This window comes from Solanum dulcamara, chromosome 6, assembly GCF_947179165.1.
Source record: "Solanum dulcamara chromosome 6, daSolDulc1.2, whole genome shotgun sequence".
Classification (NCBI taxonomy): domain Eukaryota; kingdom Viridiplantae; phylum Streptophyta; class Magnoliopsida; order Solanales; family Solanaceae; genus Solanum; species Solanum dulcamara.
Genome location: NC_077242.1, coordinates 16,930,786 through 17,002,874, shown reverse-complemented (window position 1 = coordinate 17,002,874; position 72,089 = coordinate 16,930,786). Strand labels below are relative to the sequence as shown.

Here is a 72,089-nt window from a genome sequence, read left to right as displayed (position 1 = left end):
CTACATCATTGACATGTTCAATGTTATAGATATGATAATCCGTTTGTGGGTCACCACACTATCTAACTAATCAAATCATTGTTATCCACGTGTAACAAAAAATTTAAGATCGACTTTTTTTTGTGCTTATATTGTAATTTATTTTTTTTGGTATATGTAAAATTAAAAAATTGAGACATTTATTATCAGAAAATGAGGTAAAAAAATTGATCATTAAGATAATAAATTTGAATTATTCGTTGAATTAAAAACGACAAAAAAAATATAAAAAAATCAAATATACACCTTAACTTTGCAAAAGAATCAATTGTAGCAACAATGAAAAAATGAATTACGTCCAATTGATTATTTTTAATGCGAACTATATATACTCTGAAACATCACATAACCCGTAGATTGACAACATAATTATCCAAAATAAGAAGTATGGGATAAATTCAATATATGAGGGTTTTTTGGTTGAATGAAGACTTGTATTTGAACTTGGAATCACTTGCAAAACAAAGTATGCATTAACAATCCACTTGGATAACTGGATGATAAGAAAAACGAGAAGTGGCTGCTTCACCAAGAAATGTACATAGTTTGTCAATTTTATGTACTTGTCTTGTTTCGATAATATAGACATAATTACTAATGTCATGATGAAACATGGTCCATCTTTGGATAGAAAATTCATAATAACGGTTTGGATTGATGTGCTAAAATTAGAATGAATATTGGTTGGAGAAGTTGAAAACAAAGTTGGGTTTTTGTCATACGAATTTGTGGCCGATAAACTTTTTAAGTTTGTGATTGGAAGTTGTTGTAAATCAGTTGACTATTAAAAATTATTTCGGTTATTGTTCCTTTGAGCTGAGATTTCCTCTTGCCTACTATGATTGAGTTGAATTTAATTTTGGATTCTTCGAATTCAAAAAATGAGATTTAAAAAAAATTTGAAGTTCTTCAATAATTCTTTGTTATTGACTGATCGAAATTCTAAGTTACTGAGCTTTTTGAAGTGTCGTGTGTGTTTGAATATTGAGAATCATCAACTTAAATGAATACAATTGTTATTGAAACGGTCAAAACTAATTTGAAGAAAACAACTTGGAGGGATTATTTTGATTGTTGACCGGGACAAAAATGATTTGGGTCCTTCTAATTAATCCCAACTCTCCATGTATCTATTTTAGGGTTGGGATCGGGTATTTAACAGATAAAGGGCATGTTTCGCCCAAAATATAATTAAAAGGGACAATTTCAAATATATATAATAAACTAATTAGTTTACAATAAATATAGTCCTATTTTATTTACGTTATTTATACATGAGTTATACACTGAATATACACTATGATACACTCAAAAACTAAATATAGTTTGACTATACATGCCTATACAGCGAATGACCATTTTTTTTAGTAATTACTTTTGCCTAATGGCGGTGTGGTGCAATTATCCCTAATTAAAAAGGTATATTTGTATCGAAAGTATAATAGAAGGGATATATTTGGATTGAAAATATAATGTAGGAGGTATATTTTGACCGAAAGTATAACAAATGATATATTAAAACTATTTTCAATAATATAGGAGCATATTTGATCCTTTTCAGTTAATTTAGATATGTGTTGGTAAGACCTTAAAAAAAGAAGATTCTTTACCAAAAGAGTTTTTGTTCTTAGGAAATTCAAAACCGAGCCTCTAATTGAGGGTGAATAGATCTTGTTCATCCCAGCCATCATATTTAGGGGTGTGCAAAAATTGATTTAACTGATAAATTGAATTAAAAAAAAACACTATTAGTTTATCAATATTAGATTATTGGGTTAATAATTTTATATTTTTTTAATTGAATTATCAATTTGATTTCAGATTTTATGATTTTTAATTAATGATGAAACGAGAAAGGGATCAAAATTGTCTTTTATCTTTTGAGTTAAGAATCAAAGTAATCCTTATTAGTACTCCATGTTTCAAAAATTGGTACACTTTTAGTAATCTTCCAAACATCCATCTAATTATTAACGAGATTTTTCTATGCCTTGTCTATTTATATGCCATAACTCTGTTTCCTCCATTGCTAATCATATCTTTCCCCTTCTTCTACCTTAAATAGTATCCACCCCTAATTCCTTAACGTTTATTCCCCTATTAGACAAACGGAAACAAAATTAAGAGAGAGATAACTAGAGAAGTAAAACTCATTCAGTTGCATCTCGCTGTTTTTGAAGAATATCTTATTTTTATTTATGTCCGTGCAATGAAAGTCTTTGGAATTAAGTAAAACTCTCTGTTTTTATAATGCAAAGTAGTCTTCATCGTCATTGAGCCTTTTCGATATCCTCTAAATTCGAGGAGAAAAGGCTATAAAATTCTGAGATTATGATGATCATGGGGTGTGCTCTCATTGTTGATAACATACGGGTAACTAGAATTTCCAACTGAATTTAATTGGGAGGGTACTACACATGTTGGTGTTGTTGTGTTTCTTGCACACAAGTATGATTATTTGGTCTCAAAGTCCATCCTACTTGCCCCAATTATGTCACATATTAGTATGAATGAACATGTAATGTTTGTTTGTTTTCAATTTGCAGAGAAGTTAGCTTTAAAATCTTAATATTGTACGTGCAAATATATTATATATTCTAAAGATGAACAACATAATCTGAAGATGAAATATACATTTATTTCTTCATTATGATATAATCTAGTTCGGAAAAAATATACTCATGATAGAATATTTCACTTCACAAAAGGTCAAGTTCATTGAATCTCTCCAAATAAATTTTCATATTTAACACACAAAAAGAATCAAAATTACATCAGATTTGCACCAAAACAATGCTAAAATTGTATGAAAGCAGCACCAGAAATACAGCAAAACACTAGAAATGCATTTAAAAAAAATATCAAAATTGCACCAGAAAGTATTAAACAGCAACAGAGTTGCATCAGAACAACTGCACTAGATTCACGCTAAAATTGCACCAAAACAGCCGTAGAAAAGCACCAACACTGCACTAAAATTGCATCAGAAAAATATCAAAACAATACCAGAATCACTCTAACACAAAACTAAAATTACACCACCAGTAGAAAAGCATTGAAAATGCACCAACAACACTGAAATAGCACCAATATTTCGTGAAAACAACACCAAAATTGCACAAGAAAAGCACCAAAATAGCTCCCAACTGAAAAACTTAGCAAAATATCATTTAAACTTGAAAATCACACGGTGATTTATTTTTTACCAAAAAAATTATTGTATTTTTATAATGTAACTCCACTTTGTGGGGTTTGTTGTCAATTTTTTCAACAAAGATTCATTTCTTCTCCTCATTCTACTTCTCCCTGTTTCATATTTTTCTGTCGAACATCAACACATCCCCGTCAAACTTAAAAGCACAATACATATACTTTGTGTTAGTTTAAGATGATTAAATGATGAAACAATTTAAATATGATATTAAAGATAATACAAATAGTTTTTGACGAATTGAAAAAGTAGTCTCAGGCTGTACAATTTTATATTTCTAAGTTCATTTGTTGTGATCAGACTTGTGATAAGTACTACAATCTAGAGATTATTATTTTCTAATTATCATTGTAAGACTTGCTCTTACTTTATCAACTTTTCTTCTTCAGTTGTTTTGATTTCTTCCGCTCGTAGTATATTGTGTCACACCTCAAACTAGGGGAGGCGTGATTGGTACTCAATACCTTATTCAACCTAGTTAGTCACTGAAACATACTAACTGACTCAACCCAGAAGGTCGGGTAGCATAACATCTAAAATACTAAGATTGAACCATTAAGGTCATAACCTGAATAATAGCAAGTCATATAGACGAAGGTAGACAAGCCAAAAATAATAAAGTACTAGATGGACGACGAGGCCGCAACTGAAGACATGTACATACATATATATACATGTCAAGCCTATGGGGCTAGAGACTCGAAGCTATAGAAAGGAACCCAGAATATTGTGTCTACAATAGCCTCTAAGAGTGTCATAAGCACTGATCGCAACAAGGCCCCGACTATATCCAAATGTACAAAAAAAGTAAATGTCCTATGAAAGCTCAAAGAAGAGGTGGAGATTACCAACTCATGGCTGAACCCCGAATTCTAGCAGAGGGGTCGATCAGAATTCCTACCTGGACCTGCACGCACGAAAAACAATACATCTTTTTCAGGTAACGAGGATGTCAGTACGAATAAAAATGTACTCATATATAAATCAAAAAGTAGAAGCATAAATAGTAGTTGTAAAATGAGTAATAGAGATACCCCTGAAACTGAAACTCAAATAACTTCCATGGCTGACATTTGACATCCTAGTAATCACATCTGCATGATATGCTTATGTAATCATATATCGTGTATATATATATATATATATATATATATATGCAAATGCATGACATACCTAACCAAATGCTATCAATGACAGTCTCTTCTAATAGAAAACCAACATCATATTTGCCAACATGTGGCCATATGTACAATATACATAGTTTTCTGGGCAAATAGGCCTCCTTCCTCCGATTATAGCTGAGAGTCCATGCATAATATAACATGTATGATATTATAACACTCCGTACTATTCTAGCCTAAACCAAGTCCGAGAGCCAAGAGAAAACCTGAGAAAAAGCAATCAGAGTAGATTGTCCAGTGCCCACGAGTGGCACCTACGATTCGTAGGAGTACCTACGGGTCGTAGGTGGCCATTCGTAGCTCACCCCAATACTTTGAAATATTTGATTTCTTCAATCCTCTCTACGAGTGCCTTCTACAGCCAGTAGGAGTTCCTATAGACCATAGGAGAAGCTCAGAGACTCAGCATCTCTCGATTGCAGGACCCTACCTACGAGTTAGCAGGATAGTCTGTAGACAGTCCTATAATTCTTAGGAAGGGGTCCGTAGGTCCAACTTTATAATCGAGGAAAGTGCCTTAACCTCCTACCAGCTACTCCCTATGACCCGTCCCAAGACCTATGACTTATAGGAGGGTGGTCGTAGACCCCCAGTGCAAATTTTAGTAGGTCCTTCTTTTGTACCAAGGTTCCTACGATTGACCTTCTATGGTCTGTAGGAGTTTCTAGGTCTGTAGGAATTTCTACGGTCCATAAGAAGGCATCTGTAGCGACCCAGGCCCAATTTAACGGTGGGCATTCTGATTTTTTTCCACCTTTCTCAAACTTAATCCAAGCCATTTGAGGACTAAAATTAACCCTTTATCAGTACCCAATGATATTTTCTCTTATTAAGACTTAGTAATTTTGAGAGCACACTTTGGAGAGAAGGAGAAGAGGTATGGTTCAGAGTTTCAAGCCAAGTCTTCGATTTTCCTCAGTCAATCTTCGTTCCAAGTATGTAAGGCTATCAGAATATTGGACTAAGTTCATTCTCGTTCCCTACATGTTCCTATAGTCAAGTTGAGTTTGCGTTTGAGCCACAATTCCCATAAAGTGAATTCTTGAGTTATTTATATAATTTCTTATTGAGTTATGGTATATATTTGATTATACTTTATTGAGTTGAGTTTCGAGATTATGGATATATGTTTACATTCACATGAGACCTAGTTGAGTCTTGCATTTAATTATTTTAGGCACTGCTTTGAGTTGAAGAATGATTATTTTTATCAATTACTTGAAAAAGAGTTTGAGCATGAGTAGAGTTTGGGAAGTCCCTTAATTAACATTTTGAGCATGAGTTGAGTTAAGAAGTCTCTTAATCATATTTTGAGCATGAGTATAAATACCTTTAAACATATATTTTGAGATCGAGTTGAAAAGTTAATTCATATTGTTATGCATTTATTGAGTTGAGATCATATCATATAAAGAGAAGAGATCAGTTGAGTTTTGAGCTAGGTCTAAAAGAGACTAAATGAGACAATTGAGTAAATATACTTGCTTGACTTATAAGCATAATAAACTATAATTTAAAAGTAGTATTGAGCATAGATTTGGGTAACAGTATAAAATAACCCGAACCCTATAAACTACATAACCAGCATAGAGTAAGATCATACCGTTCATTCTTCTCATTGTCCTAAAAAAGGATTTTTATTAGATCTAGAGATGAGTTTCCGTCCCTTATCTTGTCAAGGTATTAGACCACTGTGGCAAAAGACAATAGTTCATTGGATCATCACGTATCTCATTAATGGTTGCCGATTAGAGAAACTCCTCAGAAAGTAAAGTATTATGTTTTCATTTACTGAGTTACATTTATTATTTCATGTCTTTTAAAACACCATCATTCATTATATTGCATGCTTTATTAAGTTGAGTTGCTTTTAGAGTTGAGTCTTTTAAGTTGAACATATTGATTAAGTTTTCTTTCAGCTATTTTACGTACCGTACATTTCATGTACTAATGTCATTTGGCGCTGCATCTCTTCATAATGCAGATATAGGTGATAGAGATCCTCAACAGGAACACTGTTTAAAATCAGCTTTCTACTCAACTTTGATGAGACCTCTTTGCATTTAGATGAGCTCTTGAGTCTTAGTTCAGTCTTTACTTTCAGTCTTTGCATTTAGATGAAGATTATGTATTTGAACAGATTTTGATTATTTGAAAGCATTACAAAAGGCTCAAGTTTTAAAATAATTATTCAATTTAATTGAGGTTTAACCCTAATTTTGAAATTCAAAAAATATGGGAGTTGACATGTTAAGTGGCATCAAGATTAGAAATGTGTTTATAGATTTACTTAAATTTTTGGGTCTAGGATAGACATATGGTAATAAGAATGTTGTTAGTTTCGAAAATCTTATTGTAATTATTTATTTGAGTAGATTACGTTGATTTGGAGGCCCAACGAAAAGGGAAGGCTTAAGTCTCAGAGTGATTGCTTAACCTCAGTTTAAGCTTGTAGATGCTTGTATTTTCATGTTATGTATACTGGAGAGTAATGAGAATTAGACTGGGTGTTTGATTGTATGATTGAATTTAAAAATGGAGATGAGGGGTATAAAATGGTGACCTAATAACATGTATTGGTGGAATTGATATGTTGTGATTATGGTTTTATTTTGGACATGTGAAATGACTATGTTGATGTGAGATAAGAAGAATTATTGTTGTTGTCATGTTATTATCGTGAATTATATGAACATGAATTGATTGCATTGGTTCTGACATATTGTGTTGAAATTGAAAATGATATGAAATAAAAGGGGTCGGGCCACACATTCCGTGGTAGGTATTATGAAATAAAAGGGTCGCGCCACACGCTCCGTGGCAGGTATTATGAAATAAAGGGGTCAGGCCACACACTCTGTGACAGGTATTATAAAACAAAGGGGTCGGGTCACATGCTTTGTGGAAAGACATACATATTGAGAAAATAGGACACACGCTCTGTGGCAGGTTACATGGATAGAAATATCTCTTATAGGTTCCAGACTATAATTCAGCGGATGTGTACCGATAGGATAGAAGTGCATCATCTCATTGCATTGCATCGCATTTTGTTGATATTTGTGAATTCATGTTTACCCCTTTATTGCTCTGTATATGCTGAACTTGACTTGATATGATTCATTAATGAGACTATTGATGAGTATCCGTGGACTGTATTACTGTTATTATTATACAAGTGTAGAGTTGAGCTGGTTTTTATGCTGGTTGTAGTTAAGGAGGTTCGGTTGGGAGGACAGGAGTACTTGTATCTATTGACCTTTGCTTAGTTTTAGTTGTCCACTTGCTAACTAACGTGTTGTTTAGTATTCACCCCTTGCTTCTACACTTGTGTAGTTTGTGAGTCCATACCTGCTTGATCTCATACTGTTTTCTACTATATCCGAGGCTATCATTTCGAGTGTTGAGGTAGCTGTTATATCCATCTAGCGGAAACCTTTTACTCTTTTATTATATTTTAGTCCTGTTCTAGAAACAAAGACATTGTGACTGTATTTTCTTTCGTACTTCAATAATGTATTAGTAGCTTGTATACGTGACAACCACTCTTGGGGAATTTGAGATTATTTATTTGTCTTTGAATAAGTTAAACCTCGCTTTATCTCAATTACTTCCGCATTCACTTTCCATTGAGTTTAGGCTGACTTATCTCAGTGGGTTGAGATGAGTGTCATCACACCCGTATGTAGGTCGTGACAAATAACATAACCCTGAAGATGTTGATAAGAATATTAAGGTCTTCACTTAGTTCCTATACCTGATTCCTTGGTAATTTGTAAAAGAAAATATTTTTAAAATCAAGTGTTTTAGTAGTTTAAACATACAAATTATATTTTAGAGTATTAGAAATCGACGTATTATTTTAAAGTTTTTCAAAAAAACATATTAGTTGGGAACGAGAACTGATTACAAATTCTTAGTTCTCCTCCATAATCCTTTTAAGTGACAATACCCAAAGAAGAATAATAATTTATACACATGGACCTATAGTCAAGGGAATCGACAAAACGATATATAGACGCCGAATATTTTATATAATCGAACGAGTGGAATACCAACATAATTGAATCAAGAAAATACTTTAACTACATTCCCAACGTCTTTCATAAAAGGTCTTTCTAGCAATAGAATTGTAAAATATTGCACTTGAGGATTTAGGAGTTTTCTAAAATTCGTGCTCAAAAGAAGGACAACACTTAGACTTAACATACCTTGATTCTGGGTCTTGCGATATTAATATGGATTGTACTCCTTTCTTATGTAATCTACACAAAATCAAGTGATAAAACTATTACAAATAGAATATTAACCATTTCCACCATGCCCGTAGCACCAACTCCCTTTGCTCATCCTTTTGCTATTGTAGCTCCGCTGGTAGATGAGATGGTAGGCAATGATGCCTTCAGACCATTTAAGGGTCCTGTTATAACCGCCACTAAACATGACATTCTCATCAAGTTTCTAAACCTCAAACTTTTAGTCTTCCATGGTATCGAGAATGAGGACGCGCATGAATTTATCCTTGATTGCTACAAGAGGTTCCATAAGCTGAGTATAATACATCAGCATGGAGTGGAGTTTATGACTTTTCAGTATCAGGGTGAGTCTAAGCAATGGTGGAGGGCGTATGTGGAGTGTCGCTCGCCAGTGTTTCCCCCACTTACTTAGGTTCAGTTTCATGCTTTGTTCTTGATAAAATATGTTCTTTGTACCTTGAGGGACTGCAAGAAGGACTAATTCATGGCATTAGAGCAAGGAGGTTTATCAGTGGCTGCTTATAATGCCAAATTTCATGCGTTATCCAGCTATGCTACTCAGCTGGTCACTACAGAGGAAGAAAGGATCCAGTTATTTATGAAGGGGTTGAACCCCGAGTTGTAGCTGCTGTAAGTTCACATGAATTCGTCAATGAGGAGTTTCAATGAAGTCACTGACTTTTTGAAAAAGGTAGAAGGTGTGAGGAGATATAGGCATGTCAAAGTTTTGGCTAAGAAGCCCAAGAGTACAGGTAATTTCCAAGGATCCTATTCTAGAGGGTCAGGCAAGCTGGTAATTGCAGTCCGGCCAATTCAGTCAGCTTTTCCCGTTTCTACTAATAGTTTTTCAGGTACTTCACAACCGCGTCCAGCTCATGAGGGTTAGGAAGCATTATTTCCAGGTAGTAGGCCATCTTTTGATCATGGTTGTTTCAATTGTGAAGAATCAAAGCATATACAGAAGGAATATCCTCACCCCCACGGGATAGCTTCAGCACCCCAGCAGGCCAGAGTAGTAGTACCCACAGCTGGGGGAGTCAATGGTAGAGGACGTTCACAGGGTGGGCAAGAAGGAAATCAGAGAGGCTGTGGGGGCAGAGGTAATGGTAGTGCAGGCCGAGGCGCAACCCAACCAAGTAGGGAGGTGGCCCATCCGGATGACCGTGTTTAGTTTTATGCATTTTCGGATAAGACCGAGGTAGAGGCGTCTAACGCAGTGATCATAGGTACGATTTTTGTCTGTGACTGGATGACTATTATTTTGTTAGATCCGGATTCTACTTATTCTTACGTGTCTATAAAATATGCCTTGAGTTTTGATGCATTATGTGATATACGAAATGTTTTTGTTCATGTTTTTACCCCTGTTAGAGAGTCAGTCATAGTCACCCATATTTATCTTCCTTGTTCTATGGTGTTTATGGGATACCAAACTTGGGTTGACTTAGTGATTTTAGACATGATCGATTTTGATGTGATCTTAGACATGACCTGGGTGTTCCTCTTTTTTGTTGTGCTTAATTGTAATGCAAAATTTGTGGCTCTAGATATCCCGATGAAGGAAAGGTTAGAGTGTGAGGGGTGTACAACCCTAAGCCAACTAAGGTCGTATCGTTTTTCTAGGCTAGAAAAATGGTGGGGCGGATTATTTGGCATATTTAGCCCATATTCAAAATGTGGATGTAGAGTCTCCTTCTATTTAGTCTGTCTCGGTAGTGTGTGAATTTTTGAAAGTGTTCCCATCAGACTTGCCTAGTATGCCTCCTAACTGAGATATAAATTTCTGCATTGACTTAGAGCCGGGCACTCATCCAATTTCTATTCCTTCCTATCGTATGGCTCCGACAGAGTTGAGAGAGATTAAGGCTCAAATTTATAAACTTCTTGATAAGGGATTTATTCATTCCAGTACTTCTCTGTGGGGTACTCCAGTGTTATTTGTTAAGAAAAAGGATGGTAGTATAGGAATGTGCTTCGAATACCGACAACTGAATAAGGTTAGCATCAAGAATAAATATCCTTTGCCACGTATTAATGACCTTTTTGATCAGTTGCAAGGTGCATCGGTCTTCTTAAATATTGATCTCAGGTCTAGGTACCATCAGTTAAAAATCAGGCCTAAGGACATGCCCAAAATCACTTTTAGAACCAGGTATGGGCACTATGAATTTTTGGTGATGTCTTTTGGGCTAACTAATGCACCTGCAACCTTCATGAGTTTGATGAATGAGGTGTTCAAGCCATTCCTGAATTTATTTGTGATTGTGTTTATAGATGATATTTTGGTATATTCAAAAAGTGAACAAGAACATGCAAACCATCTCTGAATTATCTTAGGTATTTTGGGGAGGCAAAAGTTGTATGCAAAATTATCTAAGTGTGAATTTTGGTTGTCTTCAGTTGCCTTTTTATGCCATGTTGTTTCAAAGAAAAAGGTAGTGGTAGATCCAGAAAAGATTGAGGCAGTTGAGAACTAGGCTCGGCCTAGTTCTGTGATAGAGGTTAGAAGTTATGTAGGAATGGCCAGTTATTATCGTCGGTTCGTAAAGAACTTTTCTTCTATCACTACTCATTTGACCAGGCTGACTAAAAAGTAGGTGTCATTCGAGTGGACTGACAAGTGCGAAGAGCGCTTTCAAAGGCTTAAGACTCTTCTAACTACAACACCAATTTTGACCTGTCGGTTGAAGGTAAAGGCTTCATTATTTATTGTGATGCTTCACATTCAGGTTTGGGTGCTGTGTTGATGCATGATAAGAACGTCGTAGCTTATGCTTCACGGCAGTTGAAGGTGCACGAGAGAAACTACCCGACTCATGATTTGGAGTTGGCAGTGGCAGTATTTGCACTAAAAATCTAGAGGCATTATATATATGGAGTCAAGTGTGATATCTTTACTGATCACCATATCTTACTGTATGTGTTCACTCAGAATGACTTGAATTTGAGGTAGCAAAGGTGGATGGAGTTGCTCAAAGACTATGATGTCACTATCCAGTATCATCCAAGAAAGGCTAATGTGGTAGCAGATACATTAAGCCAAAAACCGGTTATCATGGGCTGTCTAGCTTGTTTGGGAGCCCGCAAGCAGCCCCTAGCTAAAGAAATTCAGTCCTTAGAGGTGAGGTTCATGTGGCTAGGCATCTCAGAGAAGGTGGGGTAATGGCTAGTGTTGATCTAAGGCCCACTTTTATAGAGGAGATTACGACCAAACAGTTTAAAGATGTTAATTTAAATTAAATTAGAGGAAAGATGTTAATGGGCAAGGCCCAAGATTTAACACTTAATGTAGGTGAGGTGCTCTACTTTAGGGGAAAGATTTGTGTTCCCCGGGTGGATGACTTAATTCAGAAAATTCTGTCTGAATCTCGTGGTTTGCGATACTCGATTCACCCTTGAGTAACTAAGATATATCAAGACTTGAAACGTCTATAATGGTGGCCAAGTATGAAAAAAACCATAGCTGAATATGTAGCCAAGTGTTAGAACTGCCAACAAGTAAAATATGAACATCAAAGACTTATAGGTTTACTTCAAAAGAATTTATATTCCGGAATGGAAGTAGGAGAGAATAACCATAGACTTCGTGGTGGGACTTCCCAAGACCTTGGGAAGGTATGACTCAATTTGGGTGGTGGTTGACAGGTTGACAAAGTCAACACACTTCATCCCATTTAGAGTGGACTATAATTCATAACAGTTGGCAAAGATTTATGTGAAAGAGATAGTAAAGCTGCACGAGATGCCCCTTTCTATCATTTCAGACCGTGGTACGCAGTTCATGTTATGCCCCATACTTTGGTACTTCGGAATGCTTTCTTAAGCTTCTTAAAAGTTGCCACATAACTTAGATTGTCTACCATGCTATCAAATAACTCTAAGAGAAGGAGAATGAGATACCCCATTATAGGGAAGATTGGAAATAGGGTTATAAGAATTCAGAAGGAGTTGGAGGCCAAGTAATGAGTCGTAGGACTCGATCTACTTGCGTAATATACCAACTTGGATGTCCTACGTAATTAAGCTACTTGAGTATACGTCGAACTTAAGTAGCAAGGAATGCATAGGCTCTTGAAGTAAGACGAGATTATGGACCTACGAAAGGGAAATAGGAAACGACCCACCTACTCGAAGCAAGTAGGTGATGCAGCAGCTTGGGGTGGATCCCACTGCCACATGGTAGCATGTGATTAGTCGTATGGGTTGAGGTGGTACCCTAGGAGGCTGCCACGTGTCACCCCTAGGGGGATGCCATGTGGCACCTTCTAAAGAGGTACATATATATGTCTTATGATGACTATTAACTCATTCTTCATCCAAAATTTTAGCAAACATAGAGAGAAAAGAGAGCAGCCACGGTTTAAGAGAAACTAAGGTAAGTTTCCAATTTTCTCTCCTTGAATTCATTATTTACAGCATTCCTCAACAACATGGAGGTGTATATATGTGTATTATATGGCTCATAATCTAATTCTCATCCAAATTTCAGCCAAGAACAAGAGAGAAAACGTGAGAGAAAGAAAGAGAGAAAACGCTAGGGAACAGACCCATTTTTGAATTAAACTACTGTTAGTAATACAAGTATAACTCTTGGTGTAAGGCTTTATTTCATGTGATTCAAGATGTTTTCGAAAGCTATTTGATAGGTCTATAACTTTCATTTAGCCTATAAAATCCATTTTGGTTTTTATCTGCTCGAAAAAGGGTGATGAAGTATGGGGGAGGTTCTGCCCAGATTTTGGTTTGGGAAATCCAACACGGACTGCTGTTGGTATTTTGGGCATATCCTTTTGTATAAAATTGCTGTAAGGGTGATTCAAAATTTTATGCTACCCTGAGACATATGTCTATAACTTTCATTGAGTCCACAAATCCTTTTTCCCTCAATTACCCTTTCAAAACTAAGCGATAATACAAGACAGTAGGCTGTCCAGAATTCACGTTTTGATAGTGTTGGCAAGTTTTGGCCAATTTCGGGTAAGGTAAGGTCTTTAATTTCAATTTGGAGGTTATGGTGTTGGTATTAAGTGTATTATATGTTGTTTAAGTATCTGTAAATATGAAAACATCATAGATATGCTTGACGTTCGAAATAAACTAAATCGGAATTGCTATAGTTGAATTATCGTCGAAGTAAAGTGTTGTGCTTGTGGTGTACTGCTACAGGTGTATGGGGGTTGTTGCAGGGACTAAATGGGTTCTACAATGGGTGTGGGTGCTGTTGGTAATAGCCACACGACCCCTCGTTTCGTATAAATAAAGGCTTTATGAAATAAAGACTAGAAACCCTCTTTTGGTGTCGTAATTTTCAGCAAGTTGTTTGGAGCATGTGTTGCGTGATGTCACCATGTTTTATATTTATATGCTACAGGGTGTTGTTGTTGGTCGGCTGTAGTGATTAGGGATGTAATTGTAAATTTGGATAAGGCACTTTATTGGGGAGGTGCTGCCCAATTTTCGTTAACGCCTTAACTAATTAAAGAAATAGTCGAGGAGACGAATAAGGAAATATGTTCCATGAATGCTAAGGTGCAACCGAGGGCACTGAAAAGTTAAGGTTGTTGGTACTCACATTTTTTCCATGTTAAATAGGTTCGGAGGACAACGACGTGAACGTGATGAAGAGAAGTCCATACGAGGTATGTGAAGCTTTCTTTCGGCATGTTTTTGGCATAAGTATGTAAAGCTTATCTTCTCTTATTTTGGCATGTCTTAGCCATAAGTGGTTGGTATAAGTAATGTGGAGATAGTCCCATTCTTAGAGTCCCGAGCATGATTCATTAATCTTATTCACTTCTTGATGTTAGAACTCCCGCGATGGTTGAGTTATGGTCTTGTAAGCCTTTTACGTGATAAAAAGTAATACACGTGAATCCTATCTCTTCCTTTCCTTGGAATGGATTAATATAAGTGAAACGAGGTATGATATGAGTTAGAGATAGTTCCATTTACAGGCTCTAGATGTGACTCATGACTTTTACTCACTCTTGAATGATAAGGGTCTTAAGTAGTTGAACTACGAGCCTTCTATAGGCTGAATAGTGATGAAATGTGTAAGCTCCTATACCTAAGGGCTCTAGAACATGCTTTATAGTGATACTTGAAGGATGTTTGACATGTTACCAAGTTTTACATGCACGTATATGCATTGTTATATGATATGTGGATCGGGCCATCGTACCTCGGCATTGTTATGCATTATACGGATCGGGCCGTCGTACTTCGACATTATCATACGATATATGGATCAGGTCGTCGTTCCTCAGCATTATTACACGATATGTGGATCGAGCTTTCGTTCCTCGGCATGTGCTTGATATATATATATGGATCGGGCTGTACGTTCCACAGTGCTAACAATATGCATATTCCTATAGTGATAGATAATGTATTTGTAATACTGAGTCCCCGAGCGGGCCGTATACGATATGTGATACTGGTATACAGGAATTTATTTTATGAGGTGCAGGTACAGTACCCTATTAAATGTTATACTTGATTTCATGCATCTCTATTTCAGTTGTTACCCCAGTTATGTATGCTTATGTACTCAGTACATGTATCGTACTGACCCCCCTTTCTTTGGGGGGCTACGTTTAATGTGCGCAGGTATAGACGTTCATTTCAGAGATCCTCCAGCTCAGGATTTCCGCTCACCTATGATTGGAGGGGCTCTGCTATTCCAGAGCCTAGTTTTTTTGTACTGGTCCTCCGGTGTATATATGTATTTGTTCATTCAGGGGTACATCGGGAGCCCTGTCCCGCCATATATTACTGTACTATTCTTAGAGGTCTGTAGACATGTATGTGTGGGTTGTTCATGAGTTTATTTCGGATGTTCCTATACAGCACATTGTAAATATTTTTACATTATGGCAGCCTTGTTGGCTTGCATTCTCTTTCATGATACGATATGAATGAAAGAGGCCACACGTACACGAAAAAGTTTTAACTCATTGGAGTTTTTGTGAGTAGTATCACTTTGCTCATAGTTCAATTTAAGTACAGTTGACAGATATGTATACGGGGGTCCAGGTCGGACCCCAGTCGTGGCCTATAGGGTTGGATCATGACAATTCACTTCTAAATTTTGGGGAAAGTTGCATGAAGAGTTGGGCACTCGACTTAATTTCAGCAAAACTTTCCATCCACAAGCAGATGGGCGGTCAAAAAGAACTATCCAAGTGATGAAAGATATGTTGAGATCATGTGTGATCGACTTTGGGGGACAATGGGACAAGTTCTTGCCTTTATGTGAGTTCTCCTTTAACAATAGCTACCACTCCAGCATTGAGATGGCACCATTAGAAGCCCTTTATGGGAGGGGATGTGGGTCTCCCATAGAGTGGTTTGAAGCTGGAGAGGGGGAGCCATTGGGGGTGGACTTGGTGAGAGATTCTCAGAATAAGGTAAGGAGCATTCAGCTAAACTTCTAGCAGCTCAAAGTCGTTAAAAAAGTATGTTGACCGTAAGGTGAGGACATGACATTCGATGCTGGTGAGAAGGTGCTTCTAAAAGTGTCACCCACTAAAGGGGTAACGAGGTTTGGTAAATAAGGCAAACTCATTCCTCGCTATATGGGCCCTTTTGAAATTCTCGACCGTGTAGGGCCAGTGGCGTACAGATTGGACTTACTACCTAGCTTGTCTGGGTTACACCCGGTGTTTCATGTTTCAATGCTGAAAAAGTACCATAAAAATGGGGATTACATTATTAAATGAGACTCATTTTTGTTAAACAAGGATCTTCAATATGAGGAAGAGCTAATTACAATTCTTAATCGTGATGTCTGGAAGTTGAGGAATAAGGAGATCAACATGGTAAAGGTGTATTAGAAGCATCGTTCAGTGGAGAAAGCTACTTGGAAAATTGAGAAGGATATGCGAGACAAGTATCCTCAGTTGTTCGTCGAAATAGGTACTACTCTATCTCTACTTTAGCCCTATTTTCCCTAGTTGGTCACTCGGGGACAAGTGATGGGTAAATTGATATCTATTATAATGACTTGTCCCAGTCGTTAGGATTAGGCCAATGTAAAATAATTTTGGGCAAGAAAACTTCGGGTAGTAACTTTAATTTTTTTAGCCTAAGCTAGATTTGGATGAATTTTGAGTTAAGCGAGGTTTGGGGTGACCTGGTGATAGCTGGAGGATCGAATTAGTAATCTGATTTAGTTAGATGATAGCTAATACAGAGTATTTACAACTTCGTAGAATCGCATTCGGGTAAGTAAAACTTCTGAAATTGAACTTGGCATGAAAGGTATGATTTAAAATGCCATTGGATAGGAGTTTGTTGTAAAATGGGAGTTTGGAACTCAAGTTCCGAGCTCACTGTCTCCTACTATCCTACCAGAGCGAGATTATTTCTGCTAGAGCGGGATGGTCCCCGCTGTGACGGAACAGTCGCGAATTTAAGATGGAAAAAACTCCAAAATGGTTTATTTAATTGCTACTTCATTCTTGAAAGACCATAAATGACCTAGGGTGATTCCTACTGGTTTCCACCCTAATTTGCGCCAAAGGTAAGTAATTTACTTTCTAAACTTATTAATTGATTCCTAAAACCCATAACCTATGGTAGGTGATCTTGAGGGAGGGTTTTAGTTTGAAAAACTAATGCTGGAAAGTAGCCCTAAAATGGAGGTTAGGATCATGGGTTGACCTAGGATGAGAATTGTGTTTTATTCATGTTAGTTAGGCCATTTTATTGATTCTTTATATGTATTTACTATTTTTAGACAAAGAACAAGCAGAACGAATCTGCAAAGAGAAAACTCTTGCACTTTAGAGTTGTTGAAGCTCAAATTCGAGGTAGGTGATATGTGTTTCATGTACTTGTTAAATTGTTTCATGGTATGCATATGTGTATATAAATAAAAAAACATGCTAGATTTTATGTGAAATGATCACTTACTGACATGTTTTTTGATAAACCTATTCTTGATGACATAATGTTGAATACTGAATGTAATTGTGGTTGTTTTGTATATTGGGATCGGGTGTCACATTCCGACACCTAAATGGAATCGGGTGTCACGTTCTGACATATATTTGGATTTGATGTCACGTTAGGACACAAAACTTGGATCGGGTGTCACATTCCGACATATGTTGAGTGTTTGTAGATCCCATGAGAGAACCCTTATGTGAAGTTATATGATTTTGAGATTGTTGAATTGTGATCTTGCTGAATATTGTTTGAGAAGACACTGGTTATTCTATATATATGGGCTTATTATATTGAGTTTACTTGTCTATGACCCGCTTACTAGCTAGCCGCATGATCCTACCAGTATACCGGTGATTTTGTGTACTGATACTACACTTGCTCTATCTTTTGTTAAGTACAGGGAAGATTCAGCCGGCTGTGGAGAGACCTCGCCTGGAGGAGTAATTTGGTTTGAGTTCAAGGATGAGCTATTCTTTCAGGCTGGCGGACTTAGACGTTCATGCAATGGTTAATTTGTTAATGATTTTCTGTTGGGAGTTGCACTCCCTTTCTAGACTTGTTAGTTTTAGAGTTTTGGTACGATGACTTTCAGTTCCTAGTATGTTTTCCGCATGTTAAGTTTGTTGATTAGATTGTTTTATGAGTTTATGGAAACTTAGTATTTTTTATTGATTAAACCTGCTTCCGCAATCTTTAAACTATGCATATCTCATAAGTGTTGTTAGTTGGGCTGTAAAAATGGTTTTTCCATCGAAAGGTTAGTGTGAGTGTCAGTCACGACGGGTCGGGATCGTGACATCTTAGATCAAATTTTGGAATGAAAATGGGACATGTTGCCCGTTTTACAATCAGAACTTCAGTTTCGGGGGGGGGGGGGGGATTCTTTGTCAGAAACCTATAACCTCCATATGAGGAGAAGAACCACCTCGAGAAATAAGAGTCTTTATAGGAAGAAGAGTATGGCATACAAATATATCCTTTGAACGAATTAATGGATGATTTGGAAGTTAAATATGGACATGTTTAAGAAAATTGTAGCTATGTCCGATGAACCTAAAGCAAGTGATTGTGTGCAGGCAACCGTTGCTCCTTATTATTCCATAGAGAATATCTCAGTTCAGAAACTAAGAGTAGATTACAAGAATGGAATAGAACGTCTGGTGAAAACAAAGACTGCTCCGATGAAGGCTTCAAAGCTCAAGAGTGATAAACCATCAATGCTTGTATGTATTCGTCGCCTTGGATAAAGTATCAAATCATTTCTGCAATTCACACCTTTAAGTTATTAATTGTAGCTCAATTGTTGGGCTATGTCTCGAATATAGGATATTACACATACTTGCATGAATTTCACGGGATTAAAGAAACTCAAGTCAATTTCTGCATAAAACTTTAATTAGAGTAGAAAATCCAATAATCTTTTGTTATCCCTTTAAGCTATGACTCATTGCTGAAGGATGCAACCTCGAAATGTTTAGGCTCTTTAAGATTAAATTAACAACATTTGTAATAAGACAAACATATGTTACAGTGATAGAAATTTTGTTTCACTCTGAAATAATTGAGCCAAAAAAATTGATTTACAATTTACAAAGATATTTGCTTGATTCCAGTGTCACCTGTTCCTAAAAATCAACAAATCGAACTACATTATTCCCAAAAAACTTGGCTTGGCTATCAAGTGTAGTTCACAACTTTTATCGTTAATAATGAGGTCATCATCTTGGTTTGAATAGAAACAGAGCATTTTTTTTAGAGACTTGAGAAAATGCTATAATATTCAACTAAGTTTATATGCCATCAAAATTCATGTATGTATTTTATGGAATTTTATCTTATACATATATCAATTAAATAGAGTTGTACAAGATTGTTCAAGACATTTCTAAACATCGTTTATTAAATAGGAAGGAAGGGCAAGAAAACTTGCATTGTAACTTTTCTGCTCTATGAAATAAGTATTTACTTCCCCTTAATAAACAATATAATTTACTCAAATTTGTGTTTCTACTTCATTTTTCCAAATGCATTTTTTAATACACTCTTTTTATTTATTTATAAGTTTGTCTAAAATTAAATATTTTTTCGTACGTTGTACTAAAGAAATTTAATTTTTTTATATCAACTAATTTTACAAATAAGATGTCTTACCCCGCGATCTTGTATCATAATATACATGAAATATGCAAAATAACTCTCCACGTAATAACACATAAAATGATGAAACCGGCCCCTATCAATTTTCTGCCTAACAAGGTAATTGAATTGAATGGAACATTTTCGAGTTTCGAGTAGTAATTCAATATTAATTTAAAGTGAAAATTGTTAACATATCTTTTTGAAAATTTTCAAATTTATGTTACGAATTTTTTATGATTTAAGCTTGAAAGTTGCTTGGAGCAGCCATGGCGTTTGGGCCATTCGAGTAGACAAGTCAAAAACATTAATTAATTAGATTTCATTATAAACAAGTTGGACACGTTACAAGTTTTAAGTTGTTATAAAATAAGTCTGATTTAGCAAAACAAGGAGGAGAAATTAGGAGAAATAGAGAGAGTAAAAGAGGATTTCCATGTTTTTCTGTTTTATTCTTCTGAAAGTATTGCCAAGGATGGCCATTTTATAGTACAAAATGAAGGCAAATTTGAGCAACTTGCCTACCTAGTGGGTCCATAAATGGACATACACACTTTTCAACATCAACTTGCCTACCTAGTGGGTTCATAAGAAATGGACATCCACACTTTTCAACACTCCTCCTTGAATGTTCATGTATAAAAGAAAAATTCTAGTGAAAGAACAAATATTCTGAATACCAATAGATGTTGTGTCTCGTTAAAATCTTACTAGAAAAATTAGTGAAAAAATTCTAATGAAGAAAAAAGAGTACACAACTTCTGGTAATACGCTTTGAGTTCTGTCTTATTAAAAACCTTATCAGAAAAATTCATCCCCCTATGAAAACATTATCTAATATCTCAAAGATGACGCATTCCAATCTTGTATCTCAAATTCTCAAAGGTTGAAGTTGGCCAATGCCTTGGTGAACATGTCTGCTAAATTATCACTTGAACGAACTTGTTGAACATCTATTTCACCTTTCTTTTGAAGATCATGAGTAAAAATGAATTTTGGTGAAATATGTTTTGTTTTGTCTCCTTTGATGTATTTTATTGAGATATACATACATCATTGTCTTCATACAATATTGTTGGAGCGTCTTTTGTCAAAGAAAGGCCACATGTTTCTTGAATGTGTTGAGTTATTGATCTTAACCAAATACATTCTTGACTTCCTTCGTGAATGACTATTATCTCTGCATGATTTTGAAGAAGTGACAACCATAATTTGCTATGTTGAACGCCATGATATAGCTGTACCACCACATGTAAATAAATAGCCCATCTGCGATCGACATTTATGGGGATTAGACAAATATCCTGCATCTACATAACCAATCAATTCTGACGTGGATTCATTTGTGTCACGCCTTGGGGGGGTACCCTAGGTGTGGCCGGCACCCGAAGGCCATTTCTGACCTCCGAGCGAACCACCTGGTCCAGTCACTCATTCATTCAATCACATTCTCTTAGCGGAAACTCAATTAATGAAATACTATTCATATATGGGGCCGAAGGCCAAACATTTACAATCCAACAAGACAATAAAATAAGACTCCTCAAGATAACAACTCGACCTCCCCACACTCCAGTCTATGAAGTCTCTATTCAAGTCTAAAAGGTGCCAATGACAAGTCCATGGCTACCAACAATCTAAATAAAAGAAAGGACAACAAAACTGTACAAGAAGGCTCAATATCCTCTGGGAACTAGGAGGACTCACCAACTAGATGAGAGTGTAAGTGGATCTTCAATGGAGCGCCGGTTGATGATCTTGGGTACCTGTTGCTGCATCATAAAATGATGTAGGCTAAATGGCGTCAGTACATAGAATGTACGAGTATGTAAAATGGCCGAATACAACGAACATCAAGGAAGAAATCAACCAACTCAGAATCTCAACTCAATCTAATGTCTTAAGTCTAAACAAGAATATGATTTAGACGGGAACAATCATATACAATTCAACTCAATCTGACTCGGAGTACTATCAAGACCTATTTGGGAGTTTCTCTTAACTGACAACCAACACTTATGAGCCATTGAAGGTACAACAAAACGACGTTGTTGCCGCGCCCGTCCATATCTTGCCAGGGTACAAACAAATCAAACACTCATGGATCCAATCCAACCAAGTCCTATAATGTCAGGACAAACTCTCGGGGAAGCATCCGACTTAATGGTTCAATCCCCCCTACGTTTGGCAACACAGGTATTGGGTTCGAGTATGGACTATACTCTTGCCCAATTCGGTGCTCGATACTCCTCCCAAGACTCAATGCTCATAAAACTCCATCCAATCAACTCAATCAACTCATATCGACAAGTCTCATTACAACCTTGTCATCTCATCAACTCTATCACAATCACACCTTTCTCAATCGTACTATCCGATCAATCTCAAGCATATCATTCAAAGAAATTTAAATGCACATATGTAGCATCATCTAGATATAATCAATCATTTCTTTCATCCATTTGAGAAATCTTTTGAGTCTTATCACAATTTTAAGACTTTAAATTGACATTTCATATTGAGCAACATTCTCAAGAAAATAACATCCTTTACCATAATCTACATAGTAAGAGGATAATTAGAACATATTTCACAACTCATTTATTCATCACTCATACTCAACTAAGGGCTCATTTTGGACCCTCTTAGCTCAATAACATTGACACATATAGAATCAATTAAATAGGGGACAAAACTCATTTAAACTTAGACCATACCAAGAACTCCATTTTTCATGAATATCTAACCTCAAAGCAAGAATAGGGCACATGGGTGGACTCAAACCATGTTTTGGATAGTCTTACACACCTTAGTAAAGACTTGGAGAGAACCTTGATGTTGGGTCTTCAATGGAGGACTCAAATCTTGAAGCTCTTGGGACAAATCTTTGTTGAGAATGGAGAAGAAGAAGAAGATGAAGAAGAGAGAGGGAGAGAGGAACTTCTAGGGCTTTTAAAGAGAGAGAGCTGGAAATTTTGATCCCAAAATGACTAAGGGTAATACATATATAACTTGGGTAGTTCCCAAATTACCCCTCCTCAAAGTTTTGAAAATAGGCTAAAAATGCACCTGGCGCGATAGTGGCGCGTCGCACCATTGCAGCGCCAGGCTGAATATGCCTAAAACCTGCACACCTCGTAGTGGCGCGCCGCACCAGAGACTAAACTACTGAGGCATGTTTCTGGCGCGATAGTGGCGCGTCGCGCCCTTACAGAGCCAAGGCCAAATTTTCTGGGTTCTGGGAATATGGCCTGAAAAACCCTGCACAACTTTTAGTGGCGCATCGCGCCAAGGACCAAACTACTGAGGCATGTTTCTGGCGCGATAGTGGCGCGTCGCGCCCTTACATCGCCATGGCCATTTCCCCAGCAGTTGCAACCCAGGCCAAGAATGAAATTCCTGCCGTGCTAGTTCATCTTAGGATCATCATATCTTTTGACTCCGAACTCTAAAATTTACGTTCTTGGTGGCGTTGGAAAGAAGACTTGATGACCTTTAATTTGGTAGGTCGTGGGCCACCCAGATTGACGTCTTTCAAAAGATAGGGTCGTTACAAGTCGACCCTTATACGAACTCATCCTAAATTTAGCCACAACGAATCTTTTGGATTTAATTTGATCCTAGGGGTCCTCCATGACCCCACCTCACCTCTAATACTGCTGAAATTCTCAAAGACTCATCTCAACTCATGCATACGCTCCTCAATACTCGAGTTCGACCCTACCTGTATACAAGAAGGGTTTGAATTCTAGGGGAATATTTTGAGGGGTGTTACAATTTGAGTAAAATAATCTCATATATGTGGTCCCTCGGAGGTATTTGAATATATGATTAATTCCATTCCAGTGTCTTCGCATTGGAGAAAAACTAAATCTTGCTAACAAATTTACTGAGAAAACTATATCTGGTCTAGAATTGTTGGCAAGATACATTAATGCATCAACGCACTAAGGTATGGTATTTCAGCACCAACGAAGCTTTTCATCATTTTCATGAGGTCAAAATGGATCTTTATTAATATCAAGAGATCTCACAACCATTGGGGTACTCAGTAGGTGTGCTTTATTCATGTAAAATCTCCTTAAAATATTTTTTGTATGTGTTGATTGATGAACAAATATCCCATTTGCAAAATGTTCAATTTGTAGACCAAGACAAAAATTTATCTTTTTGAGGTCTTTCATTTCAAGTTCCTTCTTCAGACATTTTACTGCCTTTGAAAGTTCTTCGAGAGTTCCGATAACATTCAAATCATCAACATTTACTGCTATTATGACAAATTCAGATCCAGAACTTTTCATAAAGACAAAGGGGAAAATTTGATCATTTTTATATCCTTCTTTTAGCAAATATTTGCTAAGACGATTGTACCACATTCGTCCTGATTGTTTCATCCCGTATAAAGATTTTTGAAGTTTTATTAAACAAGTTTTCTGGGAATCTTTATATATTTCAGGAATTTTAAATTCTTCAGAAATTTTTATAAAAATATCGTTATTCAGAGAACCATATAAATAGGCTATAACTTCATCCATCATATGCATGCCAAGTTTTTCATGAACTCTCAGATTTATAAAATACCTGAAAGTGATTGCATTTACCACAGGAGAATATATTTCCATATAATCAATGTCGGGCATTTGCGAAAAATCTTGTGCCACAAGTCATGCTTTATATCTTACGGCTTCATTTTTCTTATTTCTTTTTCACACAAAGACCCATTTGTACCCCACTGGTTTTATACCTTTAGGTGTTCGGACTATCGGTTCGAAAATTTCGCATTTTTCAAACGAAGCTAATTCAACTTGAATTGCATCTTTCCATTTTGGCCAATCATTCCTCTGTTTACATTCATCGACAGATTTTGGTTCAAGATCCTCATTTTGTTGCATTATTTCCATAGCAACATTATAAGCAAAACTATTGTCAACAATTACATTATTACGGTTCCATATTTTTTCTGATGAGACATAATTTATCAGAATTTCTTTATCATTTTCAGGCGTCTTAACTTCTTCCAAGGTTTTATCAATTGTTATATCTCCTTGCTTTTCTTGAGCAGGTTTCGTCATATCATGACCAACTTGGTTGTTTGCTTCTTTTTTTTTTCGAGAATTTTTATCTTTGGAACCAATCGGTCTATCATATTTTAAATATGGTTTAGACTCATTTGCATTAATTAATTGTCCTACTGGGACATCAACTCGAATTGGAGCATTAGCAGATGAGATATGAGATTTAGTAACGCTTGATAGGTCAGTGAATGCATTTGGCAGTTGATTTGCAATATTTTTCAAATGAATTATCTTTTGAAATTTCAGTTCACATTTATTTGTACGAGGATCTAAATGAGATAATGATAATGCATTCCAATCTATTTCCCTTTTCAGATATTTATTTTCTCCCCCTAATGCTGGGTATACCGATTTATCAAAATGACAATCAAGAAATCTTGCGGTGAATAAATCTCCAATCATAGGTTCCAAATATTTTATGATAGAAGGAGATTCATACCCAACATATATCCCCAATCATTTTTGGGGTCCCATCTTTGTGCGTTGTGGTGGAGCAATTGGAACATATACTGCACATCCACATATTCTAAGATGGAAAATGTTCGGCTCTTGACCAAAAGTCAATCGTAATGGGAAGATTTTTTGATAACTTGTGGGTCTGATCCGCACTAGACTTGCTGCATGCAAAATAACATGAACCCATAATGAAATGGAAAGTTTTGTTCTCATAAGCATTGGTCTAGCAATTAATTGGAAATGTTTAATCAATGATTCCGCTAGATTATTTTGAGTATGAACATGAGCAACCGGATACTTAACTGTTATCCAAGTGGACAAACAATAATCATTAAATTCCTGAGATGTGAACTCACCAGCATTATCAAGATGAATTATCTTTATTGCATAATCTGGAAATTGTGCTCTTAACTTAATTATTTAAGCAAGTAATCTCGCAAATGTCATATTACGAGTTGATAATAAGCATACATGTGACCATCTTATAGATGCGTCTATTAAAATCATATAATATTTAAATAGTCCACATGATGGGTGAATGGGCCCACATATATCACCCTGTATATATTCCAGAAATATTGGGGATTTAATGCCCACTTTGATTACTGATGGTATAGTAATCAATTTGCCTTGGGAACATGCAGCACAAGAGAATTCTCTAAATTGAAGAATCTTTTGATTCTTCAAAGAGTGCCTATGTGAACTCTCAATATTTTGTGCATCATATTAGAACCGAGATGGCCCAACCGATTATGCCAAATAATAAAATTATTTAAGCTAGTAAACCTTTGATTTACTATGACATGTGTTTCAACCATGTTAATACTTGTGAAGTATAAGCGGATGAAAGAGCGGGTAACTTTTCAAGTATAAAAAGCCTGACATTATTGTAGTAATATAAAGATATTCATTCTTTTCATCATTTGTAGTCTCAATATGATAACTATTTTGACAAATGTCTTTGAACCTTAATAAGTTTCTTTGAGACTTACTACAATATCATGCTTCATTAATTGTTAAATTTGTTCCTCCGATAAGTACAACTTTCATTTTTTCGGATTCTTCAATTAATCTTGTACTACTAGATATAGTATTAACATTAAATTTTTTCATAATCAATAAGAGAAATATTTTTTATCTCTTAAAATAGTGTGTGTTGTGGTACTATCAATAAAACACATATTATCATAATTGATGTTGGATCCAATTGATGACTGGAGAATTTTCATATTCTTCATAAACAAAAAGATACATTATAAGAACGTGAAAACTAACAACATAAGAAACATTTTAGAAATTGCACTGCCTTAAGAAATATTTTACGAAGGACAACATAATATCAAACATAATAAAATAAAATAATAACTATTTTTATCCCCAGTTAGATGATCATTTCTTCAGTCAATATTCATAAAATCTTCAGCTTTCAAATGAGTAATATTTGATAGATCTTCGAAAGCATTATCTTTATAAGCAAGATTCGCCCCAATATCTTCATATTTATTTGAGGGAATTGCTTCATTATCATCATTCCAAAAATTCAAGTGTTCCTCTATATTATTATCTCTTCTTTTGAGAGAGGCTTGATAAATTTTTACAAAATGATCGAACGTACGACATTCACGTGTCCAATGACCCTTCATACCATACTGGTAGCAAATATTGGATTTACCTCTGCAAAGATTATTTTGAGGAACTTTATTGTTCTCATGTTTATTTCCAACATGATGACGATAATTATTTCATCCTCTACCACATCCTCGCCCACATCCACGGCCACGGCCGCGGCAGCGATAATTATTTTGTCTTGATTCAAACTGATTATGCGCTGCTACAACATTCGCTTCAAGGAATGGAGCAGACCCAGTGGGACGGGTTTCATGATTTTTAATCAGCAAAGTATTATTTTGCTCAGTGACAAGTAGACATGTAATTAATTCAGAATACTTCTTAAATCCTTTTTCATGATATTGTTGTTTTAGCAACACATTTGAAGCGTGAAAAGTGGACATAATTTTCTCAAATAAGTCATCATCGGTGATAGAATCTCCACATAATTTTAACATGGAATTTACTTTGTGGATAGCAGAATTATACTTTGTCACAGTTTTAAAATCTTGAAATCGAAGGTGTATTCAGTCATATCAGGTTTTGGTAACACCGTAAGTTTTAAGTGGTGATATCGATCCTTCAAATTAGTCCATAATTCAAGGGAGTCTTTCACAGTTAAATATTCAGTTTTTTAATTCTTCATGAATATGATGACGGAGAAAAATCATGGTCTTTGCTTTATCTTGGCTTGATGCTTTATCTTGTTTAATAGTATCACCAAGACCTTTAGCGTCAATGTCAATTTCAGCATCAAGGATCCATGATAAATATTTTTTTCCAGAAATGTCAAGTGCCACAACTCAAGTTTTGATAAATTTGACATGATAAAAATTGAGATAGAAATTAATTTAGAAATAACAAAAACAACTAAAATAAAATCTCTTCAGTAGATATACCTGATATAGAAGTTAATTTATCTGGAGAAAATTAGAGTTTCGTATTAATAACGTGTTATAAAATAAACTAAATTTATCAAAATAAGAAAGAGAGATTAAGAGAAATAGAAAGAGTAGAGGAGGATTTCCGTGTTTTTCTGTTTTATTCTTCTGAAAGTATGGCCAAGGATGACCATTTTCTATTACAAAATGAGAAGTCAAATTTGGGGAACTTGCCTACCTAGTGGGTTCATAAGAAATGGACATCCACACTTTTCAACATAAGTTAAATTATTCCCACTGGCTATATATAATATGATATGGCCTTGACCAATATAAGCTTTCAGAATGCAATGACGAAACATGTTGCAACTTGGGTATTTTGTTGTATATTCAATAATTATTACAATATTACTTTAAGGTCAATGTTGGACCCGTGGCTACTCCTAACTAGTTTCAGCTTTTGAGGTTAAAATAATCACTATTGACTTTACATAGTATGATATGGCCGTGACCAATACCAAAGTGTATAATAAGCTATTAAAAATGCAATGACAAAACATATATGTTGTAAATCTCTAAACTTGTTTTACTCTGTACTCTGTCCATAGAAATCCAAAGAAGGCCTCAATGACGAGGAACGCAGAGCTTGTTTTCATTCCTTCGCCGGCAGCAGGTCATCTCATCTCCGCAGTTGAAACTACAAAACTCATTCTCAACAGAGATGAAAGGCTCAGCATCTCTATCCTCATTATGAAGCTTCCAATGGATTTCGGTATTCAATCCTATATCGAATCGCACTCATTTATACCCCGTTTGCAGTTTGTCGACATTACCGTTGATAAGAAAACTATTGCTGGATTCATGTCAAATAAGGAGACATTCTTCATGAACTTCATTCAAAGTCACAAACCAAAAGTAAAGGATTTTTTGAATAACTCTAGATTGAACTCTCACCTCGCAGGCTTCGTTCTTGACATGTTCTGCACTTCAATGATAGACGTAGCCCATGAATTTTGTGTTCCAAGTTACATTTTCTTTACCTCAAATGCTGCTTTCCTTGCCCTCTGTTTTCATTTCGAGACTCTGATAAAGGAGCATCGTATCGATACCTCCAAGTACAAAGATTCCAGCGAAGAATTAACAATTCCTGGTTTTAAAAACCCGTATCCTGCGAAATTCTTGCCTAGATTGACAACAGATCAAGGGGTCATGACGACCACGTTCTTTGATTCGATTACTCGCTTCAAAGAGACGAAGGGTATTATGGTCAACACCCTCACCGAGCTAGAACCTTTTCCTCTTCAATCTCTATCAGTTCCACGAATTTATCCAGTTGGTCCAGTGGTGAATTTGAAGGAAGGGGGTCACGGTCGAAACAGTCAATCCGAAACAGAAAACATTATCAAATGGTTGGATGATCGGCCAGAGTCTTCTGTAGTGTTTTTGTGCTTTGGAAGCATGGGAAGCTTTGATACTGAACAGATCAAAGAAATAGCAGTTGCACTGGAGTGTAGCGGTCACAGATTCTTATGGTCTTTACGAAGATCTCCACCAAAGGGGCAAATCGAGCTGCCAAGTAACTACGAGAATGTTCAAGAAGTTCTACCAGAAGGGTTTATTGAAAGGACAAATGAGGTTGGGAAAGTGATAGGATGGGCACCTCAAGTAGCAATACTATCTCATCCAGCAGTGGGTGGATTTGTATCGCATTGTGGATGGAATTCTGTACTCGAAAGCTTGTATTTCGGGGTACCAATAGCTACTTGGCCCCTGTACGGTGAACAACAGATGAACGCATTTGAGTTGGTTCAAGAATTGGGAGTGGCAGTGGAGATTCGAATGGACTATTTCAAGGATTTTCATGGGAAATATGAGGATGTCGACATTCTAGGTGCGAAGGAAATTGAACGTGTCATACGACAACTGATGGCTAATGGAGACGAAAATGAAATAAGGAAAAAGGCCAAGGAGATGAAGGAGAAAAGCAGGGCAGCCATGAAGGAGGGTGGTTCATCTTATGCATCTCTTGGGCTTCTAATTGAGGATGTTATTAGTAACATTTCTTGATCATTTTATTTCACAATAATGATAATTGGTTGCTCTATCTTTAAATAATTTCTATTATAATAAAGGATCAAGAGAAAAGAACAGAAAGAAAAAAGTCTCTCATAAATGTTCCTAGACTATAAACCTTTGTGAAGCTGGTATAGAGACTATGTGACCAATAACTATTTACACTTTGTTTGGATGGTTGTTACGTATTGTTTCATAATATATCGTGTTATATTGTATTGTGTTGTACTATATCATACTATATTATTTTTATAAATATAATGTTTGGATAAATTGTATCATTCTTCATCGTTACATAATATCATGCTTCCATAATTTGAATGAAACCTACAAGAAATTGTAGGGCATGAAGTAGAGCTAATATGAAAAGGTAGGATAATGATAAAATAGTAAGTAAACACAAAATGAGAAATAAAATAGTAAGGTAACAACGCGATCATAACAAATCAGTCGTTACATAAAATGAGTGTTTACGTCGTTACCAACGATGAATTTAAACGATATAAGTAATATAATTTAAGTAATAATCAAAACAAATATTATATTTAAACTAATAATACAATACAATACAAACGAATAACAACCGTCCAAACAAGCTATTAATGATTACCAACTTATGAATTACTGTTCCACTTTTTCTAGGCAGGTTGATATTCCAGGCGATAATTAATGATTGTCTCTGCATTCTTCTTTAGTGCAATGAACTCACCTTTTTCACTGCTTCTTCATCAACTGTTTTGTTGGAATCTTGGGTTTTTCTCTAATTTTATTTCAAAGTTCATAATCTTCAACTTCAATGAAATCATCATCAAATAAAGTGAGATCCGTTAAAAAAAAAACGAGGTTTGATAGTGGATTGCACTTCATAGTGACCAATTAACGGTGCAAAATTCATCTTCGATCTTATCTTAAGGTGTTAGTCTACACAAGATAACTTGCCTTGATACTGATTAATACTCGACAAGACTTAATATTAATCATTAGATTTGCCTACAAGTGACGCAGTCGCTTAACGTGTTCCTTATGCACACAGTAAATGTCGTGGTAAAGAATACTTGTTTTTTTACGTGAAAACACTGGCTCACAAGGGTGTGAAAAATCACAACTTGCAACTCTACATGATTTACTCCCAAATTCACCAACACAATGAGCTAAAAACATATGAATATTACAAAATCTGTAATTTAAGAAATTGATATTCCAAGTCTTTGAGTCGGCCCAACTTAAAGACTAAAATCCTACTCCAACTTATAACTCATTGAATCTTGAAAGCATTAAAATAACAACTCGATAAATAGTCATAATATATAACAGTGAATCTTACTTAACTAAGACTTTTTAACTAGAACCAGGTTGAGAAATCTTACTCCACTATATGAGGATGCACATCAGAAATCAATCATGCTCAACTCGCCCAATTGAGAATTGCCTCTACTACTGTGGAAGTGTGTAACCTCATTTGTTAAATGGTTCTCATATTTATTCAAATTCTACAGACTTATACTTTACTTGAAATTTCTTGTGAAAATTAAACTCCTCTAGAAATCAAACTCTATGTAATAATTTTGAAGGTCATTTTAAGAATTTTTTGGAAAAATTATTACTTTACCCCTCACATTAGTTGCCCAAAGTCATGTTTGATAGGTATTTGAGGTTAAAACTTCAATCGGATTGAAAAGTGGACATTCTTGGAAGTTTTATAGTTTTGAAATCTTTAAGTTGTTAAAAGTGAGTTTTGACATCATCCGAAGCTACAAGTCTCGAAATGGAATTCGGTCAATTCCATCAGCTCCGGAGTACATAATTTATCTAGAAGAGTGGTCGTCTTCAGTTCCAAGTTTTTTATGGTGATTTGAACTCTTAGAGTTGTGATTTGAGTGGAAGTTAGGTCAAAGTTTGACTTTGGTCAACATTCGGAATTTGTACGCTCAAATTAGAATTTCATCGATTCCGTTGGATTTGGGAGGTGATTTTAGGCCTAGAAAGAGCTCCGGTTTATTTTTAGGAGGTTCCGAGGGTGTTTTGGTATTTTTGGATGAAAGTTAGTTAATTTGTGGCTTACACGAGCACCTGGTTAGGGAGACTTTAAATTCGTATTTTGATGATTCTATAGAATTTGAAACATCGAGTTTACTGGGGTAGCATATTTGTTTTATGTGCACGGGATTGCGAACGAATTTCGAGGGTCAATTGAAAAAAATTTGTGCTTGTTGAATTACAGTTGCTACTATTTCAGGTGTTTGATGAACTATTCACCGCGATCGCAACATATCCTTTGTGATTGCGTAAGTGTATGTTCTTGTACTTCACGATCGCGAGGGGGTACCACGATTGCAAATGGTCTATTGGTTTTGAATCGCAATCGTGTGGGCCTTTATCGCGATCGTGATGGTCAATTAATGAGTTGACATGCCTTCCTCATCACGATCACAAGGTAGGGGTCGCGATCGCAAAGATTAACGTGACTGGGTAGAATTTAGTTCCCAAAATTGGGTTTCTTCCCCACTTCACCATTGTTAGACCTTGGGAGCTCAAATTAGGCAATTAAATAGGATTTTTTGAGTTTGAACCTTTGGGTAAGTAATTTTGACTTCAGATCATCATTACCTATTATTTATTTCATGATTTCAACTTCAAATTAGTGCTTTTCAATTCAAAAATTAAGGGTTTTCTCATGAACTTTAAACTTGGTATTTTGAGATTTTGGAGATGATTTCTAACCCAATTTTCGATACGATTTCGCGTGTGAGTTCCTAAATCTTTGGGTAACATGATTTCTATATAAAATTTCAGGATATCATTAGCCTTTGATTTTGACTTTTTGGATCAATTGGGCCCGGTTTTTGAAAATTACAAAATGAATGTCGTTGCTTATATTTTCTTATAGAGATTCTATATTTGATTAGATTTTGTGGATTCGAAAGCTCGACGTAAAGTAAATGCTCAAGTTCCAAGTTGATTTTACTCTCTTTTAAGGCAAGTGGGCCTTTTGACCTATTGTTAAGTGTATTGAACCTTGTATGCCTTGGTGTGTGTTTGAGAGTAATGGGAAATGGTGAGGGTACACATAGATTATACGTGTTATTCTTTGTTGTCCAATTATTAGCAATGAGTTGTGGGAATAAGAAAATGAACTTGTTAACGTGATAATGGGTGATATGCTACAAATAACTTGGATGAGTATATTAATTCACTTTTGATGACGTGTCATGATTGTATGTATGAATTGACTACTGATGTGGAACTTATCATCTTCTCATTATACATATAAATGTGTTTATTTGCATTAATTCTAAAACTCTATCATGAGATCTGGATTCTTGATGTTTATGTTGATGGGAAATAATTTCAGTGGGTGATATTTATGTTGATGGAATATGGATCCGTCGGATACATGGACTGGTTCATCCCTCATGAGTCTTGTCCTACTAGTCAGCGGGTGTGAGCAGTGGTGCATGGACAGATATGTCTCTATGTATCCAGTCTGTTAGTTAGTAGGTGTGCCAGTAGGACAGTCATGCATCATTCTATATGACATTCACATTGCATTGTATTTTGCATCCCATTATCATCTTTGACTTGTATGAGTGAGTTTTTATGATTCGTGATTATCGGACTTTGAGAGGCACTGATGAAGTTATGTAGATTTTGACATGTGATTTGTGATGTGTTAATTGTATCATGTTGTTCTTTTACTTGTAAACTGTTAGGTTAGGCTGGATTGATTTCTATGAAGGTTGTGGTATGTGGAAATTCGGATGGTGTGTCATGGTACTTGTGTTCAATTCTACTTTACTTACGATTAGCTAAGGAAGCTTATTGAGTATCGTTGTTATTGATAGTCACTCTCTTGCTTTCTACACTTGTGTAGGTTATGAGCTCGGACCGGTTTGATTATCCTTCTCACATCTTCATCTGAGGCTATCCTTTGGAGTCTGTGACATAACGGCTAGCCATCCCCACAGTCATCACATATTCTTAGTTCACTACTTAAAAACTGTTAAAAACGACGGACAAAAGCAATGCACTGCATCGCTTTTTTGGTCAAAATCAACAAAAAAGTGATGCAATCACTTATGTCGCCTTTTGTCTCGTAGCTTTTCAAAAAATGACACAGTCCGTCGTTTTTCTCTATTTTTTGTAATTTTTTTTGACAAATGCGATGAGCTGTGTCATTTTGTCTATCACTTTGTTCTTCGTAGTGAAGAACAAGGAAGAACAAAGTGGCGGACTTAGAAACCATGTCCTTCACTTTTCTAGAATTTTTTATTAAGAAATACAGAAAAGCGACGAACAAAAGGACCCTATCCGTCGCTTTTTCTGTATTATTTTTTACAGCAAATACCTGCAATTTCTGTTGCCCACCTGCACAATAATTTTAATTCCAAATTCAATTCAATACAGCCCAACATAACATTCAAGAACAACCACAACACACAAAATATATAATAATAAACTTAATAAAACATTCAAAAACACAAAAATAATAGTATAAAGAATTATAAAAGACCTTCAAAGTTAGTCAAAAAAAATTTAAAAATCAATAAAAGGGAGTCATGGTAGTTAAGAGGTGGACTCTATGTATTCATCCTCTAAGTCATCGGTAGAAGTGGACGCTCTTGAAGAACGAGACTACCGACGAGCGAGGTTGAACACTTATTCTTTAATTTGCTCGACGGTTTTGTTCGTGCTTTTTTGTTCAGAAATTATTTTTGCCTCGGACGCTTCTAATACACGTGTAAGTTCTAAGATTTTTCTTGATATCTCAGCTAGCTAAACACCGTCAATTGCCTCGATTGAAGTGATGATCCAATACCTTCTAGACTTGATTATAGTCGTCGAACGTCATTCTGAGAGAACATCCCACAAATCCGGCCCTTATGTGTCCCTCCTACCACTTTTTCAGTCTAAATTTTAGTGGACTTCCAGCGTGAGCTAGACCAAATCTCTCATCTCATTAACGTATCGCTGATAAGTATCCTGTATTTAAAAATAAAAGTTATCATCAATATATATATGTGTGTGTGTGCGGGCGCGCACTATTTATCTTAAATAACTTACATAACATTGTGTGGCCCTTTCCTCCACCACTCATCCGGACCTGATTCATTAATATTCTTTTTCACATGAGTCCTCTTGAAAATTTCATTATGAAGGGGAGTGCGCCCCTATTCTTTTTTTCTATAAATAAAAATACAATTTTAGATGATATTAATCAAATGATATTTAAACAATTAAATTTATATGAATTAAAATTTAAAATTTAGAAAACTTACCATCTTCCTTGTAATCGTTCCAATACTTTTTGCACCTCCGATGTGCAACGAGCCACCTTTCAGACTGCCTCAACTTTTTTGTCTTGTTCAGACACAACCTTGAATTTATTGGTACCCTAATACGGACACAACTCCTTAAAGACATGTGGTAACATCCAAATCGGAGGTATCATTGAATCTCGGGCTTTCTTAAACCAGCTAGACAGTCTCGTGCTCGCTTTTTTCTCAAATGTGGTCGCAATGACCATATTGTACTTCGGCTCACGAAGTCTGAAAAAAAGAGTTTGTAGTGCCAGATAATTAATAAAGTATATTAAAAAATATTAAGCTTAGATAAAAAATATATAACAAAACATATATATACCTTAAATTCATTAAACATGGCCGCCGTATACTATTTGAAATCTCGCGTCTAGAATGATATGGCTCTGTATAAAACCTCTTAACACTCTGTTGTTGATCCCTAGCAGTTTGCATAGATGGATGCCACCTGCAAAATACATAATAAACATGTTAGTTCATGCATTATAAATTAATAGTAAAGAAATAAATAAAATAAATAAACTTACGATGATCCATCAAATTCAATCATGACTCTACCGAGTATGTCCTTCTGCCCAGGTGCTAGCTCAAGAGACTCATCGAGTGTGGCAACAGGAGGGGGTGGAGGCGAATGTGATACACTAGCACATCATGCTGAGTCAATAAAAAAGTAACATCCATAGCATCGACTTAGTACGGGTGTCCCTAAGTCCCATGACAGATAGGTGAAGAGATGTAATATCTGTGGGAGATGGAAATAGAGATAGCATAGCAGGGGATATCCTATTTATCAATAACAACCATGCATGACGATAAGCCTCTGTAGGTAGGACAGTGTAGCGGCGTGGAGGCAAGGACTGTGAAGAAGAAGAAGCACCAGCTGGTCTTCGGTAATAAGGATGATAATCCAAGGGATTTGCTGTTCCAAATGGAATATCATATATATGTGTATTAGTACTATGCTACTCTATATGCTCTGGCGTACAAAAAATAAATCCTGTTATATCTCAGCCTCTATAGGCCTCCTAAACTTCTTCATTTTACTTGAACTAGATTGAGTCACCCTAAGATGATTTTGAGATCTATCACCATCACCAGACATCTGTATGCAAATTATATTGCAATATATAAAAATGATTAAATAGAATTAGTATTAGCAAAATAAATTAACTTACATACTAGCTATAGTCTATCATTCTACCACTCTTCTTCCTCGCTTGTCTCATTTTCATCATTCTCCCATTCTCCCTCCTCAGTTGTTTCATTTTTATCGTTTCATTATTTCTCCATAAATGATTCATTTTCACTAGCTTGAAAAAGGAAAGTCTCAATGCCAATTGTAAGGTTAGGAAAGCCAGGTATGATGAAATCCTCTTTTCGAAGTAAGGCGACTTCTACATGCTTTGTTCTCTCATAAAAGACCGACTTATCTGATTCTTCATCCTCATTTATTTCTTCCTCAATATTTTTCATTATCTCATCATCAGAAATTTCTTCTAATATGTGTTGAGGATGTTCTAGTGTGGTTTCCAATTCAACATCAACTTGTTGTTGAAAAAGTGCAACCTCATTTTGGTACGTCACTTCTAACACATTTTCAATTTCAATCCTTCCCATGGGCTTAGTCTTAGTTTTTCTCTTAAAAATATCAATTGTCATTACATGATCAATAAAACTTCTTACACCATCAATAAACTCGGATTTCAAACCACCACCAATTTCATAATGCATGTTATACATTCACAAACAACGATTCATCTAAAAAATTATATACATTCAAGCTTAATTAGTTCATAAAGACTACAAATCATCGAGATTTCTAAATTTCACAACTTAAGTGCAAGTTCTAATTAATTCAAGTTACAATTAAGTTCACAACCTAAGTTCAAGTTCTAATTAATTCAAATTATAATTAATTTAAGTTATAATTAAGTTCAAGTTATAATTAATTCAAGTTATAATTAAGTTCTAATTAAGATGTAATTACAAGTTCTAATTCATGACATTCAAGTTCGATGTTTCTAAGTTAAAGTACAAAATTTCAAATTTCAAGTATATAAAAATTAAAATTCTAAAATCTGAATATTCAAGTATCTAAAGTTCAAGTTCATGACAACATAAATTTTTAATTAATTAGTTCTAAAGTCTAAAAGTTCAAAATTTATACAAATCAAAATAATTTCTAAGTTCAATGACTTCAAAAAATCCTAAAATTCAAGTTGAATTTTTCTAAGTTCTAAGCTAATGACATTCAAGTTTAATTTTTCCAAGTTAAAGTACAAAATTACAAATTTCAAGTATACAATTTATGAAGTTCTAAAATCCTAAAATTCAAGTATCTAAAGTTCAAGTTAATTACTACATGAAATTCTAAGTTCTAATTAGTTCTAAAGTTTAAAGAGTTCAAAACTTATACAAACCTAAAAAAAATTCTAAGTTCAACTTCAAAAATCCTAAAGTTCAAGTTCATAACTTTGAATATCTAATTCTAATTAGTTTAATTAGTTCATAAGGACTACAAGTTAACAAGATTTATAAAGTCAACAAAATTTCAAGTTCAAAGTTCTAAGTTCAAACTCTAAATTCAAGTTCTAAGTTTAAGTTCTAAATTCAAGTATCCTAAAATTTGAGTATTTAAGTTTTAAAGTCTAAATTTCAAAATTTATACAAACCAAAAATATTTCTAAGTTCAACTTCAAAAATCCTAAATTTCAAGTTCATGACTTTGAATATCTAATTTCTAATTAATTCTAAAAAATAAAAAATTGTACAATCCAATATTTTTCTGAGTTCGACTTTCAAACATCCTATATTCAAGTATTTCAATTAACTTCTAACTTCAAAACTTCAACTAATTCTAACTTTCAACTTCAAAAATACTTTAATTTCAATTAAAATATACCCAATTTACAATCTAATGCAAAAACCTCCAATTCTAACTTAAGCCCTAAAATCAAAACTATTACTTCATTCACTAATTCACAATCCAATATACAAACAAACTATGTTAATAATGTGGATTCAACAAACTAAATGGAATAAACTAATTAACAAATCACAAATTATTAAAATTTGAAAAAAACTTTAAAAACCCTAACCTCTTAAACAAGAAGAGAGAGACGCGCAGTGGTGGATGGTGAAGGGTGGCGGTGCATTGAAGGATGGCAGGAGAAACGTCAGGGAATGACGGGACGGCAGAGGATGGGCTGGGTGACGGGGTTTAGAGATAAGCGAGAGAGAACAAGAGAGAGATTAGAGAGAGGGAGAAAATGAGAAAAAAAATCGATCTGATCTAGGATATTTTAATAAAAGCGACAGATTGTGCACTATGTCCATCTCTTTTTTAAAAAAGTTGACTAATAGTTTGACCAAAAAAGTGATGGACTAAACGACGTAGTTCGTCGCTATTTTAAAAAATAGTTGACTAAGTCTGTTGACTAGAAGCGGCGAACTAACGGACACCGTCCGTCTCTTCTTATAAAAAAATTAATAAATTAAAATTAATTAAAAGCAATGAACAACTTCGTAAATAACTATTTTATAAATAATTATTTTTATTAAAAGTGATAGACAACGTCGCTAAATATATAAAATAATTAAATATTAATTACATTTATTTTTTGGTGAAAAAAATCCATCAAAATAAACAACGAACATAGAATCACTGTCCGTGGCATTTTAAAAAAATATTAAGAATTAAAAACGATGGACAATGTCGCATTGTCTGTCGCTTTAGAAGAGCGACGTTGTCCGTTGTTTTTGGCAATTTTTTAATAGTGGTTATGTCTTTCTACTATTCTAGTATTATAGACATTCAGACTTACGTTTTTCTTTAAATCTGTTGAAGTATATTAAATGTTTGTACACGTGACAACAGATTTTGTAGAAGATCTTGTGATATTATGATTCTACAATGCTTTAAACATGCTTAGTGCTTATTTCTCCTCTTATTTTCATATTTGCCCTTGTCGAGGGTTGTTTAGGCTTACCTTTCTAGGTAGTATAAGACAGGTACAATCACACCCATTTTTTGGATTATGACAAATTTGTATCAGAGCCCCAGGTTCATAGGTCTCATGAGTGTACAAGTCAAGTCTAGTTGAGTTTAAGGATCGACACGGAGATGTTCGTTGCTTTTCTTCGAGAAGATGTGGAGGTTAGAAAACTTCCTTTTGTTCATTTATTCTCATCGTGCATGATTAATTCCACTAGTACTGAGTTATCACGTGTTCTTTTGTAAGATGGCTAGGACGAAGGCTGCTGCTACTGGCAGATGATGCGAGGTAGTCCCCGAGCATATTATTGAGACCCTAGATAAGGTAGAGGTAGAGATCGTGTGAGAAGAAGAGGTCGCACTCGAGGAGCGACACCAACTCATGTCAGAGATGTCTCACCCCGAGCCAAAGATAGATGCTAGAGGGGATCAGGTTCCTCTAGAGTACGTTGTTGTACCCTTGCTTTAGGATACATTGCTGAGGGTGTTGGGTGTGCTTGATGGTTTTACTTAGAATGGGGGTGCGACATGCACACCACATGGTTCTCAAACCATACCAAAGGCTCAGACCCTAGATCAACATCAGGTTTCGATTATTCATGGTCTGGTGGGGTAGCCACCAGTGGGCCTTAGGGTCAATGGTAATCCTTTACCAAGTATTAGAGCGCAAGGTGCAACTTTGCTAGTGTTATCTGACGATGAACAACATTGTTATGAGAAGTTCAGAAAGATGGATCCACCTCACTTTCATGGTGGAAAGAGTGAGGACGTGCTTGAGTTCTTTTCTGCGTGTCAAGAGTTGCTTGAGACAGGCTTGGATGAGTCTCATAGGGTTCTCTAGGCTACACTGCATTTGCGTGATCCAGCTAGAGAGTGGTAGCGAGTCTATATGGGGTCAAAAGTAGTTGGATCTATGCAAGTAATTTTAGAGGAGTTTGCCCCTACTTTCTATGTTTGTTTTTTCTCTTGGAATGTGAGGGGAGAGAGCAGACTGAGATTTCAGAGTTTGAGGCAGGAAAGCCTCACAGTTGCAGAGTATTAGACCCATTTCTATCAGTGGTCTCGACATTCCCTGACTATCATTCTGGATAAGGTTGAGAGGCTTCACAGGTTCCTGAGGGGATTGTCCTATCCCATTCATTCGGCGGTGTTCAGATCATCCCATAAGGATGCTTTTTTTCAGTCCATAGAAGGGACAACAAGGAGATGGAGTTGATGGAGCGTGAGGAGTTTAGGTATATGATGGATAAGAGATCCCGTACTTTCGGTGAGTTTTCGAGTGCCTCATCTAGAGGTATAGGATCCTTCAGGTAGGTATTTATTTTCAGCTCCAGGGGCCTGTTCATACATCTATGAAAATATTTGAGGGTTGTCAAGCATCTCGTGGTCCCTAAATTTTGGGTCAGAGTTTTCATGATTCACAACAGTGGTCGGTTGTTTGAGATGGTTATAGTGGTTCATCCAAAGCATCATAGCAGTTTTTCGTTCAGAGGTCTTGCTTTGATTGTGGAGACCTTAATCACATGATACAACAGTGCCCTATACAGACCCAAGGAACCCCAACCTAGTTCTTCAGTTTCGACTAGAGGACCAATGCCTCCAACTAGAGGTCGAGGCATATCTCAGACATGTAGAAGTGGTCGGGCTCCGGGAAGAGGCGCTAATGGTACTATGACTCCACAAGGAGCAGATAGAGGTACGACTCAGATTGGAGGTCGTATGGGAGGTCACTATTATGCTTTTTGGGAGATCCGAGTCTTAGGTTTCAGATGCAGTTATCATAAGTATCGTCCCGATCTGCTATCAATTTGCGTCTGTATTGTTTGATTCAGGATCTACATCATCTTATATGTCTACTTATTATGTTACTGGATTTGATTTGATGAGTGATCGCATGCCCGTACCGGTTTATGTTTCTACCCAGTGGGTGAGCCCTTTATGGTGGATAGGGTATACCAATCATATGTTGTTATTTTGGCGAGGTATGACACTTAGGCAGACTTGATCATATTAGGAATGGTAGATTTTTGATGTCATTCTAAGTATGGATTGGCTTTATCCTTACCATGCTATTCTTGATCGTTATGCTAAGACAGTAACCTTAGCGATGCTTGGTATTTCGAGGATTGAGTGGTAGGATTCTAGTGGTTCTTACCCTAGTAAGGTTATTTCATTCCTCCGTGCTCAACGGTTAGTCAATAGCGGATGCTTATCCTATTTAGCCTTCAATTGGGATACTACTGTTGATTCACTTCTCATGGAGTCTGTTCAACTTTTTTAGGAGTTTTCAGATTTATTTTCGACTGATCTTCCATGTGTTCCTCTTGATAGAGATATTGATTTTTTTATTGATTTGGAGCCGAACACTAAGCCCATTTCTATTCCTCCATATCATATGAATCCGGCAGAGTTGAAGGATCAGTTACAAGATTTGAATAAAAGATTCATTCGCCCTAGCGTATCACCTTGGGGTGCACCATTAAATCTCTTCCCTAAATGATGTTCCAAATTCAAGAACTCGAAAAGGGACATCCCAACTAAAATTAGTTATATTATTGTTAACCCAATAGTTCAGAAGTTGAGGAATGTTTTCACAACTTAAAAAACCATAGGGAGGTACGTGTGCTTAGAATAAACATTAGTGGATGTTTGTATAATTATCCTATGTACAAATTTATAAGTGACCAGTCTTAGCCCACGTGTCACCTTCTTATTCCTCACAACTTGTAATTCAAATAGTATAAAATTCACAATTCCTCATGCTCTGCCTAATACAGAGCTATGGAGACAAAAGCAGAGCTGGTTTTCATTCCATCGCCGGGATTGGGTCATGTCGCCTCCTCCGTCGAATTTGCTAAACTCATTCTTGATACAAATGAACGCCTCTGCATCTCCCTTCTCATCATGAAACATCCTGCCGATTTTGGCGTTCAACCTTATCTCCAATCACTCCCTTCTAAGTCCCGCTTGCGCTTTGTCGATGTTTCAATAGACCCGAAACTAGTTGTTGAACTCTTGTCTAACAAGGACAGATTCTTATACGATTTCGTTGATGGTCACAAAAACAAGGTAAGTGAATTTGTTACTAACAACATTACTAGTAATAGCTCCAGCTCCTCCCATTTTGGCTCTACACGACTTGCTGGCTTTGTTCTTGATATGTTCTGCATCTCCATGATTGATGTGGCTAATGAATTTTGTGTTCCCAGTTACATTTTCTTTACTTCTGCTGCTGCTTTTCTTGCATTGTCCTTTCATTTTGAAGCTCTGAGGAATACCTCCAAGTTTGATTATTCCGAGTCTGATGAGGAACTGTCGATTCTTGGGTTTAAAAATCAGTATCCTGCTAAAGTTTTACCCAAGCCAGCTAAAGCAATTACACCAACCTCGATTTTGTACTACGATGGCATTCGTCGTTTCAAAGAGACGAAAGGTATCATTATCAATACCTTTGCCGAGCTTGAACCTTTTGCTCTTCAGTCGCTTTCCGATGCTAAAATTGCTCCTCCGATTTACCCAATTCATCCTGTAGTCAATTCAGATGACCATAACAAAAAACAGGAAACAGAAAGTATCGTAAAGTGGTTGGATGACCAACCAAACTCATCTGTAGTGTTCTTGTGCTTTGGAACCATGGGAAGTTTTGAACCTGAGCAGGTAAAAGAAATAGCAATAGCATTAGAGCACAGTGGACACCGGTTCCTGTGGTCCTTACGAAGGCCTCCACCAAAGGGGAAAATAGAGATGCCAAGTAATTATGATAATTCGGAGGAAGTGCTGCCAGAAGGGTTCTTGGATAGGACAGAAGGAATTGGGAAAGTGGTAGGATGGGCACCACAAGTGACTGTACTTTCACATCCTGCGGTGGGAGTATTCGTGTCACATTGTGGATGGAATTCGACACTTGAGAGTGTGTGTTGTGGGGTGCCTATTGCTGCTTGGCCCTTGTATGCTGAACAACAGATGAATGCGTTTTTGTTGGTTAAAGAATTGGGATTGGCAGAGGAGATTCGGATGGACTATGTCAAGGACTTAGAGGGGAAAAATCCAGTTGACATAGTTAGTGCCGAGGAAATTGAAGGCGCCATACAGAAGCTTATGGCGAACGGTGAAGAGAATGAAGTGCGGAAAAGGGTGAAGGAAATGCAAGAGAAGAGCAGAATAGCCATGGAAGAAGGTGGATCATCTTATACCTCTTTACGACTTCTAATTGAGTATTTCATCAGCAACCTTTCCTGAACATTTTCCGTAACATGATGAAGCAAATGAGAGATTTTTCCCTGATATATGCAAAGTTAATAGTTGGTAGATTGGATTACTTAAAGCTTATATTTATATATATATGTAATTTACTATTCCGAAGCTCTGTTCTACAGTAGTTCTTTTTGGTTTAACAAGAGTATAGAATTGGAGTAATTCTGAACAAATATTTGAATGCATTTTCGGGTGCTCTCTACTTATTGAAAATGTATTGAACTGACTGAAGATTCAAATGTTTAAAATGCGGACATTGCAGTGTTCTCCCAAGGCTAGCAATGCCTAGTGCACAGCTAGCCGCAGGTATCTGGGCACTTGATTCGAAAATGATTACCTGGGAAAGGACTTACCAACTTGTGGTTGAGCAAAATCTGTCCAGTGTGGAGCCATCCACGACAATCAATGTGGAGCGTGGTGGTTCATTAGAGTTCATTGCAAGGTATAGGACATGAGTCTCACATTGATATTGTAAGATCTATGGGACTTACGGTCATAACTTACGCCTCATCCCAGTTTTGATTAAACATCTCACCTTTTAATATAGTGGGTATAGTTGCACAAAATATTCACACGAGAATTACATTACTAAAAATGAGAATGCAGTGGTCCCGAAGACCCAATCGAATTGTAGAAGAAAATTTATTCTTATGTCACAATTTGGGAGAGACTCTCACTTGGTGATTTGTCCATCACCTGCTCTATAAAATGTTCAACAGAGTTGTAGGAAGAGCCACCTTCTTTTAGCGCCAGTCTGCTCTTCTCCTTCATGTCCTTCACTTTCAACCTTATTTCATTTTCAGGCTCCATCAGCTGCTTTATTGCTTTCTCAATTTTCTCCGCTTTTATTATAACATTCTATTCGGTCCCTCTGAGATCCTTCCTATAATCTATCTTAATCTCCACTGCTATCCCTAAATCCTTCACCAGTTGAAATGCATTCGCTTGCTGCTCCATATATATTGGCCAAGTTGCTGTCGCTACTCCGAACCAAATGCTCTCTAAAGTCAATTCCACCCACAGTGTGACACAAAGCCTCCTACAGCATCATGACTCAAGATAGTCACCTGGGGTGCCCATCCTATCACCTTTCCAATCGCTTCCGTCCTTTGCAAGAACCCCTCTGGCAAAACATCTTCTGGATTTTCATAAGCAGCTGGGAAAAATGTATCTTTAGCCAAAGGCTTCTTTAGTGACCACAAGAACCGGCATCCACTCTTCTCCAAAGCATATGCAATTTCCTTTATTTGCTCCTCATTGAAACTTCCTAAGCTTCCGAAGCAGAGGTACACTACTGATGAAGCAGGTTGATCATCCAACCAGTCAATTATAATTTGATGTTGAGACGAATCTTGATGGTTACTGTGATCGTTATCAAGGTTTATCAAGGGTCCGACCGGGTACTCAAGTAGGATTTTCTTGTCAAGGGAGAGGGATTTGACAGCATGAGATTCGAATTCCAAGAAGGTGTTTACGAGAATAGCTTTAGCTTCTCGAAGCCTTTTAGAAAGATCAAGGTACATTGTGGAACCACCATCCTTGTCAAAAGCTATGGATGGCAAACATTTAGCTGGAAATGGCTTGACATACGTTGTCACGGAAAGCTCTGCTTCAGAGTCATCCTTGTAATTTGTCAAATCTCGGTTAAAATTATCCCTGAGACTCTGCAAATGAAGCTGAAGGCCAAGCATGGAAGCACCAGATGTGTAGAAAACATAAGTCGGGAGTCCAAATTCATTGGCTACATCTATCATCGCTGTGCACGTCGTGTCAATAACAAGGCCTGCAAGACGAGTAGATCCTGAATTCAGGATTTCATTCACTGAATTTCTTGGATAAAAATGTGATGAAAGTTGTGTTTGTGAGTAACTGTAAGATGGACTCGTCCTGAGGGAGTTCAACGAACTTCATTCGAGAGTTGTAGTTTGGGTTTCTCGATACTGATTCGATATAGGAACTGAGCTTGTTGTCAAAAGGCAAGCTTGAATATGAGGACTGTAATGAAGAGATGTTCATCTCTAGCTAATAGAACCTTTGCCATCTTAAGTGTGGGTGCTAGGTGGCCCATACCAGGAACAGGAATGAAAACCAACTCTGTTTTCTTGTTTACTGGCTCCATGTTTTGTTGTTTTAAGAGGATATTGAATGAAATTTGTTCTGGCTCATAATAGGAACTTGATTTGTACTCATTTTATAAGATGCAAATCTAGAAGACTTGTTAGGTGGAGTGAAGAGCAATAGATTTGGGGAGCAAGAATAAAATGGTAATTGATGTCATGCCTTGGCTGTCAACTTATCATTATAATATGATAAAACAAGACCAATAGACTTGGTGAGCAAGAATGGTAAGTGAAGATGTCATGCCTTGGCTGCCAACTTAGGACATCTCCAACCTACTCTCTATTTTGCTCTTCAAATATAGAGAAAAGAGAGTATTTGGAGACAATCAACTCCAACCTAAATTCTCTATTTTATTCTCTAAAAAAGAATTTTTTTCTCTCTCCTCAATATTAAATTATTATTTCTATTTCATTTTTATTTTCTTATTTCATAATATAAATCATTTCTTTCTTTTTTCCAAATAATCACCATATTTAATTTTCATGTAATATAAAATTTATTTTTTTCAAATTCTTAATATTTAATATAAAATTAATTTCTTATTTTAAATTTCTAAATAACATAAATTTCTAGCAAATATTAAATAATATACATATTAATGGACAATTCAAATAAAAGTGATATCATTAATGAAATACAATTACGTAAATATTACATAAATACTCAACTTTCAATTTGAAAACATCAAGTTAGTAATTTTGATTTTTAATTTTTCACAATGTTATATCATATTTGGCATAATCCAATCATATCGAATAATATATTTGAAATATTTGATGAAAATTAAAGTGAAGAAATTTTTTTTAAAAATTAAAAATATTATTAATCCGGAATACAACAACAACAACAACGACCCAGTGAAATCCCACAACGTGAGGTCTGGGGAAGGTAAAGTGTACGCAGACCTGACTCCTACCAAGGTAGGACGACTGTTTCCGAAAGACCCTCGGCTCAGTAAAATCAAAATAGAAGTCAGATAAGAATGAGAAGTTCAAAGCGATATAGAAAAGCAAGTAACGAAAGCAACCCAGATAAGATAGAGCAATCAAAGTACAGAAAGTAATGAAAGTAATAAATAATAAGACACCAGACCACAGGGAATTATAGTGAGCTAATACGCCTACTAATAAGGAAGAATAATGAGACTATGAACTATCCTTCTACCCTAATGTGGGTCCTCCACTCCCTCCTATCTAAGGTCATGTCCTCAATAAGTTGTAATTGTGCCATGTCTTGTCTAATCACCTCTCCCCAATATTTCTTCGGCCTACCCCTACCGCTTCTGAAACCATCCATGGCTAACCTCTCACACCTGCGTACTGGGGCATCTGTGTCTCTCCTCTTCACATGCCCAAACCATCTCAGTCGCATTTCCCGCACCTTGTTTTCCACCGAGGCCACTCCTACCTTGTCCCGAATAGCTTCATTTCTAATCCTATCACTCCTGGTATGCCTACACATCCATCTCAACATTCTCATTTCAGCAACTTTCATCTTTTGAACGTGAGATACCTTAACTAGCCAACACTCCGCCCCGTATAACATAGCCGGTCTAACCATCACTTTGTAGAACTTGTCCTTAAGTTGTGGAGGCACCTTCTTGTCACATAGCACACCGGAAGCGAGCCTCCATTTCATCCACCCTGCCCCAATATGATGTGTGACATCATCATCAATCTCCCTGTTGCCTTGCATAATAGACCCAAAGTACTTGAAACTACTTTTCTTTTGGATGGTCTGGTCACCAAGCCTAACTTCCGTGCCAACCTCCTGAGGTGTCTTACTGAACTTGCACTCTTAGTATATATTAAATAATATATTTTTAAAATGTTGCATTACATTAAAAAAGAATTATAAATATTAGAGATTTAATTAATGGCATTATATGATTTATAATATGTTAATTAAAAATATTGTATAATAGAAAATAGAAAGGTAATATAATAATGAAAAGTATTCAAAAAGTGAAATAGAGAATGTGAATGGCAATTCTACAAATTTGGAGAATTACTATTCAACTCTCTATATTTGGAGTGTAGAGAGTAAAATAGAGGATGGTTGGAGTGTTATTCTCTATTTTACTCTCCAAATATAAAGAATAGAGAGTAAAATAGAGGTGGATTGGAGATGGTCTTACAAGTACAATATGATAATTTAAGTTTATGACCAATAGACTTGGTGAGCAGGAATGGTAAATGATGTCATGCCTTGGTTGGCAACTTACAATAACATGAAATATCGATTTTTGGTGTCGCCTCTTCAGAATTGCACTCAATTGACAGACAAAATACTCAACATGTTTTATCCCTTGGTTCAAGGCTTAAGTGCACCTCTGACAACACTGTGACCAAGATCGTCACCATTATTTCTAACCTCAACTCATTTGAATAGAATCCGTTTGGCATTGATTTAATATGTGAATTCATCATTCTGCCATCTGCAATAAGTAAATCAGCTCTAGTATTTTGCATGACAACAATGTTTATCCTCAATATGTCCTAGATGTAGAACAGTCACAAAAGAGTGATTGTTTAACAACCGGCTGCGGATATCCTTTAACAAGATTGGATTTTTAGATGATTGTCATTATGAAAGATATTTATAGTATATGTTCTTTAAGCTGCAGTGTATGCATCTTTATATGACATTGCTCTAGAAAAGGAAAAGCAGAGAACTTGTATTGCATTTGAACTTTAGAACAAGTGGTTCATCTCTATTTTATTTAAAGAAATGATTCTTGCTAAATTAGCTCATCATGACAGTCTCAACAAATTTCCCTAGAGCTACATATGATGAACCACATTCCATGATTGCTGCTTTGCTTTTCTCCCTCATCTCTCTCACCTTAGCTCTGATTTTATTCTCTGAATCCATCAGCTGCCTAATTCCATTTTCTATCTCCTCTGCTTTCACAACTACTGGTGTGTTTCTGTTGTTAAAACTTTTCCTGTAATCCATCTTAATCTCCACTGCCATCCCCAAATCCTTCACCAATTGAAATGCATTTCTCTGTTGCTCTGCATGCAATGGCCATGTTGCTATCGGCACTCTCTCCATAGTCGAATTCCATCCACAATGATACATGAATCCTCCTACAGCAGGATGAGACAAAATAGCCACTTGGGGCGCCCATCCTATCACTTTTGCCCTTCCTTTAGTCCTTTGCAAGAATCCCTCCGGCAAGACTTCCTCTGGATTCTCGAATTCGCTTGGGAATTGTAGCTTGTCTTTTGGTGGCGGCTGTCTTAGTGACCACAAGAATCGGTAGCCACTGCTCTCTAGAGCATTTGCTATTTCCTTCACCTGATCTTCTTCGAAACACCCTATGCTTCCGAAGCAGAGGAGCACCACTGATGAATTAGGCTGCTCATCAAGCCACTTCATTATAGGATCATCATTCCCACCTCCAAGGTTTAGTATAGGCCCAATAGGGTAGATTGGTGGGATTTTCTCATCACCAGAGAGAGCTTTCAAAGCGCGTCGTTCCAGCTCTACCAAAGTGTTCACCATAATCCCTGAATCTTCATGCATGATTGAGGAGCATCATCCTACTTTCATCGTTGTCTAGGATTATCGCAGGAAAACATTTGACTGGAACCGGGTTAATGTAAGTCGGGATGAGTATTTGTGACTAAGACTCGAGGTAATTATGCACGCATTCAATGCTAATTAGATTTTGAAGATGGAGTTGGAGTCCAAGCACAGCTGCATCAGAAGTATAAAACACATAACATGGGACTCTTATCTCATTTGCCACATCAATCAACGCAGTGCAGAACATGTCTATTACAAATCCCGCGAGCTTCACAGATCTCGACGAACTAAAGATTTCAGTAACAGCATCTATGACACGGCCCTTGTAGCTGGTGATGAACTTAGATATAAGATTGATGGGATTAGTATTACCAGTTCTACTGCCCATATTAACACATATGTGATCAGGTTGAGAAAGTTGAAGCAATCTTATGCGACAAGTGTAGTCTTAGGAGAGTGATTGTGTATATGATGGAATCTCTGTCTCCATGGGAAGTGTCATGACAAGAATTGTGATGGAAAGTTGTTCTTCTCTGTCTACTAGTTTCTTTGCCACCTCCACAGTGGATACAAGGTAACCCATCCCAGGACCAGGAATAAATATTAACTCTCTTGTCTCATTATTGAGTAACAGGAATACAGGAGAGGTGGGGAGTTCGAGTGAAAACTTTTGACTATGTTTCAGTATAGGAAGGTTTTTGCTTTCTGAAATATTGATTGTCATTGGAGGGTTTATATAATGTTGAATACTCTTGGAGGACAATTAGCGGGTATCTCATTACGGAGACCAAAGATCGTAAAAATATGGCGACTAGGCCTAGACCTCAAATGTTAGCTCACGAGGATGAATTGTCTAAATTCATATAAATAAATTATTCTTTAACCCACTCTATCCATTTTCTGATTAATGTGAGACTCTAACCCACTCTAACACCTTCCTTTAAGCCTAGGCCCAACTGGAGCGTAGACTAGGAGTCTAAATAGGAATGGATCTAGCTTGGTTACTCTATAAAGATATGGTATTTGAGCTTAACTCAACCTCAAAAGCTAGTTCACATGGAGAGGATTCCTCAAATCCATATAAGCAGACCACTAATCCATTTTCCAACCTATGTGAAACTCTAACCCACTCTAACTAGATCGAATTTCACATGGCATTATCTCTGTCGTGTTTGGTGCAAATGCAATAACCCAAAAAAGGGTGCTAGGGGACGTCCCCCATTTGGCCCTTTTCTTAGTCAAGTTTATCACACATGACTTGTTTAATACGATTTATCTAGGCACATTCAAAGCATAGCAACTGCAAGTTTTCCAAGAAATTTCCAAAAAAAAAACACACACATTAAAGATTGGTTTGCACCTGAATGATGTCAATGCTTTGCTAGTTTGGTGAGAAAATTTCCGCTTCATTAGTTTGCAATTAAAGAAAGTATTAATTCTAATTATTCAGATCTTAGTCATTAAGTTTGTTGGTTTTCAAGGTGTGAATTTTAATCACTAAGTATTTTTTTTCTTATTTTACAACTACTCAATAGGTCTGAATGATTAAAATCTATAAATTATTAAGATGTCTATTTAGGAATTCTTATAAAGATGACAGTTCACCCCTAGTCCATCTATTTTCACCCGCCATTTGAACCACAACTACCATTACTGTCAATCACTACCACCTACCATCCCCAACTATCATCCTCATCCCAACCACAACCACCACTATTGTCAATCACCAAAATTTATTGACATCTATATTTAGCCATCATTTTCAATTATTACCACCAACCATTATTACATATACTAATTAATATTGATAATTATCACCATTAGTCAATATTATATATCACGAACCGTTATCATCATTCACCACTGTCATTAGTTATCGATACCATTCCATTACTAATTATCAGCCTACACCACCAACAACCACGACTACTCACTACTATCAATCACCATACCATAAAATACTGTCCACAACCACTATCATCAGTCAATATCATTTCAAATCGGCACACATAATCATCATCGCTAGTCATTACCATTAATTGTCATATAAGAAATTTAAAATATTTTATTGATGTGATATTAAATCATTTAGTATTTTATTTGAATTTTATGTTAATTTTTTATAAACAAAGATAAATTTTATATATTCAGATGTTGAGGAAACAAACATTCTTAATTATTTAGTATTTAGATCTTAATGCAAAATCTTAATATTTAAATATATATTCAGATTCAAACCTCTAAATCTTAATCTACATCTTAATATTCAGATTCAAATATTTAAATCTTAATAAAAATAAATGAAGTCTTAGTGTAACTCTATAATAAATAAAAAAATAGAAAGATATACCTTTTCATAAAGTAGAGATTTAGTTACAACTCTATGATAAATAAGTAAAGAGAACACTTTTCAAAAAAATACCAGATAACAATATGAAAGAGGTACAAAAAGAGAAAAAGGGAAAAAATAATAGAGTACAACATTAAAGGGAAGTAACGGATTTTCGTTAAGAGATTATTTAGGGGATGGGGGAACTGATTGAGATTAAGAAACAGAAATAAAAAGAAAAAATGGAAAAGGAAACTAGATATATAACAAAATCTATATATCTATATATGATGGTAAAAACTTACTGCACACATCGGGTATTTACACTAAGTGTTCAATGAAAATATCAAATATCCGATGAAAAATTCTGTCGTCTTCGTTGTTTTTCTTCCCCACAATCATCTTGTGGATTGAATATTATCTTGTGACATTTATGACGAAATTTTTCATTCGATGTTTGACATTCTCATTAAAAACCGATTAATTTGTCTAATTCAATTCTTTGTTAATAATCTCTTACAGAAAATCCGTTACTTCCCTTAAAATCTTCTGCTCTATTATATTTTCCTTTTTCTCTTCTTGTACCTCTTTCATATCGTTACTTTAGTATTTTTTGAAATAGAGTTTAGCTTACTAATATAATAATAAAACCTGACACAAAAATTTATAAAGTTTATATAATAATATCAAAAAAGTGTTGCGCTGAATTTGATAAGTTTATATAATGATATTAAAATCCTAGTATTGATTTGTGCTTGAAATTTAAAGAAGGCACCCAAAAACAAGTTTGATCTTTTATAAATACAAATCAATAGGTTTTGCATAATTCAGAATGTTTGACTGTTTGAGATACTTTAGTATATTCAATAATGAGAGAATAAAAATAGTGAAAGAGAAATAAAAGTAAACATAAGAATATTAACGTGGGTTCATAATAATCGTCAATATATAAATGAGGTAGCAAAATAGGTAGACACTAAAAAAAAGGACGCTACAATTAACTAAACTTTTTTTTCAAGCAAACGTTGGACTCGAATCCTTTTACAATTAACTAAACACTATTCCATTTATCAATTATTACAACGATTCCCATATTAAATATGATACAAAATTATTATATTTTCTACCTAAAATATTCTTTTCAAATTTATATATGTATTTTAATAATTGGGGGTCCTCAAAAAATTTGGGTCTCAAGCGATTGCTTTAATGGATTTACGGTCGAGACACCCTGATGCGAGTTAATATCTCAAAAGGTCAATTAACTTTGAGAATTTATCTAGCAAAGTTATTGAACTTTATTTTGTATCAATTAAATCACTCAACTTAGACATACATATCAATAAAATCACTTAACTAAATTTATTATAACAACAATTCTAACATGGCAAAAATGAGAACTACTACTACCTCCTCCTTGTTGGTGTTGATTCATGATCATGTTCACAGTTAGTTCCTATAGTCATCAACTGCCATTTCCCATGGTCCTGCAACTTCCCTTGGTAAATTTCCGCAGTACAGTTAGTCCCCAGGGTTTTGTTTGGTTCTTCTCCTTTTACACAATTTTTAACTATCAGGTCATTGATTCGTTTACTCAAACAACAAAAGCTCATTTTCATTTTTTTTCAACATCTCAAACAGTATGCCAAACACATTGTTACAAAGTGTCTGACCTATTGCACGTTTGTAGGACAAAATCAATACCATGATCATTAATCAATAAGAATTGGATCAACAAGGAGAAGGCAATAGTAGTAGTACGTAGTTCTCATTATACAGTATTATCATAATATTTATTTCACTAATTAAGTTTGTCAGTAAAAATAATATATTTTGCCATGTTAGATTTTTTTCTTTTAATGATAAATTTAGTTGCGTGATTTTATTGATAGAAAATAAAGTTCAGATAGATTTTTAACCTTTTGAGATATTATAAGTTTGTCATTGAAAGAAAAATGAAACAAGTGACATAAGAATTAATGACGTACCTGGACTATTAAAGTAACAAGGAAGAAACAATTAACTAATTAAGTTAGCTAATTTGTTTTCTCTTGAGAATTAGAGATGATCTCTTGATCTACAGCTATATATACTATTAATATTGTACTCTTAACACTCGTTGAAATATAGAAAATCTGGAGAACAATTTAGTCTCTACAACTTCATTCTCTTCTCTTGTATTCTTCATCTTTCAAGATCCTCAATGTATGGAGTGCATTGTGGTTCACTAAATCTCAAATTACATTATGTTATCAGAGCCTAATCATCAATTGAAGGATCTGATTCTCTTCCGAAAAGTCTCGATTCAACTTTGCTAGTGTTGAATTTCTCAATTCGATATTCTTAAATCGAATTCTAGCAGTCTCTCTTATTTTTGTTTTTTTTTAATGTTGTTCTTCTCTGATCATTGGTCTATTTGATCAAGTTCCTGCTTCCGCTACAAAATTTATAACGATAGAGAATGGACGAGAGTTAATGGTTTGGTATAGAAGCTTCAGGGGTTGATTATAATCATCCCTTGTTCTTATCACGTTCGGATGTTAGTGGCATTCAAATCATCTCCTTCCAACTAATAGGTATTGAGAATTTCTCGATTTGATTTAGATCAATGCGAATTGCTTTATTAGGAAGGAATAAGCTTGGACTTGTAAATGGATCATGCGAATCAATGTGGAATCACGGGAAAAAGGGAGAATGACATTGTTCTTTCTTGGCTAATGAACTGAGTGGCTAAGAATCTGCTTGGTGGAGTCATGCATGCATCGAGGTTCAATAAGATTGATGGTTTAAGAACCTATAATCTACACAAGGAAACTCAGGGAACTTCTATTTCAGTTTATTTTTCAATTCTGAAGAATGTTTGAATCCCTAGTTCCAGCTGCTGATTTTGACGGTGAGAAGTCAACAAGTTTTGTATTACATTTGCAAAAGTTGAAACTATTTCAGTTCCTTATGGGACTGAATCATTCGTATGGACAAGCGTCCACTGCCATTTATCAATCAAGCTTATGCATTGGTGGTTAATGATGAAGGTCAAAAGTCAGTTGCATCTGCAGCTCGACAAGTGCTGGAATGAGTAGTTTTAATGTGGATATGTATTCCAGAAATAACAACAACAATGTTTCTCAGAGGTTCAAGAAGACATACAATGTGATATGTGATTTCTATAAATGCAAAGAACATATTGTCAAAGCAAATTGTTACAAGCTGATAGAATATCTTACAGACTTTAAGTAAAAAAGAAAGCGCATGTCAAATGGAATGAATAGCAATGGTGTACATGGTGCAACATATGGTGTGGTTGGTGAATCTAGACCTGAAAGGTATGCTGCTGAGATTAACAAAAGTGAGAGTGATGGTTCAGATTCAAATGTCAGATTTAGCTATGGTGTAACACCTCGCATATAAAGTAGTCATTGGAAAGATGCACGGTGCTATGCAAATCAGATATGAGAAAGTGGTCACCAAAAAGATGTACGGTGCTACGCAAATCAGAGATGAGAAAGCCACCAGAAAGATGCACCGTGCTACACAAATCTGTTATGAGAAAGTAATCACCGAAAAGACGCACGGTGCTACACAGTCACCAAAAAGATGCATGGTGCTACGCAAATCAGATATGAGAAATTAGTTACAAAAAAGATACTCGGTGTTACACAAATCATATATGAGAAAGTAGTAATCGGAAAGATGCATAGTGCAACACAAATCAGATATGAGTAACTAGTCATTGAAAATATGTACGATGCTACACAAATCGAATATGAGTAGTCACCAGAGAGATGCATGGTACTACACAAATCATTTCTAAGAAGCCACCGAAAAGAAGCACAGTGACTGCTTTCTTTGTTCCGGATGCTTCTCAAATCAATCCTTCTCAGTATGGTTATTTTTTCATATTGTCCCAACTTTTGCTAACATAATCATTGGCCGGGCGGGCGGCTATATGAGTTATAATTGTCTGTTGGCTACAAAAGGTTTTTTTTTGATTTTATACCAAGATCATAGAAACTCTAATACTATGAGAAAAATATTAGAAAAAAAAATATTATTGAATTATGTATCTACATTGAGATTCTATTTATGGACAATATATTACAATCCTTTTACAAGTAAAATTGTAATTTGTATATACTATTTCTATTCAAGTAAATTTTTATATACCATTTCTATTCATAGTAAAATTCGATATACTATACATTCATGTTCCTATTCCAATTCAGACATACACAAAGTACGAATTAGAATTAAATTTTACAAAGAATTCCTGTAGAATTTTTTATTTATTTATGACAATCCAACAACCGGTCTCAATTCAAAGGACCAAAGCATACAAAAGAAAGTAGAACATTCCATGCAAACAAACAAACAAACAAATCAATAATCGATGACAAAGAATATCAGCAATATCATTTCAGAACGATTTACAATCACTTTTTGTACAGCAATCAATCAAGAGAAGAGGTAAAAAGGGGGAAAATAGAGACGTAAAATTGGTAACAATTTGTGTTGATCAATTATGCCCATTTGGCTAGCATAGACATGAGTCCAGCACCAAGAAGAAGTGAAATATTGGCCCCTAATTGAAGCTTTCCATTGCCTTGCATTCTTGGATGCATAAAATCAGCAGCTAAAAAATCAACGAGTGCCATATAAATCAAGATGCCAGCTGAAGCTGAATTAAATATTCCTTCCACAATAAGAGCTGTTGGACTGTTTTCATCGTAAACACTTGTTATTCCTAGTCCAATTCCTATTCCTATTGGAGTTGTGAGCGAGAAAAATAAAGCCATTATTGCAATTGCACGAGTCTTCAATTTTGCCTGCAAGAGATCCAAACGAGGGTTTAAGTTTTGTTTCTCGATGTGTGTTACAGAATTAGGTTATTTAGAAAGTAACTCAATTTAATAAGCATGATGAATCACCAAGAACAAATTATCAATTATATTTGTTAGTTAATGTGCCGATGCCTAAAGTTTTGCAGTGGTTAATAATGTATACGACTCTATTCTTCATTATTGACATGAGGTAGCATATGCCGCTAATATGTTGAATGAACTTATTTCATAATAAAATTTAGGATAAATAACACTAAATACCTTGGTAATGTATTAATTCAGTACACTTATCCTATATCTTAGAATTAAATAATAACCAAATGAGCCCCAACCTATTGTTGAATTTTTAACTATACACATATTTTACGGAAGTTCTATTACTCTCCTGGACTACTTTTAAATGGAATAAATAACTCCTTAAGTGGTGAGTTAGCACAAAGAGTGTGTTTCACACTCTTTGAGAGAGTGAGTTGACTATTTTATTTTCTCTTTTCCTTTTTCTTTCTCTTTATCACTTGTTATTTATTTATACTACCATACCTTCTTCACCATTATTGTTGTTGAAGCTTAATCAATGGATGTTTTGTATAAAAATTATCAACAATTAATGCATTTTATGAACAAATAATTTTTCAGTAGACTTGTTTAGTACACATCTAAAAAATTAAATTTATTTTAAAAAAACATATCCATTAATTGATTTATTTTATTAAGTCATGCACTCAAGAGTAACAAAATCAAAGAGATGTAATTGTGTTTTTATTTTCAAACTTATTAGAAGGAACTGAAACAAAATAATTTCTTCTACATTTTTTAAAAATGGATCCTTTATTTTCTCCTAAAACCTATGAAAAATCAACATCAAAAACTCAAATTATAAATTATTCAAGAAAATTTTAGAGAGAGAAAGAATGGGGAAGAGAGAGGGGTTTCTCAAATTGGTCTCGAATTTTCATGACCCATTTGATGTGTATCTATAATTTTTTTAATAAAGAAAATCGAACGAAATATAAAAGAATATGAAAATATTGTTAAATTTATTGAATGAAAGATTTGATTGGGACCATTGTTCTTATAAATTGTTGGAGACATAAATAATTTTTGAGGTAAAAATGGTGTTTTATTGTGATTAAGATTGAAGAAATGATTGAGGAAGAAAGGAGGAGGAAGAAGGAGAAAAAAATTAAAAAAATTATTAATTGGTGAAATATACGTGTCAAGCGCGTGTATTTCACCACAAGTCATGTGACTGGTAATGACATTTTAGTGTGTAATTAATTTCACTTTAAAATAGTCCAAGGGGGATAATAGGATTTCCGTGAAGTATAAGTGTGTAGTTGAAAATTCGATAATAGATTGGGGGGTCATTTGATTATTTTCTCTATAAACTCTACAAATATATATCGTGTATCTTAACATTAAATACTTAAAATTCTTATATTATGATAATCCTATACAAATATAAGATGTTGTTATTATTATAGAAATTCTACACAAATATAATGATGTCATTTAGGGGTGTTACATAGATTGAGTTGGTTCGAATTTATTAAATACCAAATTAAATTATTTGTGTCAAGTTTTAAACTATATAAATCAAACCAAATCAATAAACGTTGGGTTTTTCAATCTCAATTTTTCTCGAAAAAAGTCTTCATACAAACATATAATTAACTTATGCTTTAAAAGGTTATTACGTGTATTTGAGAAAATTTTGAATACAAGACAAAAAAAACAAAAAAAATATATCTATTAATTTATTTTAAATACAAGGCAAAGAAAACAAGAAGAATCTTTTTTTAAAAAAAGGAGTGAAAAAAAGGAAGTAAAATGGGAAAATGAGCTAAATGGATATTTGAGAGTGGAATGAAGGATAGGGGATTTCTATTTCTTTTTCCTTTTCTTTTGTTATAAACATTTAATTAGGGGTTAATTATGAAGAGATGAGGTTGAATTAGAATATTTAAAAGTTTGGGGAAAAACTTAAAAGATCAAAAACTTTTAATAAAACCCTAAATTCAATTCATTTTCTCCATTTTTTTAAACGCTCTGTTCTCCCTTTCCCTCCTCTCTTCTCTTCTCTTTTCTTTTCTCCATTTTTTAAACGCTCTTATTCCTTTTCCCTTTCATCTTCTTCTTCCTTAACTTCTTTGCCTTTTTTCTTCTCCGTTTTTCTTTTTCTTTTCAAACTTTTTGTGTTTTCATCATCTTCTTCTTCGGATGCTGTCATCCTCATTTTTTTTCCTCACTCCAATTTGATTGTGAAAATTATAATTTTTTTTGATATGTTAGTTATGTAAACAGGAGTTGTTCAAGCAACCAAGAGATGTTGTTTAAATTACCCTAAGCTGTTTAATTCAAACAACAGAAGTTGTTTAAACAACCAAAAATTGTTTAAACAACCAAAAGCTGTTTAGTTCAAACAACCAGAAGATATTTAAACAACCCTAAGTTGTTTAAGTGTTTTTAATGATTATTTAGTTAAAAAAATGAGAATATTTTAAATATCAGCTACATTAAATATACTATATTAAAAAAATATTTATTATTTATAATAATAATAATATTTTTTTCCACTGGACACTTATAATATATTTATAATACAGTTTTAATACAACTTTAATATATATTAGCGAGAATAATTTATAAAACTCATATAATATAAGCTTTATTCATGGATAATATATTTATCACATACTTTAATGCACTTATAATACATTGTGTCAATTTCTTACCAAACAAGTATAATATATTTTAAAACACTTATAATACATTTATATTGCTTGCATAATTCACTTTTAATACATGACATATATATCATAATATTGCTATGTATTGCTGTAGATGATAATAAATAAAAAATATCGCTAAAAAATTAGTAATTATTTATTAAAAAGTGTTCTCCCTGGTAAAGATAAAATGTGTCTTTGAGATTTCGTTCATAGGTTAAGGGGTACTTATGTCTTCTCCCTAAATTTTATGTATAAAATACTTTTAAAATTGTATACATGTAATATAGGGTTGATTTCATTCGGTTTGACTTTGTTTAGGTAAAATCAAACCAAATCAATTATGATCAGTTTTTTTTTTTCAAAATCCAAATCAATTATAATCAGTTTTTTTTCTTTCAAAACCAAACCTAAGTCAAACAAATTTGTAATAGAATTTTTTCCTCTCGAGTTTCCTTGAATTATCGATTAGATGCGATTTGTCGGTTTTCCTTATACGCCCTAATAAGATCATTATTCCTACTTTTTCAAAAGAAATTATTGAAATCCCTTATACATTGGAAATCCTTCACCAAAGTAAACGATCATCCAAGTAAGTAGGCAAAACAACAAATCAGCAAACAACTAAAATGTATGGTGTGAATTAAAGATACGCGAGTCATTTCCAATTTAAGAATTTTTAAAGATAGAGAAAATATTTATCATTTTAAAATCAAAAGGATGAACACAAATTCTCAACAAAAATATCTATCGTCTTATAATCAAAGGGATGAACACAAATTCTGAGCAAAAATATTTACCGTCCATGTACTAATAGGGATATTTTTATCCTCCATCAATAGCTTGAGTTATTCATGTCCTTCTTGTTACAAAAAGGGTACACATTTGCCTTATAATTTTTTTTTAGGAATCACATTTGCCTTTGTTTTCAAATTTCGGCAAATTGAATCCTAAAAAAATTCAAAAAACAAGTGTAAAATTGTGCTATCTCATATAGTTAAGGGAAAAGGTCTCACATCTTACTCCTTTTGCTTTCTTCTTTACAGTCTCTCTTTGAAATAAACTTCATCGAAAATAAGTTCAATTTTTGGGCTTTTGAGAGTTGAAGGATGGTTTAGGGGCATCTACGCAATGACTTTCGGTGGAGATGAAGGTGGTTGGTTATTGTTAAATTAGTCATTCTTTAACACCCCATTTCACTCTCAGTACTTAGCATTTGGTTCGTGGACAATTTTAATTTCGGGGTTCAACATTAAGTGAGATGTGTCCTGCTCTGATACCATGTTAAATTAGATTTTAGGTCTAACTCACACCCCAAAAGCTAGCTCAAAGGAAGAAGGATTGCTCAAGCCTTATAAGGAGTCCACCATCTCATAAATCATCAATGTGGAACTTTTGTTATTCTTTAACAGTTATATTTGGTGATGTAAGGCTTGAACGATTTGCATGATATTGTGTTAATTGAATCGGTGGTACTTTTAATTGTGGCTAAATTTTCAGAGAAAGAAGATAACGATGGTGGATATTAATAATTTTATGGTGTAGACGAATAGAATAATGACTCTTGACGAAGGTGAGTTGTAACTTATGATGGTGCTACGACAACTCACATGATGATTTGTTGTGTTGTGTATTTGCATATAATTTTTGTAAAGAAGATGAAGTTGTGCGAAGAAGAAGATCACTTTTCTCTCCATGTATGTGCTTTGTGTGTTAATGGAAGGTCTAGGGTGATTAAACATCCCAATGATGGAGCAATGGTTAGAATACGAATGACCTCAATTATATTAATTCATGAAATTGAATATAACTTAGATTAGGATTCTTGTAGTTATCCAAATGTAAACATCTCTAAAATTGAAACTGGTTAATTAATTAAAATGCTTGAACATCATTTGTTATGACTACCTAGTTTGCTAAATAAATAAATACCCTTTACAGTTGCACTAGGTCTTTATTAATTCCAATTAGTAAAGAAAACAAAAGTTCAAGTGTAATTACCTGGGCAATGCATCCGCCAAGTCCGATGCCTTCGAAAAATTGATGAAAAGTCAAAGCAGCAACAAGAGGCTTTATGGTTTTGGGACTTTCAGAAGCACCCAAAGCTATTCCTATTATCACTGAGTGCACTATTATCCCCAACTCCAAAACCTGTAAATCTTTTTAATTATTCACACAAAATATTTCAAAACCATACATATATTGCTTACTACAATAATAACAATATATCTCACTAAAATATATCCTCTTTCTCACTTTTCCCTTTTATTGTTTCCAATGTAATACACAACTAGACTTAAAATAATCATTACTAGGTTTAAATTCTATGCACACTCAGTACAATACAAAAAGATTTACACCATTAAGTCACAGGTAATTATATACATAAATGAGTACTGATAATTAATGATTACTAACCTAATTTAAATGGTTAGTAATTTATTCTCAGTATATATATATATATATATATATATATATATATATAACTTCAATTATTACCTGAGAAATAACACGATAACGAAGAAGCTCGGAATCAGAATCAGCCATCATTGATGCTGAACCATGTGCATGGGCATGAGAGTGAGTATGAACGACTCCATCGTCATCTCCAGTCTGAGTCGCCACCACTACATTTTTCAAATTTTTCTTATTGTAATAAGAAGTTGCATAAGTATCCACCATCAGAGTCACCATTGCAGAAACCATAGCAACAAATCCACAGAAAGGGAAATTTCCCCACGGATTCTCTTTCAAACACGGCGATGTCAAGCTTTCAAATGCATCCGGAAGTACATGTATAAACCCCGTTGATAGGATCACACCAGCTGCAAAAGCTTTGATTATGAAGAAGAAATTCCTCTCTGGGCTCAAGGCGGGAATCGCCTTGCCCAGTACCGGAATACACACTCCAATTGCACTCGCAACCAAAATGGATGCGAGTGCTGCAATTTTGTACTTGAGCGCCTCGCTTTTGTTTCTTTCTTCATCCTCAGAATCACAAGTACATTCGCCTAGTACTATTGTGGGAAGAAGCAATAGAATATACCAAAATACCATTTTTTCGATCTTTGCCATGACTAATGAAAACCAAAGAAGAGCTTTTCAATAATGTATCGTCTCTTTTATCGCCACTAGCCACAATGAAGTGTTAAAAAAAACAGAGAAAACAAAAAAAATCAAAATCAAAATAAAAAAGCTATCACAACATTGCCGAATTAAAAAAAAAAAAAAGAATGTCAAACATGGAAAAAATATATTAAAAGGTACAGTCATACATGGTTAATGCATATATATTCGGGGACACGTATTAATGATAAGAAAAAATGAAGACATAATTAAGTCATTAAAATGGATAGAAGAGAAAAGAATTAAGGGAAGTAAGAACTAATAAGAGTTTAATCGCACCACGAGTCGAGAAAATGTCGACATATGTTGCTCTTACTTAGCTGACATTTAGTTTATTCTTTCGTTGATTCCCATATGAAGTTATCCTTTATTATTACTAGTTAAATTGATTTGATTTATTCCTCATAGTTATATTAACAAATAATTCTATACGTGCTAGGACGTTCTTGTCATTCTCATTTAATATGTCACTAAAAATTAATTAAAAGCAGGTTTTGAATGTTAGGTTTAGAAGGTTTAAATAAAAATAGATTCAAATTAAAAAAATTAAATTAAATCGATTAAGTTTTATTTGGTTTTGTTAAAAAAAAATTAAAGAAATAATCGAATCGAATCGAACCGAAAAATTATATATATAATATTATTTTTATGAACATTTTCTGTGCAAAAAATATATCACACTAATTTTAAAAAGTAAGGTATGATGCATCTTTTATTTGTGCAGCAATATCATTAGCTTATGAATATTTTATGTTGTTTAGTACATTAAATTAGCTAACAATATAAGCATGGAGTTAAACATCACTGAAGTTTCGATATAAGAATTATACGATCCAAAATGACACGAAGATAATTATTTCTTTTTGAATGAATTATTTTTTTTTCTCTTTTGAATGATCGTTTCTTTTATTTCTGTACATGGTTAATAACCGAATAAGTGAACCAAACCAAATTGAAATCAATAATAACCAAATCGATGAATGTATATTTGATTTGATTTAATTTGATTTTAATAATTTAAAAATTGATTAAATTAATTTAATTTTTATTTTGACCAATAACCGACCCGTGAACACTCCTAAATTTAGCATCCTCAATTTTTTTTTTAAAGTTACCACCAGGCCTATACCTAGTGGTTAGTTTTACAAATAATGAATTGAGATTATAATTAAAGCTATGCACATTAACTGTGTATACGATTTTTTAGTAAAATTTTTAAAACTACCTAATTAAATATACATATATATCATATTTATTAATCTAATTTATATTTTTAAATAATTACCTATTATCCCACTAATTAGTGTTTTGTACTAAACTTGGAGTGAGATACACATCACTCTTTAAAATTAGCCTAAAAAATCCTTAATTATCTGTCTACTTAATTATCTTCATTATCTTGGTAATTTATGACTTCACTCTAAATTGACTCACTTTCTCTCCTAAATTTTCCCTCCCACATTTCTTCACCATACCCTCTCCTTCTCCCTCGCGCAATTTTCTTGTGTTAAACCCACCTTCATTCGAAACTCCCAACGAAAAGGCAATTGAAGAACTTTTCTCGGCCAAACGAGCCTTAAAAATAGTAAAGATGCAAAACATTTCGTTTCATGAGGCAATAATGAGAAAGAAAGAAGAAACTACCACAAGGCAGCCACGTGGAAAACAAAGAAGCTGGAGGGATTATGCACTGTTTTTTGATAGTGTCACTACCAAAAAAATACATTTAGCCACGGTTTATTAGCCACTATTATAAATATTGTGGCAAAATTAATTTAAAAGTTAAAAATCTCTACACATTAGTAACTGTGGCTAAATTTTGTGGCCAAAAAAGGCGGTAAATAAATTTTACTCTCTCCTTTTTTGCTATTATTTCCTTCTTATTTTCACACTTTTAGTCTTTTCCCTCACTTCACCCAAAATAAACACAAATTCTACACCCAAAATTGAAGTCTGAAGTTCTTCAGTATACACTTTCCATCGACGGCGAACTTTCCATCGGTGAATTTTTCATCGGCGGCGAACTTTTCATCGATTTGTATGTTCCTCTGTTTTCTATGCTCTCTATTTATCTCAATCTTCTATCCTACTTTCTATTTTCATATGACTTGTAATCGTAGAATAGGAATTTTATGATTTGAAATGCTTTTGTCTGCTTCTGCTGTACTAAGAACGACTCAAAAGCAAAACTCTTGTAGTTCTTTGTTTTGCTTGCGTGTTAATTCCATTCTTATTTACTTTCATGTGACAATTACTACAAAGTTGTGTCCTTTTATTGATCCACTCTGAAGTATTAGTACTCAATTTTATGAATGGTATGAATTTATACTTCTAACTTTATTCCATTTTGTGAGTCTATATATGGCTAGTGTTTAAACTGTTGGTCTGGAACCTAAAAATCTGCAATTTGAGTAAATTGGATATGTGATTATTAGAATAATTATAGGGGACTTATGATCCCACACAGTGATACTATTAAAAGTAATGCCTTTAGGACTAGGAGAAGGACTAGGAGCTAATGCTGGGAAGGACTAGGAGCTAATGTTGATGAAGCATTTGGAGCCTTTGTTCTTGAAGGAGTAAAACTACTCAGCATTATTGTTGTACATGGAGATGTCACAATTTGAGCATTCATAGGCAAAATTGCTAAAACAATAATGCAAGAAAGGAAAGAAATAGAGTAATAAAAAGCCATAACATCTAATATAAAGCTTTTTTTTTGTGTAGTTATTTTTATGATATGCTTGTAATTAGAAAATTTGAATGGTTTAATTGGAGAGGAGAAATAAGTATACGATTAAATTCAAAAATTTTCCACTTTGGTTTATAAAAAACTTAGTCCTAATTTTTTATTTGTTCATATCTTCAACAACTTTAGTCCAACATGATTGACAAGAATTGGATTGAGAGTCCAATTAGATCGAAAGAATTCTCGGATGATGTTGTTCAATTTTTGAAATTTATCTTTTCAAATGCATCTATTAATGAAATTTTTTTATGTCCTTGTATTTTATGTGGATTTTCTATTATGCGCAATAGAGCTGAAGTGTTTAGTCATCTACTTCAAAGGGGATTTCCAGAAAAGTATACTTGTTGGCATATGCATGGAGAAAAGTGTGCTCAATCAAATGTAGAATCATTACCCCGAGTACATAATGAGTCGGCTAGACAATATCCTATGCATGATATGTTGAATGATGTTTTTGGTGTCTTTGATAATAATGAATTTCAAGATTTTGGTCCATCAAATCTACTAAATAATGACAATCCTAAAGGTGATGATGGTAAGAGTCAAGAAGAGAGAGAAAATTTAAAAGTTGTTGGAGGATGGGAATCAAGAACTTTATGATGGTTGTACAAAATATAGTAAATTGTCATTCATTGTTCATTTTTATCATATTAAGGTCTTATGTGGTACAACAGATAAATCATTTTCAATGATTCTTGACCTTTTAAAGGATATTTTTTCCCAAGCGAAATTACCATCATCATTTAATGAGTCAAAAAAGATGATTAAGATATTAGATTTGAGCTACAATAAGGTTGATGGATGTCCGAACCATTGTATGCTATATTGGGGATCATCAAGGGATGAAAATAGAGATAAATGCAAGATCTGTAATACTTCTAGGTATATATCAGATAAAAATAGTGTTGGTGCAAATGTTGTAATTGATGACCAACATAGAAAGAAACGAAAGCCAGCGAAAGTGTTGCGGTACTTCCCACTTATACCTAGACTGAAAAGGCTATAAATGTGCTCTAAAACTGCAGAACTCTTGAAGTGGCATGCTACAAAAGCTAATCCAGATGGGTAATTACGACATCCTAGAGATGGCAAAGCATGGAAACATTTTGATTCATTCTATCCAGACTTTGCTTCAGAGACTCGTAATGTGCGACTTGCTTTAGCTACGGATGGTTTCAATCCATTTGAAAATCTAAGTTCCAGTGTTAGCATTTGGCCTGTGATGTTATATATTTATAACTATCCTCCATGGTGTTTTATGAAGCAAACTTTTCTTGTCATGTCGATGATAATTCTTAGTCCTAAAATGCCTGAAAATAGCATTGACGTTTACTTGCAACCTCTAATTGCTGAGTTAAAATAATTGTGGAATGGTGTAAATGCTTATGATTCCTCAATTAAGGAAATGTTCCAATTGTGTGCTGCATTTATGTGGACCATAAGTGATTTTTCAGGTCTTGATAACTTGTTTGGGTGGAATACACATACATTACTTGCTTGTCCATCATGTAATTATGATACAGATTCTACGAGGCTAAAGTTTGATAGAAAAAATTGCTTTATGGGACATCACCATTTTTTGCCACATGATCACAAATATAGGTACAACAAGAAGTCTTTTAATGATTTTGAGGAGCATAGACCTGCGTCTATTCCACCATCGGGATTAACCTTGTTAAGACAAATTGAGGAGAGTCGAAAAAGGCCTCGTGATAATGGTACAAGTAAGGCTAGCCCAAAATAATGGAAGAAGAAGAGTATCTTCTGGTATTTACCTTATTGGAAGAACCATCCTATTTGTCATTGCCTTGACTTGATGCATGTAGAGAAGAATATTTGTGACAATGTATTGTTTACAATAATTGGTGACAAAAAAAATCAAAAGACAATTTGCAAGCTCATAAAGACTTGCAAGTGATGGGAATTAGAGAAAAACTTCATCCATATCCTAATTCTTCTAAGTTTTCTTCATCATACTTTAACATGAAGAAGGATAAGAAAGATATCTTTCTAAAAGTTTTAAACAATGTGGTGTTTTCGAATAATTACGCATCAAACATTTCAAGATGTGCTGATCTTAAAAAACGCAAGATCTCTAATTTAAAGAGTCACGATTCCCACATTTTGATAGAGAATATTTTGCCAATTGCTTGTAAAGATCTCTTCCTAAAGAAGTTACTTCAGTGTTGATTGAGTTATGTAACTACTTTAGAGAAATATCAAGCAAGGTTTTGGATGTTAAGCATGTAGAGGATCTCTAATGATGAATTTGGTTGAATCATGCTAATATGGAAGCAATAATTCCTCTATCCTTCTTCACTATTATGTTTCACCTGGTTATTCACATTGGAGAAGAAGCAATTCTTGCTGGTCCTGTACAAGGTCATTGGATGTACCCTGTTGAAAGGTATATTCTTTGCTTAGTAAATCTATGTATTTTTTTTAATCTTATGATTTTTTTAATATTTTGTTAGGGGAATGGGCCATTTTAAATCTTATGTTCATAATAATTTCGCTGCAGAAGGTTGTATAACTGAAGGTTGTCTTACAGAGGAAAATCTTACTAATTGTTTTAGATATTTTGGGGATGGTGATTTTGAAACAAGGTTTAATCGACCAAGGCGTAATGATGATGAAAGTGAAATTAATGCTAGTAGTGAATCTGCTATCTTGTCAAATTTATTTCCTGCATTGGACAAGCCTATTGGGGCTATTAAGACTCTATCCATATCTTTCTTGGAAATCATAAAAGCTCATTGATATGTATTAACTAATTGAGAATTAGTTGATGTATTTCGAGAGTAAGTTATATGATCTTTCATATTGTTCATTTTCTAATTCTAATATATTTATATCTTGATATATGATTTATAATTACATTCAGAAAATTTAGAATTGAGGTCACTAGGATGCATTGTGGCAAAAGAAACTCCTCAAAATTTGTGGAAGAATATGTGCACAAATATTTTCACGAGTGGTTTAAGAAATATGTAAGATCCCAAATATTTCATTCTCTTTTAAACTCAAAATCTTGTAATTTATATATAACTGTCCTAATATATTTTATAACAAAGGTTGCAAGTTAGAATGGTGTGAAAATTACTCCAGAAATCGAATTGCTTGCAAATGGACCTAATAATATTTTAAGGAGATTCAATGAGTATTAAATTCATGGATTTAAGTTTCGTACTATGTGAAAGGAGCAAGGATTGAAAACACAAAATAATGGTGTTGTTATGTCTACTGTTACTAAAATATTTTCAAATGGTAGAGAATCTATTGAACAATCAAGTGATGACATGTACTATGGTAAATTGATTGACATCATAGAGTTAAATTATTATGGCAAGTTAAAGGTTGTGTTATTCAAATGTCTATGAATTTGAAATTACAAGTGTAAACTTTTTCCGTTTGATATACATAGGTGCAAAAGAAACAGATGAACCATTCATACTTGCAACTGATGCTAGAATGGTGTACTATGTTGATGATCCAATTGAAGAAGATTGGTGTTGTGTTTGTCATTTGAAGCCGAGAGACATTTATGATTCGGGAGATGTGGATTTTGTATATTTAGAGGAGCCATCAATGGAGGACATACCTTTTCGTGAGCAATATTTGAAAAATATTGAAGACTTACCATTAGTCCAAGATATTTGTGATGAACAAGAACAAGATGATTTCAGTAATGATGATTATGAAAGTGACAGTAATAGAGATGATGATGATGATGACAGTGATGGAGATGATGATGATGGGAGTGATTGAAATGGTGAACGAATGCGAGATTAGTTCAATTCCCTTGTTATGAAATTGAAGAATTGCACTAAGATTCTAGTCTGCTTGCCTTGTTTTAATGAATTGTATGTGTTTTTCATCTTTAGTATATTTATCTACTCATTTGATAGATATTTTGCATAACCTATTGTATGGATGATTTCCTTTCTTGCTTGCTAGTGACTTGGAATAAAAACTTACACTTTAAGGAATTTTACAGTTTTGTGATCATGAAAAAGCGTTTTGCTGGTATGTGTGCAGAATAGGTGCTGATTTTTACTTTAAGCTTGTTTCTTTAAAGTAATCTCTACAAGATAAGTTTCATAAGAAGCAAAAACGTAAGAAGTTGGTACAAGAAATGTTGGCAAGCTTTCGAGGACAACAAGCTAACAACATTAGCATAACTTTTTAAGATCTACAACAACAATTTAATGGGGATCAGCAAGAAAACCAACTTGAAAATGAGAACATAATAATTCCTGCACTCAGTGATAACAACTTAAATTCTTCTTCAAGCTCTAATGAAGCCAACAGACAAGAGAAAGAGGAGCCCTTAGTTGTCAAGGTTAAAGGTTAGAAGTAATTTCATATTAGAGTTGATTATTGTTTTTTAATCTCTATCTTATTTTGGTATTATTTATTTATTGGCAATAAAAGTAACATTTATTGTCAAATTTGCAGATCTGTAAGAGACCATATTTTTCTTCTTCAAACTTTTCAAGTTTTATTATTAATTTACAACTGATTAATGTTGTTTGCTTGTTACAATAATAGATACTTCGATTGGAGAAGTTACTACTCAAAAGATGCAACTAGATCGAGTTTGGAACTTGAAAAAAATAATAAAAATAATGGTGGAATTCAATGAGGATGGACAAGAAAGTGATAATAGTTCAAATTTGCTCATAAGATTTCTTAGCAAATTTTCTCAAAAGTTGATATTTTTCTCCATATCAGTTGAGAGATGGGATAGGATGCCGGAGGCAAAAACACGCCTTCAGTGGCAGCTTATTGAGTTAATACATTCTTGCAAGTTAATTTAATTAATGTATATTTTTTCATTAGATATTGAATTATAAATATAAAAATATTTAAAGTAGATTTTTGAGTTTGATTATGTGGTTGGAATTAAATGAGTGATGCATTCTCTATGCGAAAGATGGAGGGCCTATAAATATAAGTTAAGATGTGAGCGCTTTTATCCTAACAAAAGTAAGGAAGAGATAGTTGTTAATCGTCCTGCAAACATGGATTCTAATGATTGGACTGCTTTTGTTCATCACTATAAAGAGGACAAGATGAAGGCAATTGATCTTCATAATTTTATTCTCTCTCTCTTTAGTTTTGCTATAGATTTTTGTATTATTTTAGTGCATGTATCATATTAAGTGAATCAAACATTCATAAATTTGATCCATATAAGGATGTGTCTTGTCTTTAACAATAAACTCAAAAAAATTCCCATTTACTTGAATGGAGCTGCAATCAGGTATTTTTTCTAATCCTCTTTCATCCATCATCTTCCTCACATCTCCTGCCCTATGCTACATATTTGCTTCAACATACATGTTAGCAAGTAAGACATAAGTTTCACTCAAATTGAGCTAACTTGCTACAATGAATTTTAGCCAAACTATGGCAGTTCCTTGAGCTAACTACTTCTACATTTTTGGCCAAACATTATTGCCTTAAAGACTTTTAAACAACTGTTATGCTTCACAAATTGTTATGTCGCTATTTTAATGTATAGATATTGCTACTTTGAGTCTATATATTTGGATGAATGTTTGATTATCGCAGGCACAAAGTGCATAAAATGCGAGAAATAGAAAAAAACTTAAAGTTTCACATGCTGGTGGTAGTAAAAGCAATGCAAGGAGAGGTCGTCAAATGGTGAGTTTCTTTACCTTGAAGTTTATTTGAGAGCAACTTTATTATACAAAATAAAATGTGTTGCTTCTAATTATTTTTATCTATACTTGGTTAATGATAGGAGCAAAAATTGGGAAGGCCCATTTGCTGAAGTGAAGTTGTTTTGTCAACTTTACTAAAAAAGAATGGCAATTATGTTAATGAAGAAGGAAAGATTTTAGCGGTAAGATTTAAATACTTATCTACTTTTTGTGACAGTTTTGATCTAGAAATGACATCTTTTTTTTCTGTTTTAAATATACTTCATTTATCTTCTTAAGTTATGTAACTTTATCCTACACATGGTTTGCTGATCTTTGCTTATTTTTCAGCTACTATCTAGAAAATGTGATATTTGATAAATTTGTTTATAGGGTCTGTGATGACTATAAAGTGAAAGAGTACAGCAGATGCATATTGGGTCTGTGATAAATTTGTAGCTTTGGAGTTTCAATGTTTCTGTTAATTATAATAACAACAGATGCATTAGTTTTTCATTAATTGTTAATGAATTTATTAACTATTCGTTGTTAGCAACATAGGTATGAGGATATATCATGTCTTCTATTATTTTTTGAAGACTCTCTCCTTACAAAAGAGAGAATAGAAAGAACTACCTATTCCTATCCAAGAAAGCTATAACATAACCAAGACATAACTAAATTGAAAAAGAACAAGCATACATCCTAGACGGAACTTAAGTCGATTAACTTATGAAAGTCGTTCGACTTATCTCCCAGTTATTAATAAGTAAACAATGACGTTAAACTCTTGCAAGGGAGGAGATGTAGATCACCAATTGGTTGGTTTGAAGTTGGTGAAGCTGAGTTGATTGGACCAGACTTGGTTCACCAAGCTATGGAGAAGGTGAAAACCATACAAGAGAGGTTGAGGACTGCTCAAAGTCGCCAAAAATCCTACACTGATGTTAGAAGAAGAGATTTAGAGTTCGAAGTGTACGATTGGGTATACTTGAAAGTTTCACCCATGAAGGGTGTGATGAGATTTGGAAAGAAAGGGAAGCTTAGTCCCCGCTACATTGGTCCTTATCAGATTATGAGGAGGGTAGGTAACGTAGCCTATGAATTGGAGTTGCCTCCAGAATTAGCTGCTATTCATCCCGTGTTTTGGTCCAATCAACTCAGTTTCCCTCTAGAACCGTGCATTGGTCCAATCAACTCAGTTTCCCTCTAGAACCTTGAGCCATACTTAATTGGGACTGAGAACCTTGAGATCGGAAGTTTTGGTGACTTAGAGATCTTTGATCATACTTGGTATTAGGTATAAAAGTATTTGTTGGGGAAGGTGCATAATTGGAAGACCTTTTCTGAAAGAAAGACTTGTTACCCTTCCCTTGCTTCTGCTCATTCTCATGCCCAGCAGACTTAGCCTTCTTGCTTAGGTGTTCTTCTCAGTCCTTTTTCTTATCATCCTCAACCTGCTGAGCATACACCATCAATCTAGAAAAATCCATGTCAGAAATCATTAGCATTGCCTTACATTCTTTCTTTACATGTTTGCCTAGGCCAGAGACAAACTTC

At 34.6% G+C, this 72,089-nt stretch overlaps 3 protein-coding genes and 2 pseudogenes across 3 annotated transcripts; 2 read left to right on the top strand and 3 right to left on the bottom strand.

The window, feature by feature from the left end:
* Positions 1-28,181: 28,181 nt before the first annotated feature.
* LOC129893378 (anthocyanidin 3-O-glucosyltransferase 2-like) lies at positions 28,182-30,149 on the top strand. The gene has a single exon (XM_055968894.1). The coding sequence runs from the start codon at positions 28,423-28,425 to the stop codon at positions 29,860-29,862; it is 1,440 nt and encodes a 479-aa protein (XP_055824869.1). The 5' UTR covers positions 28,182-28,422; the 3' UTR covers positions 29,863-30,149.
* Positions 30,150-41,896: 11,747 nt separating this feature from the next.
* Positions 41,897-43,619, top strand: LOC129892407 (UDP-glycosyltransferase 71A15-like). The gene has a single exon (XM_055967975.1). The coding sequence runs from the start codon at positions 41,962-41,964 to the stop codon at positions 43,417-43,419; it is 1,458 nt and encodes a 485-aa protein (XP_055823950.1). The 5' UTR covers positions 41,897-41,961; the 3' UTR covers positions 43,420-43,619.
* A 463-nt stretch (positions 43,620-44,082) lies between these two features.
* On the bottom strand, positions 44,083-45,923 carry LOC129892740 (UDP-glucose flavonoid 3-O-glucosyltransferase 6-like; annotated as a pseudogene).
* Positions 45,924-48,290: 2,367 nt separating this feature from the next.
* Positions 48,291-49,702, bottom strand: LOC129893188 (anthocyanidin 3-O-glucosyltransferase 2-like; annotated as a pseudogene).
* A 6,047-nt stretch (positions 49,703-55,749) lies between these two features.
* Positions 55,750-62,125, bottom strand: LOC129892523 (zinc transporter 5-like). Its single transcript, XM_055968108.1, has 3 exons — positions 61,485-62,125; positions 60,987-61,136; positions 55,750-56,241 (listed from the first exon to the last, which is right to left on the bottom strand). The coding sequence occupies exons 1-3, from the start codon at positions 62,058-62,060 to the stop codon at positions 55,936-55,938; spliced, it is 1,032 nt and encodes a 343-aa protein (XP_055824083.1). The 5' UTR covers positions 62,061-62,125; the 3' UTR covers positions 55,750-55,935.
* Positions 62,126-72,089: the final 9,964 nt, after the last annotated feature.

Coding starts and splice junctions, on each gene's coding strand:
- LOC129893378 (XM_055968894.1), top strand. CDS start 28,423: ATGACGAGGAACGCAGAGCTTGTTTTCATTCCTTCGCCGGCAGCAGGT.
- LOC129892407 (XM_055967975.1), top strand. CDS start 41,962: ATGGAGACAAAAGCAGAGCTGGTTTTCATTCCATCGCCGGGATTGGGT.
- LOC129892523 (XM_055968108.1), bottom strand. CDS start 62,060: ATGGCAAAGATCGAAAAAATGGTATTTTGGTATATTCTATTGCTTCTT. Junction 61,137..61,484: donor GTTATCGTGTTATTTCTCAG/GTAATAATTGAA, acceptor AAAGATTTACAG/GTTTTGGAGTTGGGGATAAT. Junction 56,242..60,986: donor TTGGCGGATGCATTGCCCAG/GTAATTACACTT, acceptor GATCTCTTGCAG/GCAAAATTGAAGACTCGTGC.